Source organism: Chionomys nivalis, chromosome 23 (assembly GCF_950005125.1).
Source record: "Chionomys nivalis chromosome 23, mChiNiv1.1, whole genome shotgun sequence".
NCBI classification, from domain to species: Eukaryota; Metazoa; Chordata; class Mammalia; order Rodentia; family Cricetidae; genus Chionomys; species Chionomys nivalis.
In genome coordinates, this window is record NC_080108.1 from 12,699,020 (window position 1) to 12,769,679 (window position 70,660).

The 70,660-nt window shown below is 43.1% G+C and overlaps 3 protein-coding genes across 8 annotated transcripts; 2 read left to right on the forward strand and 1 right to left on the reverse strand.

Moving 5' to 3' along the window:
• The first annotated feature begins 665 nt into the window (after positions 1-665).
• Positions 666-36,514, forward strand: Btbd1 (BTB domain containing 1). The gene is made up of 8 exons (XM_057756221.1): positions 666-1,209; positions 7,452-7,608; positions 12,894-12,999; positions 21,501-21,698; positions 25,907-26,099; positions 30,888-30,975; positions 34,300-34,446; positions 34,787-36,514. Exons 1-8 carry the CDS (start codon positions 794-796, stop codon positions 34,943-34,945), a joined length of 1,464 nt encoding a protein of 487 aa, XP_057612204.1. The 5' UTR covers positions 666-793; the 3' UTR covers positions 34,946-36,514.
• A 1,278-nt stretch (positions 36,515-37,792) lies between these two features.
• Positions 37,793-48,162, forward strand: C23H15orf40 (chromosome 23 C15orf40 homolog). Of its 4 annotated transcripts, XR_009056091.1 has the most exons (6): positions 37,793-37,929; positions 38,995-39,121; positions 41,111-41,238; positions 43,214-43,325; positions 44,191-44,885; positions 48,142-48,162. XR_009056091.1 is itself a non-coding variant. In XM_057756215.1 (5 exons), exons 1-4 carry the CDS (start codon positions 37,837-37,839, stop codon positions 43,307-43,309), a joined length of 444 nt encoding a protein of 147 aa, XP_057612198.1. In that variant the 5' UTR covers positions 37,793-37,836; the 3' UTR covers positions 43,310-43,325; positions 44,357-45,455. The 4 variants fall into 4 exon arrangements, 3 of the variants coding, with proteins under 3 accessions (XP_057612198.1, XP_057612195.1, XP_057612197.1); XM_057756215.1 differs by lacking the exon at positions 48,142-48,162 and having other exon boundaries at positions 44,357-45,455; XM_057756212.1 differs by lacking the exon at positions 48,142-48,162 and having other exon boundaries at positions 44,191-45,375.
• Positions 48,163-58,384: 10,222 nt separating this feature from the next.
• Ramac (RNA guanine-7 methyltransferase activating subunit) lies at positions 58,385-61,409 on the reverse strand. Of its 3 annotated transcripts, XM_057756352.1 has the most exons (4): positions 61,119-61,409; positions 59,787-60,047; positions 59,403-59,599; positions 58,385-58,759 (listed from the first exon to the last, which is right to left on the reverse strand). In XM_057756352.1, exons 3-4 carry the CDS (start codon positions 59,570-59,572, stop codon positions 58,573-58,575), a joined length of 357 nt encoding a protein of 118 aa, XP_057612335.1. In that variant the 5' UTR covers positions 59,573-59,599; positions 59,787-60,047; positions 61,119-61,409; the 3' UTR covers positions 58,385-58,572. The 3 variants fall into 3 exon arrangements, with proteins under 3 accessions (XP_057612335.1, XP_057612334.1, XP_057612333.1); XM_057756351.1 differs by lacking the exon at positions 59,787-60,047 and having other exon boundaries at positions 61,119-61,396; XM_057756350.1 differs by lacking the exons at positions 59,787-60,047; positions 61,119-61,409 and adding an exon at positions 60,649-60,672.
• Positions 61,410-70,660: the final 9,251 nt, after the last annotated feature.

Consider the following 70,660-nt stretch of genomic DNA (forward strand, 5'->3'; position numbering starts at 1 on the left):
ACTTACTCAAGAAAGACATGACAGACACACAGAAACACTGCCGGAAGGGAGAGTCACACAGCCTTTCCTCTTTGTTTTGGAGGGAAGAGGAGTGAGACAGGATCAGGCCTGAGCAGTTTGGCCTACAGGGTTGGTTGGTTCTGCAGGGGAACTGAACACATGACCTAGGAGAGGGCTGAGCAGGAGGAGCCTCAACCACAGTAATGGAAATGGAGGAGGAACTCTCTCTCAGGGCGTAGTGGAGCCTGGACAAATGGGAGGGGTGGGGGTGGGGATCTGCAGGCCTGCAGACCAGGGGAGAGACCAGCGGGAGTCCTAGCCTCTCAGCTCTGCTAATGGGGTTTCCAAGAGCGGTGCAGCCATCAGGGAGGTGACAGGGCCACCATCTCATCTCATCAGGGCGTCTCCCCTCCACAAACCACCTTGCCATGCCCTCGAGGTCCCACCACTTCCACTTCCTCCACCAAGAGGGCTGGGGCCGCGTCCTCGCGTCGCAGCAAAGACCTCGCGGAAACTGGGGTCGCCGGTGGGGAGCAGCGACGGGCGGCGGCCGGCGAGCGAGCACGCGAGCGCGCGCCTTCACCCTCCCGCGGGCGCCCGCCTCCATCTCCTCCGCCCTCCCGCGAGCGCGCGCCTCCCGCCTCTGCAACGCCGCCCTGCGGGAGGGCGGGGGCGCGCGGCCGGAAGCGCCTTTCCCGGAAGGCAGGGGGGCGGCGCCGGCCTCGGGGCGGCTGGACGATGGCGGCGGCGCGCCGACTGGCCGCTCAGTGAGCAAGAGCAGCGCATCGGGAGGATGGCCTCGCTCGGGTCGGCCGCTGCCGGGGAACCGGCTGCCGGGGCTGAGGCGGACCTAGGTCCTGCGGTCCCTCCGCCGCCGCCGCCACCGCCCGCGCCCTCGCCGTCCGCTCTCGGGCCGCTGCTGCCCCTGCAGCGGGAGCCGCTGTACAACTGGCAAGCCACCAAGGCGTCGCTGAAGGAGCGCTTCGCCTTCCTCTTCAACTCGGAGCTGCTGAGCGATGTGCGTTTCGTGCTCGGCAAGGGCCGCGGCGCGGCAGCCGCCGGGGGCCCGCAGCGCATCCCCGCCCACCGCTTCGTCCTGGCGGCGGGCAGCGCGGTCTTCGACGCCATGTTCAACGGCGGCATGGCCACGACGTCGGCCGAGATCGAGCTGCCGGACGTGGAGCCCGCCGCCTTCCTGGCGCTGCTGAGGTGAGCGGCGGGCGCGGGGAGCCGGTGGCCGGCGGCCCGGAGGGAGGCGACACCCGGCCGGGCCTGCGCCGACTCCCGGGTGACCTTGGGCCAGGCGCGCCGGCCTCCCTCGGTTCCTTCGCGGCCGTGGATGCTCGGGAAGGTCGGCCAGTGTCGCCAGCCCCAGCGGCGTGCGCTTTGCCGTTGAAGGGCGCTGTCATATTCCAGTGCCGGGCTTCAGGATCAAGTGGGCAGAGTAGAGGACGGGGCGGGCTGTCCTGGTTGCCCACTTGCAAGATTTGTTTTTGTTTGGAGGACGGGGGTAGCCGTAGGATCTTGGAGGACTCGTGTTTTCAGGTTCCGCACGGTTTGTCGTCAAGACCCGGCAAAGTAATAGCCGTAACAGGTACCAGCTGACCTGCTTCGTGTTTCTGCAAACAAAGTGACATTTACTGTATCCGCAACCCGGCTACTGGCGTTGACAGTTTGCTTTCCGATGCTCTGAGAGTAGGAGATTGATAACTGATTAGTTTCCTCTAGTGGAAGGGGGGCGTTATTAGTTTTTATTATTTGTTTTTAATCACGGAAGGCCTGTTAAGGAGGTATGGCGTGTTGTTTACCCCAATTTTACAAGTCTGACTGAGGCCCAGAAAAGCAACTTGGTAACTGAGCCAGCTCCCAGAAGACCATGTGGGCTTCATTCTCCTAGGATGGATTGGCTGCCTGAGTGGTGTGTTTTTAAGATAGCAGTCTTGAGTAATTCTGACGCACACAGGCAGGTCAGTGGAGCAGAAGCTACCACAGAGGCTCGCAGCTTCGTCACAAAGATGTACACGGAGTGGACTAGAAAGCCACTAGAAATAAATGTTGAGGTCCCATTAATGGATGGGTAAAGGACAAGATAAATAGAGAAGAGAAAATACGACTAAAGAATGTTTAACCTCATTAGTAAATGAGGAAGTGAAAATTCAGATAGTGAAGTTTTTTCTTCTCATGAACCCCCACCAATTTTTTTGTTTTGTTTCTGGTTTTGGTTTTCATTTTCTGGGACAGGGTTTTATTTTGTAGACTTGGAACTCAATATGTATACCAAGTTGGCTTCGAACTCATAAAAATCCCCCTATATTCAACCCCCCCATGCTGACCCATTAAAGACTTTTAAAAAAATAACTGTAGGAACGAACACTTTCTGACAAGGATGTTGATGAAAAGCCTTGGGAAAATAGTTAGACACCTTAGGTTTCTTTTCCACACTTAGGAAACGTTGAAAAAAATCTGCGGTAGCTTTCTTCATAATAATGGGGAGAGAAGCCAAGGCAAGGCAATAAAGAGTTCCACAAGCATTGATAGGGCCACTTGACGGACTCTAATGCAGTCGCTGTGACGTTAATGAAAAAGCCGGTAATACTGTGGGGAGTGTTTATGATAGCATTTTGAATTTCCTGCACAGGGTAGCAACTGGGGAGGAAGGGAACAAACGTTTGTACCTAGAGATAGGACAGAAGGAAAACCAATATGCCAGGCAAGATGTGCTGGATTGGAAAGCTCATAGCACTCTTTTCTTTTTTTGTTCTCATGTTTCTAGCATTTAATTCACTTTGATTTATGGGATAGTTGTGCAGCCTGAAGGCTAGCATCTGGGTCATTTGGATTTTGAAGTTGACTAGGAGGACTAGATATTATCTTGTTTAATTATGCAGTTTAGAAGTCTTTCTTAAAATGATAGGGCCAGAGAGGTAGCACAATGAAGACCTGAATTAGCTACCTGTGACCGACCTGAAGGGAGAGAACTTGCACCTGCAAGCTGCCCTCCACCTCCATATGTGTGCCGTTGTGTGCCTGCCTGCACACACATCCATTTGTGTGCCTGCCTACACATACATCCATATGTTGCCGCTGCATGCCTGCCTACACATACATCCATATGTGTGCCGCTCTGTGCCTGCCTACACAGATTTCCAGGAAACAAAAAGAATACAAAATGATTCTTTGGCCACCTGCACCACGATCCACTGGGAGGTTAAGTTTATACTCTCTCCTTTTCTTATGTTAAGAGGTGAAACCTTAAAGCATTGTAAGTACTTTTCCTAAGTGATATTTACACTGGCTAAATTTGAGAACTATCGCTCTAAAACTGTTAGGGATAGAATAAAATTATAGAGGGGGCTATTTCATACTTTTGTTTCTAATTTGTATTTTCATTGAATGTGCTAATCGGTTTAAAGAGGAAATAAGTGAATTTTAGAACCCCTGAAATATACAGTGCCATTTGAGTTCTCATTTTTTGTTTTTAGTAAATTATATATTTTCATGATATTCAGGTTCTGGTCATTTTTTTATTCTGAAATGAATGCCTAGACTAATTTCACTTAGGTATTAATTAACTTTGAAACATTGATATACTTAATACTGTGTGAAAAAATCTGGTGGACCTTTTTGAACTGGAAAGTCAACTGAGCTGTATTTTTATTGTGTTTTGTTTGTTTGGCTGGTTTTGTTTTGTTGTTGTTTTTGGTTTTATTTGGTTTGTTTTGTTTTTGGAGACAAGGTCTCTGTGTAGCCCTGGCTGTCCTAGAACTGACTCTGCAGACCAGGCTGGCTTCAGACTCACAGAGATCCACCTGCCTCTGCCTCCCGATTGCTGGAATTAAAGCTGTGCGCCACCACCACTTGGCTTTATTTTTATTGTTTTTACAATCTAAATTAATTACATTACTTACAGGCTTATGAACTTGGGTTTCAAACTCTTTAATAAACTGCTCACTTAAAGCCCTCTGACTTCTAAACGGCATTCTTGTTCATTTGAGAAATATTGTGTCTCTCTGGCAGCTTACGTTTTTGGTGTAGGGTACAGCACAGTGAACAAGGAAAAGTCCCTGCGCTCATGAAGTGAATAGTTAAGGGCAGACTAGGAGAATACAATATTAAGAATTGACAGTATTTTGAAGAAAAATGGTCATGCCATAAGAGAAAGAGCTTTCTCAGGAGAGGGGAAGCATATTTTAGAATTTTAACTTTCTCCTGTTAAAGAAACCACCAGCGTAAACTCGTGTGGTTTAAGGAGATAAAAGATGATAGTGATAAAAAGATCTGCGGAGTGCAGGGCTTTGACAGACTGAGGAAGGACTTTTGAGTTCCATCTCAGGTGTGAGAAAACTTGCAGAGGGTTTTCTTTCAGTGGAGTGCTGTGATCATATTTACATCTTAAAAACTCTGGCTGTTACTGGCGATTAGAAGGGGAGTAAAAGGGGAAGCAGGATGATAAAGGAAGAGGTTTTGCTGCAGTCTACCTTGGTAAGAGATGATGGTGAGCTGCCCCGGAGGGAGTGGGTATGATGAGAAGTGGTCACATTCTGGTTATATTTGGAGGGTAGAAGCAGAGAAAGTTAAGAATGAATGACAGTAAATGATTTAACGGAATGAAACTAACTTGGGAAAGAGTGGATGGCATAGGGAAGGGTGAGCCTGGAGACCTCTCAGCTCACAGGTGTAGGGAAAGGGAGATGAAACATGATATATGGTAGCTGTCAGGGAAGTGAGACAGGAAGCTGGAGCATCCCGAGACCAGTCATAGGAAACGAGTGTGGAAACATTTCCTGCTCCGGGGTGGTCAGCTGCGGGGATGGCACCCAGGGTGACCTGGAAGTGAGCACGTGATGGTGAGATGAGATGTGAGCCATTGATAACCCTGGGAGGGCAAACAAAACACCAACGTGCTCTTCCTCAGGACTCCTTGGGAAGAGACCTGTGGCCTTGATTTCAAGTTGTAGTTTTGGTGCTCTTGTTTTCTGCACGCACATTTCTCCTTGCTTGGCCATGCCCTGCGCTTCTCTAGCCAGACTGCTGTCTTTAGACAGTGTGTGTTAGCTCCCGTCTCTGTGATTCCGAGTCACTTAGGAACTTTTGTCTGTTGGATACAGTTTAATACTTCGCAGGTATTAAAGGGCCTTGTGATGTGATCCCCTTCCCTTTTCCTCTGTCTACTCAGTGTCCTCACCTAATTACTGGTGGCGTTTTCCTTCTTCAGTGTCTGCCTCCTCTAACTGTATATCGCCTTTACCCAGAAGACAGTAACTATTATATTTCAGGTAATAATTTTGGGTTTTCCTTTTTTGATTAAATCACTGTTTCTTTCCCCTGTGGGCAGATTTGTACACCAGTTCATTTAATCTCTTGGGTGTTTTGGTTACATGTTGTCCTAGAACAAACCACTCTTAACACCTGGTGGTTTTAAACAGCCAGGTCATTATCTTCAGAGTTGTGTGGGCTGATGGGATCACCTGGGTGATTGTTTGGCATATCTTTAAGGTTTCATGAATTGATTTCAGATAGCATCTAAGGTTGGTATTGGGTGGAGGATTTGACTCAGATTCTGAGATCCTTTCCATGAACCTCTTCTTGCTGGTCGTCTTGGACATGAGTAGGAACTGCCAGGTATTCTTAAAGTGTAGGCTCCAAACTGACACAGTGGCTTCACACACTTGTTGATGAAGAGTGACTGGGAGTTATGTGACCCAGCAAAGGTCTATGTAGCAGCATTAATGTGGGAAGGCATGGTTTAATGTGAGCATCTTAAGTGTTTGCATTTGTAAGATATTTTTATCTGGAAGCAGAACAGCTGCTAACTACTGAATTTAGAGTTGACCCTGAACACACATATAAAATCAGAACGTGAATGACAAAGGCAGACAGAACATATGCATTTTAAGGAAACATGAATTTGAGGGAAAAGAAGAAACCTAAACATTTCTGTTAAGTTTCTTGGAAACCTGTGGAAGTTTTTGTATCCATAAAACAAAGACATAAAGTTGTGGAGGGAAGAAGAAAGATTAATCAGGAACAATGCAGGAGTTTTTAGAAATTTGAATATCATTGCCGGTTTGGAAGTGGGGTAGGATTAGAAAAGAGGGAAAAGAAATACGCTAAAATACAGAGGAAAAAATTTGAATGAGATCAAATTTAATAAGCAGATAGCATTTACTCAGATTAACTTGTGCCGGGCTCTACTGAAATTCTGTGTTTTAGGTTGTAGTCATCCTCACCGCAACATTGCCAGTAGGTACTGTTGTTTCCTTCTCCTTGGAGGCTCACAGGGGGATAATTTGCTTAAAGCCACACAGCAAGTAAAGGGTAGCACTGGCTCAGACCCACACAATTCCTTTATCTTTTCCTATCTCATGTTTTTTTTTTTTTTTTTTTTTTTTTTTCAAGACAGGGTTTCTCCGTAGCTTTTGGTTCCTGTCCTGGAACTAGCTCTTGTAGACCAGGCTGGCCTCGAACTCACAGAGATCCGCCTGCCTCTGCCTCTGCCTCCCGAGTGCTGGGATTAAAGGCGTGCGCCACCACCGCCCGGCCTCATATGTATTTTTTAAAGATTTATTTATTATGTATACAGTGGTCTGCTTGCATGACAGAAGAGGGCACCAGATCTCATTACTGATGGTTTTGAACCACCATGTGGTTTCTAGGAATTGAACTCAGGACCTCTGGAAAAGCAGCCAGTGCTTTTAACTCCGAGCCATCTCTCCAGCCTCTCTCACATGTATTATTAATAGAGATTTGGTTGAGTCCATGGATATGTAACCTGTGGATACAGGCCAACTGGATTATTATTATTTTATTCCCCTAAATAAAGCCGCAGCACCCTAATCTGTGGCCATTGAGCTAATTCCAGAATGACTATGAAAAATTTTAAAGAATAAGAAGGCTAGCCGGGCAGTGGTGGCGCACGCCTTTAATCCCAGCACTCGGGAGGCAGAGGCAGGCGGATCTCTGGGAGTTCGAGGCCAGCCTGGTCTACAGAGCTAGTTCCGGGATGGGCACCAAAGTTACAGAGAAACCCTGTCTCGAAAAACCAAAAAAAAAAAAAAAAGAATAAGAAGGCTTTGCTATCAAGAAATGACTCTTAACATTTGGAAATGCGACCTTAGCAAACTGTAGGTTTACTCAGGTGGACATCTCTGATGAGGGCGACATTAGTGAACTGCTGTTCTAGGACGCCGCTGTGGAGCGCTATAAGGAGCCAGAGTTTCACTTAAGGGACATGTATTTGTTTGGTCTCCTGAGCACTGCTCAGCCTCCTCTGAAAGTGGAAATACTTCGTACCTCGCAGGAATAAGAATACGATGTTTGTACAGGTTCGTCTTACCCTGATGTAAATTTCAGGGGTTTTGTTTGTTTGCTCATTAAAGTTTAATTCTGGTGGGATTGCTTTGTTTAAAACAATGCTGATTATCTATTTAAAATTTTCCATTGCTTTTTAGATTTTTGTATTCAGATGAAGTTCAGATTGGTCCAGAAACCGTCATGACCACTCTTTATACCGCTAAGAAATATGCAGTCCCTGCCCTGGAAGCACACTGTGTAGACTTTCTCACCAAACACCTTAGGGCGGATAATGCCTTTATGTTGCTTACTCAGGTAAGTAAATAGAGCTAAAATAGTAGCTTAAAAACTGGGCATGAATTCGAGGCCAGCCTGGTCTACAGAGCTAGTTCCGGGACAGGCACCAAAGCTACAGAGACCCTGTCTCGAAAAACCAAAAAAAAAGAAAAAAAAAAAACCGACATGAGCTGGGTGAGGTGGTGCTTGCTTTTATCCCAGCTCTTGGTATAAGTGTTGTAGCTTGGATGGAAAGGTATCCTGGCAGTCGGGAGCCAAAGAATACCAAAAAGTCACACCACACAACAAACTTTGCAAGAGATTTATTGGGAAGGAAAGACTAGTGAGAGTGGCTGCTTCTGCTTGGGGAGACAAAGCAGAGAACTGGGCAGAACACAATTTTATATAGGGTTTCTTTGCAGGCGCTGGGGTGGGGGAAGCTTTCCAGGGTGGTCGGATCTGGGGACAGGCTCAGGGATGGGCGTGGGTTTTTTCCTAAAGAGCAGAGCCTGGCCTCTGGTCTGGGAATGGACAGTTAGGGCCCTTGGGGAAATTTGTGGAGGGGGTGGAGCCTGGCCTGTGGAGCTCCTCATAGGTGGGCTCAGCCTCAACGGGTCCCAGCTGCCAGAGGTCTCCAAGAAGTTACTTATAAGAACTCTCTGCCCATCTAAATTTGAGGCCAATCTGGTTGATCTGCAGAGTAAGTTCCAGGACAGCCAAGGCTTCATAGAGAAACCCTGTTTCAAAACAACCAACAAAACAATAGAAACTAAACATAAACATAATTATATATAAATATTAATATTTTCTGTTTAATTCTAGATCATTATTTTAAAGTATGTAGTTATTTTTGTATATATAGTTAATTTTGTGATTATTTGGGAAAATACGTATTTATAAGATTTTTAGAATAGAAATGTAAATTGATAGGCTCAGTCATAGGAAAAGAAACTGAAGCCTTTATAAGTGTGGTTAAGTGATATTAGGTTAGAAAGCTATGTAGGATTTGAGAAGTCATTAAAATACATTATTTTTTTTCTATGATTGAGAGTATGATACAATGAAATTTTCAGATCTTCAATTTTTGCTAGGTCTGAAATAAAAATTGAGTATTTAATATTAGAGGGATTCTAATATTTGACTATTGTTTATTTCTGTGCCTACGCCTGGAAGCTTCCTGACCATTACTGGAGCAGTAATGGTATTAGGTTTATATGAAATACTCTCCGTACCACATTAAGTACAATCCATATAGAAAAGTACATATAGTACCAGTATACAGTTTGATTTTTTTTTAATGTTTTTATCGAGCTATATATTTTCTCCGCTCCTCTCCCTTCCTCCCCCTTCCCCTTCTTCCTTCTCCCATGATCCCCAAACTCCCAATGGTAATGTTTTTATAAACTGAACATAACTAAAGGACCATTAGCCATCCCTAAATGTATTATTTAGCATTCTTTTAAGTGTCTGTAATCTGAGATTTTTTTATGAAAATAAATTATTTCTCTTTAAACAGTGTTATAATACTTTTATATGAATGGTTTTACAATGGCAGCACTCAGGAAGCTGAAGCAGGAGGGTTACTTTGAGTTCAGAAGTTTGAGACTAGTCTGGACAACATTTTTTTTTTTTGGTTTTTCGAAACAGGGTTTTTCTGTGGTTTTGGAGCCTGTCCTGGAACTAGCTCTTGTAGACCAGGCTGGTCTCGAACTCACAGAGATCCGCCTGCCTCTGCCTCCCAAGTGCTGGGATTAAAGGCGTGCGCCACCACCGCCCGGCCTGGACAACATTTTGCAACTGTGAAATAATATGTATTCCTGCTGAATTTTAGTACTAGAAGTAATTACTGCTGAGTCTTAGGTCATTTCACATTTTATAAATGAGAATTAAAATCCGGGCAATTTAACTGCCTGTCTAAAACCTCACAGTAAGTGGTACCAGGGCCCGAAGCTTATCTTTACAGTTGTTTATCCTGTCATGTAGGAAACATTGGGTGCTTGGAAAACAGACTTCTTCTTTGTTGTTGTTGTTGTTTGTTGTTTGTTTTTTCAAGACAGGGTTTCCCTGTAGCTTTGGAACCTGTCCTGGAACTAGCTCTTGTAGACCAAACTGGCCTCGAGATCCTCGAGATCTTGTAGACCAGAGATCCGCCTGCCTCTGCCTCATGAGTGCTGGGATTAAAGGCATGCACCACCACCGCCCAGCTGAAATCAGACTTCTTTTATTAAATATTTGTAGCAGAATGTATTGGATAATGGCTATTGAGTCGGGTACCTTTCTTAGTATTTTATCTATGGCAATTTAGTCCTTATTATAACTTCATGAACTGTTACCATTAAGAAACTGAAAGTCTGAGAAGGTTTAGGGAAGGAGCAAGGTTATGTGCTCAATCCAAGAGATGGGCAGAAATTGAGGCAGAGGTGAAATAGCTTAACTAAAGCTATATAACAAATATGTGCTATTTCCTACATTAATATCTAATAAATAAGTTGATACTAAGATTGATAAGATTGTTGTTCAAGGAGTTTTAATGTATTGGAACAGATTAAGTAACAACTTTTCTTTGCTTTTGAGACAGGGTCAGGGTTTCTCTGTGTAGTGCTGACTTTCCAGGCTGCCTAGAACTCAGAGATCCACCTGCCTCTGCCACCCCAGTGCTGGGACTAACGGCGTGTACCACTATGCTTAGCTAAGTAACAACTTTGGTCTGAGATGGGACCTGAGAATCTGTATCTTTAATAGGCTTTAAGTTGACCCCAGTGGTCCTGATCCACACTTTGATTAGCAGGCATGTTAATATGAGGGGGGAAAACCGAAAACCAAAATACTTCAGTCCTGTTGGTCTGAGGGCCTGAGAACCAGAATCACATCACGACCATATCAGTAAACTTTGACCTATCATGAAAGTGATTTAAAGTAAGCCCAATCATTCACTTGAATCTGTAGAAGTTCACTCTAAAACAGAGAGTATATTCTACATGATTTAATTTATATGAAGAACACCATTTGTGATTTATTCCCAGGGATGGTGCTAAAGTAAATACTGAGAAACTTACTGCTGACAGCAGTAGATTGCATACAGAACTATTGCTCATAGTGTCTTAGAGGTAACAAATGGTTACTACCATACAAGTTTGGACAGAACTTATTTTTCCTAGCTTGAAAGATTAATGTTTTTCCTGAGCACCAAGTAAAAAATAATCTGACTAGCCAATTAAAATATCTGTTGATTATCTGGGCCTGTTGGCACATTCCTTTAATCCCAGCACTTAGAGAACAAAGACAGGCAGATTTCTGTGTGTTTGAGGCCAGCCATGTCTACATAGTAAGTTCCAATATAGCTAAAGCTACATAGACCCTGTTTCAAAAAAAAAAAAAAGTGAAGCAAAAACCTATTTGATAGAGTTTTACTTTATAAAAAAATGCATTAAATTTTCTTTAAGAATGTACAAACTCTGGTTTTAGACTGGATCCTGTACTGCAAGGGAAAATGTTACAAAAATAGGATCAGGTCAAAGTTATAAAACTGAAATCAGCCAACATTGGTAAATTAGCAGATTAGTAAATATTATATTAATTTTGTATTTACCAAAGCTAAGATTATGTGAGAATATCTTATTCTTAGGAAGTTTAAAAGCCCACAATATATGCAGCTTATTCTCATGGCCCAGTCCCTCACAAATGGTGTATGTATACACAAGTTTGTGTGGAGGAAAGAGAGTAAGATAGAGTAGATAACTTTTAGATAGGTAATCTGATACAGGGTACATTGAGGATGGCCGGGAGGACATGCGCACGCGCATTCAAGCAAGCACACTATCCTTAATCTTTCTACAAATTCAAAATTCCAAATTTTATGGAAAAATCACATGAAATAGAGTTAATATTATATATATTTTTAAATATTTATTATGTATACAATATTCTGTCTGTGTGTATGCCTGAAGGCCAGAAGAGGGCGCCAGACCTCTTTACAGATGGTTGTGAGCCACCATGTGGTTGCTGGGAATTGAACTCAGGACCTTTGGAAGAGCAGGCAATGCTCTTAACCACTGAGCCATCTCTCCAGCCCGAGTTAATATTATATTAATACCTTTTTATTATTTAAAGCTAAAATTAGCAGATTGACAAAAGCAAATTAATATAAACAAGCCCAATGTGTAATCTAATGAGAACATTTATTCATTTGCATCTGAATTACTGAATCTGGGTTGGAAAAGTGACTCAGCGAAGTGCTTATTGTAGAATCCAGAGGACATGCATTCAGATCCCTAACACTCAGATGAAACACCATGCATCTGTAACACCGGCAGTGATGGGCAGAGACAGGTAGACACTGGAGACTCCTAGCCAGCCAGCCTACCTGAGCTGCTGAGCTTCAGGTTCAGTGAGAGACCCTGTTTCTAAATAGAAAATGAAGAGTGGCAGAAGAAAGCATTTAGCATCATCCCTGGCTTCTGTGTGCATATGAGTGGGCATATACCACACAGTATGCTCATATCTGCTATACACATGTGCACACACATGCACAGAAACTCAGCTGTTGAATCCACTAAGCTGAATTTTATTGGGGCTTAAGAGATGGCTCAGCAGTTAAAGAGCATTTGCTGCTCTCATAGAGGACCTAGGTTTAGTTTCCAGCACTGAATGATGTCTTAACCTTTTTAACTCCATTTCTAGGGGACCCAAAGCTCTTTGGTGTATGCAGACAGCAAGCACACACACAGTACCTATATATACATGCATGCAAAACACTCAGACACATAAAATAAAAATAAATAAATCTTTAAGAGAAGAATTTTACCTAAAATTAAGTGAAGACTGCAGTCATGTCATGTTATGTGGTTAGTTCGTTGGGTGCCAGAGCTGGTGCTCTAAACCTCTTCACCACCGTCCCCTCACAGCAGGAAATGTTAAAACAAACAACCAAACGGATCTGTTTTTATCCTTAACAGTTGATGTTCTGGTTCTGGTGATGGTAGGACTAAAATTTTAAATACTAGTCTGCAATATTTCTAACTACATGACCTTAGACAAATAGATGCACATCACTGGATGGGGTGCTTTCTCTAATCCAGGTGTTCAGGATCAGACTAAGTGATGAGAAAGAAAATAGGCTGTAAAGGATATGCATATGAAAGTCAGAGTAGCAAGATGTTGATAATGTGAATTCATTGCTCAGTGAAACATTGGCTTCTTTAGCCTTCCAGTTTTCATTGTTGGTATCTTTACATAATTAGCAATTACAGTCGTCTACAGTATCAGCTTTGATTGTGCACAGCCTACAGTAACTGAAAGTAAGCTGGCTTTCTTTCTGTGTGTAGGCGCGGTTATTTGACGAGCCTCAGCTGGCCAGTCTTTGTCTCGACACGATAGACAAAAGTACGATGGATGCAATAAGCGCAGAAGGGTTTACTGACATTGACATAGGTGAGTTCTCCGTGACCAGAGTGTTTGTATTTTAAATACAGTGATGTCTTGTCTGCCTTGTTGGAAAACTGTGTGTAAATTAGTGTTTCTTTCCAAATAACTGAAGGATACTTCCATATTAGTTGTTCTTTATTTCATTTTAATGAAAATACTCCTGAAAGTCCTAACTACCTCAGTGTAATCCAAAATGTGCCAGATAACTAAGATAGCACGCCATCTTCATGGGATTGTACTAGGATCCTAGAACAAGTCTAGAGTAAAATGTGTTTGTCAACTAATCACTAGTTAGAGTTGTCAGAACAAAATATGTGACCATTAGGTTTTAGCATGTTAGTGGGGATAGCTAGCATGTAGCAGTGACGTTTACCTTTCTAAGTAGGTATCAGACATGGGGAAAATAATTACTTGGCAACTACAGAAAATGGAGATGTTACTTTAAATTGGGCTGTGTTAGGTAAATTATGGCAAAAGAAGTTCTGATATGAGCCTTAAGGAATGGATGGCATCGGACTGGGGATGACTTAGTGGTAGGTTGCTTGCCTGGCGTGCATGAGGCCGTTTCCATCCCCAGCACCATAAGAAACAAAGTCCCCGTGTAGTGAAGGTGACAGCAGTAGAGGCGGTGGCACCACACAGAGTGTGTGGAGTCAGGAAGTGCTGGCAGGTTGTTCAGGTGACAAAGGACCATGCAGTGACAGGCTTAGGATTCGAACTTTGTTTTGTAGAAGAAGAAAGCTAATTCCCATAGCTTTAAATGATCTTTTCTTTTTTTTATGGTGAATTGGAATTATATGTTTTAGTCTCTCTCAAATAGCCTGTTGTCTGTTTCATTTGTACATTTTTAAAAAGATATTTCATACAGAGCAGTCAAAAGAGCGCTGTTGATTTCCTTTCCTGTTTTAGGACTCTCCAGTTCTCTTCTGGTGTTTTCAGTATTCCCCAAGAAGTCTGATGCTCTTAGTCACAGCAGGAAATGCTCCTCAGTCTAATATATTTTTAGACCCGATTGCTCAAGCTTAAACTTAATCTTGATTATTCTTTTTCATTTGTGCCCCACATACAATCTCACCACTAAGTACCCATGATTCTATGTTCAAAACAAATCCTACATTTGACTGTTTCTTATCTGCTGCTACTGCCTAGTATAAACCAACGTTCTTTTTCATTAGGATAGCTCAGAATGATCTTCATAAATAGAAACACCAGGTTGTTTACTTCTGTTTCCACTGCAGTAAGAGTATAATTCAAACTTGTTACAAAGCTTAGCAGATCAAGCCCTGTGTAAGGCAAGAGAGATTAGACTTGGCTATAGTGTATTTTGGCTGAAATTCAAAAGCAAGGTCATTTTACATTCATGTAATGGGCCATATTGATAGAGTGACGTCAGGAGGTAGTTCTCGAGGCCTGATAACTTACTGTATCTTACAAGTAGATGAGAGGGAAAATAACCATATATTAAAACACTTGGCTTTGAAATTGTTTCTTTGTGTTGTCCTTTATTTCGTTGTCCAGAATTCAGTCCCAAGATCTACCTGAGTTTAGGACAAGCTAGTCTGTGCAAGACTAGTCACTTCCAAGACGAGGAAGCAGAATTGTGATTAACAGCTCAACTCAGTACTATTCTCTGGCCTTCTGCTTGTTCGTTTCTGTTCCATTACACTGGGCAGGATTTATTATATTTCAAGCCTTTATTCATTGTTCTTTCTGACTGGAGTCCCTTTTCCTTGAATCTTTGTATGACTACCTGCTTCTCAGGCCAAGCTTAATGGAAACAGACCATATCAGACTTACCTAATTAAGCCAAATACCAAAACAAAATTCCTGTTCCTTTACTCTGATTTATTTTCTCATATTTATTGATAGTTGAGAGCCTTAAGTAGGTATTCATATCTCTCTCTCTCTCTCTCTCTCTCTCTCTCTCTCTCTCTCTCTCTCTCTCTCTCTCTCTCAGTTTTTTGAGACAGAGTGTCTCTGTGTGTAGTCCTGGCTGTTCTGGAATTCACTCTGTAGACAAGTCTGGCCACAGATTTACAGAGATTCACCTGCCTCTGCCTTCCAAGTGCTGGGATTAAAGGCATGTGCCACCACCGCCCAGTGTGTTTCTTTTTAAAGTGTTGGCTGTCTGCTTTCCTCTCCTAGACTTGATCTTGTTTACCACTGTATTTCTAGTGCAGAAGACAGCAGAACATAGTTCGTGTTGAGTTAATACCCTGACCAGCTGCCAGATAAGGATGTCTTTCCTCTTCACCTCGGGTGGTTCTCACTCAGGAAGCCAGGATGCTCCTTTTCACTTAGCTCGTCTTATACCAGTGCAGTGAATTGTGTAAGGTCTGACACCCTACCCTTTTCCAGGACATTGGGTGCACTTCTCTTTTATAGTTGATGTAACATCCATTGTCAGTTTACCTGGTCATCCCTCAGGTGCCTTGGGAAGAATGTATGCATTGCATTTTACTGAAGGCCAGGACTAGGGCACTGTTGACTTGTTAATGAAGCATTGTTTAATCTTAAATGTTTCTTGTTCAGGGTCTCTCAAGTGCTCCTTTTGTTTTTCAGCAACTCGTGAAATTATATGACCTGCATTACATGTGTGCTTTACATGTGGCAATTGTTCTATAAATAGTTTTTATGTTTTTCATGCCATTAGAGCCTGGGAATCTTACTTTGCTGAGTAGATACCTCATAAATACTTGCTGATTTGTTAACACCCACTGCTGTATTATGTTTATGAATCATATTCTGTTGTGTTTTTTATCATCTTAGGCTCAACTATAATTTTTTTAACACTTGCCAGTAGAAACCTGCCAGTACAAGGACTTACGTGTTCCTCTATCTATTTCCATACCACAGGCTAATTTGCCAGACACGGACTTGTTAAATTTGGGAGTTCTAGAGAAAGTGTAGGAGTTGAGAGGAAGAGGCACTGGGTTCAGGAGTTCTTGGATTTAGGATAGTTTTTTCTTCTCTAAGTTTTGAGCATGTGTTCCAGAGGAAGAGTTTGCTGTCTTAGGTTTCTCACTTTAGAAATAAGATTCTTTTTTGCATGGATATAACAAAATAGATTTGGGCCAGCAAGAGAGCTCATGTGGTAAAGTGCTTGCTGCTGAACCTGATATCTGGAGTTTGAGCCCCAGGACCCGTATGGTGGACTCAGAGAAACAGCTTCCAGACAGTGTCCTGACTCCCACCTGTGCTCTGTGGTGCATGCACACATACAAATATACACACAAATGATTAAAATGTTCACATTGTGCCAAGAACAGTGTCATGTGCTGTATCATATTCTAACTTTATTTTTAACTGAAGTTATTAATTAGACCAGGGGTCTGTTTTTCAGTTGAAGAGATTAAATAGTCTGTTCATTTTTTGAGGCAAGGGTCTCACTCTGTAGGTCAGGCCATCTTGGAACTCACTTTGTAGTCCAGGCAGGCCTTGAACTTGTGGCGATTCTCCTCCTGCCTCTGCCTTCAGAGCACTGGGATTACAGCAGTTAGCCACCGTGCCCACCTCATTATATATCCTTTTTTTAAATTAATTGTATTTTATGCAGGTGTTTTGCTTGCATGTATGTCTGTGTGAAGGTCTCAGATCCTCAGGAACTCGAGTTACAGACAGTTGTGAGCTGCCATGTGGTTGATGAGAACTGAACCCTAGTCCTCTGGAAGAGCAGCCAGTGCTCTTGACCTCTGAGTCTTCTCTCCAGCCCGTCATTGTGGTTTTTTTTTTTTTTAATTTTTTAAAAATTTATTTTTATGTTTTGTTCATTGGTGTTTTGCCATGGGTGTCAGGTCTCCTGGAACTGGAATTACAGACAGTAATGAGCTGCCCTGTGGGTGCTGGGAATTGAACCTGGGACCTCTGGAAGAGCAGTAAGTGCTCTTAACCACTGAGTCATCTCTCCAGCCCCTCATTGTGTATTCTTAATCCAACAAATAATAAAGTATGTTAGCTTTCACTTAATTGTGAAAAGCTTTATAGAATCTTAGTTCAAACTAATTTGCTCAGCTACAATGAAAATAAGAAAAGTTTGATGTTAAAAAAAAAAAAATCCTGGGTACTTTGAGATGGCTCAGTGAGTAAAGTGACCTTCTGGGCTGGTGACCCGAGTGCCCAGCACTCACGCGGTGGGAGGAAGAGCCCACTCCCACTGGTTTTCCTCTGACCTCCACATCCGCTTCCATAGCACGACACCACCCCTGACAATAAATACATGGACATTTTTAGACATTTTTGTCTAACCAAGTTTTAACATACTATTGAACCCCTACTTTGTTCTAAAGACTAATATCTTTCAATGTTACCCACCCTCGATAAGCAAAATTTGACTTTTAGTGTGAATGTAAAGACTTCAGAAAGTGTTTTTTTTAAATAATTTTTATATGTATTTCTGGATAATTTACTTACTTGTGTTTGGTGCTTTAGTTGATTTCTGCTACATATAAATATAGCATGCTTTTAATTTAAATTTAAAATGTAGGGCAGTGAGATGGCTTGGTGGGTAAAGATACTTGCTACCAACTTTGACAACTTGAGCTTAAGGCCAAGGACCTATTTTTTTTTTTTTTTTTTTTTTTCCGAGACAGGGTTTCTCTGTAGCTTTGGAGGCTGTCCTGGAACTCCCTTTGTAGACCAGGCTGGCCTCAAACTCACAGAGATCCGCCTGCCTCTGCCTCCTGAGTGCTGGGATTAAAGCGTGCGCCACCACCACCCGGTGAAACCAACCCCCCCAAAAAAAACAAAAACAAAAAAGCAAACAAACTGAGTTTAGCTAGGCAGTGGTGGCACACGCCTTTAATCCCAGATGGTCTACAAGAGCTAGCTCCAGGACAGGCTCCAAAGCTACAGAAAAACCTTGTCTCGAAAATCCAAAAAAGAAGAAAAAAGAAAATAGGATTCCATGAAAAAAAAAATGTTTATATACCTTTGAATAGTTCTTGGGGAAAGATAAAGTACACTTTGCTTTACCAGTCTATATTAAACAATGTATCCTAAACAAATTTTGAATTCTTGTGATTATTAATGTTCATTGTATTTTACTCTTACTCTAGAGTAATACATTTAGGGACTCTGGAGTGTTTTACTTATTTTTTAAGCTCTTGTATAAGACAAGATTGCTTTGCTTTTCAAATATGAATGCCTACTTTTTATGACTCCTCTTTGTTATACTGCAGCTTATCGTATTCTTGCATACGATATTGCATGCTTGCCTTAAAGCTCTCTTTTCCTCTAAACTTAGTACTTCTGGGCTGCTGTTGCTTAAAAACGACTGACCTTACTTTAATAGTCTGCCTATGACAAGAGGAAAGGAGTTAAATGAGGATCTATGGGACAGGCTTGACATTATGCTTGGATTTGACATTATACATTTGACATTGGCTTGGATTTGACATTATACATATTACACAGGATTTCAAACTTTATATGTCCAAAATTCAACTTCATTCTTTCTCCCAGCCTAAGCCTGTTCTTCCTGTAGTCTTCCCCATCTCAGCTAATACCTCCCGATCCCTCTGCATTTGCCGTTATCCTTGAGTCCTTCCTCTGTATCGTGTTAGAATCTGACACTCTGTCCTGGTTCAGGCTACCATCACCCTTGACCTGGGTTTGTACTACAGCTCTCTAACTGGTGATGCTTCCATTTATGCCTCCAGCAGATCTCTTCTCAGTACAGTAGCCATAGGTAGACAGGGTGATGTACATCTATAATTCTAGCACTCAGAAGGTAGAGGCAGGAGAATGATAAGTTTGAGGTCATCCTGGGCTATCTAGTGAGACTTGTCTCAAAAATACATACATGCTTACGTGCATACATATACCATATACACACGTTGTCTTAGTCACTGTTCCATCGCTGTGAAGAGACACCATGACCAAGGCAGCTCTTCTAAAAGAAAGTATTGAACTGGGCACTTGCTTACAGTCGCAGAGACTTCATTATCGTCATGGCAGGGAGCATGGGGCTGCATTCTGATCTGTAGGGTGAGATGCTGGGTCTTGGTGTGGGCTTTTGAAACCTACACCAAATACCTTTTCTATGTCTGTTGAGATAATTATGTAATTTCTGCCATAAGTCTGCTTTTGTGTTACATCATATTATTGGTTTGCTTATGTTGCCCTGTTGAATATATCCTACAGTTCTTGGAAGCTTTGGTCATTCTCACTTTTTTCTTTCTGTATAATTGGGATGTATCTCCACGTGGTCCTCCATTCTTGATATTCTTTTCTTTGCTCTGTCGTGTCTCTTGAAGGTGCTTTCCACAATGCTTTGTATTTAGTTAACTCATTCCCAGAATTTCTACTTAGTTTCCTTGCAGAATTTTTCCCTTTAATTTTTAATTTTTATTTTTTTCCCTTCAAATAACTGACCATTACATCTGCTTTGATGCTTTTTGTGCTGTGGTTAGGTCCTGAATTAATTCCCTTATTGCCTCATTCTTCTGTTTGAGTCTCCATGTGACCATTGATGTGTGTGTGTGTCTGTCTGTCTACCAGAAATAAATGTCTGATGTTTCTCAATCATTTGTTCACCTTATTTTTTGAGACAAGATCTCTCACTGAAACTGGAAATCACTACCTGGCTACTCTAGCTACTCAGCAAGACAGTTCCTGTCTCTGACTCCTGCGCTGGGTTCAGAGTCATGCTGCCACACCTTGCACTTTCCGTGAGCTCTGAACCCAGGTCTCCATGCTTGCAGAAGTATTTTACTGATGACCCTTCTTCCTTGCCCTTTGTTGATGCTTTATAAAAGTAGGAATCTGAAATTGTTTTCTGGCATTTCAGTGATCTCATGCAACTTTGATTTCCTATGCTTGAGGAATAGTGAACTCTTGAAAGTGTCATAGGGGCTTGTAATCGCATATTTTTTTCTTTCTTTTTTGTGTGTTGGTTGGAGTAGTCTTCCAGCCTTTTATTTTCCCCTTTATCTTACTCTTTCTGTTTCTTTTCTAAGACTTTCTGGCAAATTATATTCATGGGATTCATGTTTCCAACCTCTATTTAGTGGGGAAGCCAATTGAAGTAACACAAGCTGGCTTGACAGCAGCCGTGATGTTAATCTGTCACAGAAGTTCATCCTGAGAAGGCTCAGAAACAGTGATGGCATTGACTGGGGGAAATGTAGTCGTAGATTTTTTTTAGCTAAGATTATGAATAGGTTGTAAAATGAGGAGGTAATAGAAAAGAGAAAAGCAGGAGAATCACGCATCATTGAGAAGGAAAATATATGGGTCAGGGGTATGGGAAATAGTAAGAAAATAATACATAGTAGGTACAGAAAAAGAAATGATAAAAACCTTTTCAGACCAGAAAGGTGATAAACCAACAACCAAAGTGGAAAAATACAAATATAGGTAAAATAAAGAATAGTGTTGAGCACTAAAATGGAACTGAAGGTTATTAGGACCGTGATTATTTCTGGTTCCCAGTTGGGATGAATGTAGTTTCTCCTTCCCATCTGATATCTTCTGTAGCAGTCTCTGCAGGTTGGGGGAAGACTGATAGTCTCAGTCATTCACATAGGTTGGTGTTCCTTGCTGGGAGGGGTTCCATGTGGAGGCTGGGGGGAGGCCTAGTGGGGACTTCTTTTCTTCCAGAGACTCCATTTCTACTCCACCAGTTAGTTACAACTTGCCATCTCTAGTGTTCGAGGGAGCAGAGGTTCTTTCCATGCTTGGGGTTCCTGAGGTTGAGGCCTAGGATATGGAGGGCCAGCCACCTGTGATAATCACCTTTGTTGTGCACAAGGAGACGACAGCAAGTTCAGCAGCGTTCTTGCTGCTGTCTGTGTCAGGCAGGCCTAGGAAGGGGGTTTCCTCCAGGCTGTTCTTGAGAGCTTTACTGGAGAGTCTCTCAGCACGAGACTCCTCTGCTACACTTCTGACCCACTCCCACAGCCTGTCTCTCTGCTCACCGCTCACCATGTCAGCGTCTGACCATATCTACTCTCCAGTTCACTACTGTGTCCATAGGAAAGAGCTCTCCCCTGGCAGATACTGCTGATCAAGTCAGTGGGGACCGGGGGCAGCCACTCCTGGCTGCTGCTCTGCAAAGGTCTCGTCTTAGTCTTGATTCTTTTTGCTTTGGCTCTTATAAAAAGTGGGTTGTTTTTACCCTGGCTCCTTTTTATCACTGGGCAGCACAGAGGAAGCTGCTAATCCACCATCTTACCTGGAAATCCTACTTTTTATTAATAGTTGTATCGAATCTGTAGTTTTGTTGGCATTGCTTTTTTTTTTTTTTTTTGGATTTTTTGAGACAGGGTTTCTCTGTACCTTTTGGTTCCTGTCCTAGAACTAGCTCTTGTAGACCAGACTGGCCTCGAACTAACAGAGATCTGCCTGCCTCTGCCTCCCAAGTGCTGGGATTAAAGGCGTGCGCTACCACCACCCAGCTTGGTTTTGTGTTTTTTTTTTTTGTTTGTTTGTTTGTTTTTAGTGAGTTTTAAAAACTTAAATAATACGTTATTAAGAACAAAATGTTCTTTACTGTATTTTCTCTGTAGATACACTCTGTGCAGTTCTAGAAAGAGACACATTAAGTATTCGAGAAAGTCGGCTTTTTGGAGCTATTGTACGTTGGGCAGAAGCAGAATGCCAGAGACAGCAATTGCCTGTGACGTTTGGAAACAAACAGAAAGTTCTTGGAAAAGCTCTTTCCTTAATCCGGTTCCCACTGATGACAATTGAGGAATTTGCAGCAGGTAAGGCTGAACCTTCACTAATTTGAAACTATTTCCAAAGCAAAATAGAAGGTATGACTTAATAAGTACTAGTTCCAAAACAAATGTATTTGTATATAGTTTCATTTAATTATAAGAACTATTTATGATGGCATCCACATTTTATAGCTTAGATGAGTGAACTAGAAAAGATTAATTGCCTTTCCTAAGGTTATAGGGACAAATCTTTTTGCCCTTTATGGGTGCTGCTTGTGATTAAAATGAGACAGACTTAATACTGAATTTCAGGTGTGACTAGCACTCACACGGTGGTTCCCAGCAGTCTGGACTACGATCCCAAAGGACATGATGCCCTCTTCTGTCCTCTTTGGGCACCAGGGTGCACATGATACACAGACATACATGCAGACAATACAGTCATGGAATGAAATAATGAAATTATAAAGAACATCCGTATACATGTCATTTGTCCATATGAATATTTCTGTTGAGTGTAGCAGAGTAGAACTAAGTTGAGAATGAGTGTGCGTAGCACTAGTTTATCCAAAATGAAAGAGCAAAGCTCTTCTAACATGGAAGGGCAGAGTTGAGTTCATTCTGATTCTTCACGTACCGAGCTGTGATTGAAATCTATGACCAAAAGCAACTTGGGGGGAAAGGATTATTTCATCTGAAACCTGGAGTGCTTCCCAGCAAATACACAGTATTGAGTGTAACCTACAGCAGCAGCAACAACAAAAACCCAACTTTAATTTTGTGGTAAAGTTTTCTTTTCAGAGCTGTGGTTATAGTATTTGTTTTAATTTTCAAGTATTTGAGGATTCTATTTTTATTTTCTCTTAAAATTTATATTCCAGTATAGCTAGAAAATTCTGTGTCATCTCAGTCCTTAGAAATTTGTTGACTTATTTTATATCCCAGCATGTCCAGTGTTAATAAATAGTCACATACTAAGATGAATGTATTCTGAGTTGTTGAGTACAGAAAATCTGATGAGTTCTCTGCTTGTTTACCAGCTTGAATAATCCTGTATCTACAAAATAAATATTCTAGCCGGGCGGTGGTGGCGCACGCCTTTAATCCCAGCACTCGGGAGGCAGAGGCAGGCGGATCTCTGTGAGTTCGAGACCAGCCTGGTCTACAAGAGCTAGTTCCAGGACAGGCTCCAAAACCACAGAGAAACCCTGTCTCGAAAAAACTAAAAAATAAATAAATAAATAAATAAATAAATAAATAAATATTCTAAAAATAGTGTCCAAAATTTGTATCGGTTTACTATCTCCTTTTGTCTTGTCAGTTACTGAGAGAAATAGGTTCAAGTTTTTGGTTTTGGTTGAAAATATGTTCCCATTTGGTTCAATAAATCTTTTCTTTGTATATTTTAAGATTCTATTATTAGGTACATTAAATTTTGTATTTAATTACTTTTACTAGATTTATTTATCTTTATGATACATCCCACTTTAAATCTAGTAAAGCTTTTTTTTTACATCTTTGACACTTATGTAGTTTTACAATCTTTTTACAAAGCTTTTTGTATTCTACGTTTTCTAAAGATTTAATTTGATTATTTTAATTGTGTATGTGTGTGTGAGAGAGAGGTATATGCGTGAGTGTGGCTGCCCAAGGAGGCCAAGGTGTTGGGTCCCCTTGGAGCTGGGAATCAAACTGGGTCTCTACAAGAGTAGTTAAGTGCTATTACTTATTAACTTGTTTTTCTAGACCTGTATTCTATATTTTCCCATTCTTTTAATTAGGTTTTTATTATCTTTGCATATCAGTTATGTTCTTGTAAACTGTATTTTTAAGGTATCCAGTTCTACAAGCATTATCTTTTACTTGGAATATTTGATTTACATTTAATAGGTCATTGATAGATTTAAATTTATACTTAAAAGGTTATTGGTACATTTGATTTACATTTAATAGGCACATTTGATTGACATGTGATAGGTCATTGGGACATTTGAGTTATCATCTTGCTGTTTGTTCTTGACTCAGCTCTGGTTTGTGGTGGTTTTTGTTTGTTTGCTTTCTCCTCGTTTTCTTTAGAAATAACCAAGTGATTTCTAGTATTTTGTTTTCTTCTATTTGCTTGTTAAACATTCTCTTACTAATTTCTAGTGAAAAGTAAGAAAAGTTAAGCAATTTTAAAGAGAAATCAGTATCTTTTACTATTTAGTGGGTTACTTGATAATATACAAATGCTTCCTTATGAAATTTTAAAGTTAAATCTTAAAAATTAAAACTTTCAAATTAAAATTCCCCATGCAGTACAAAAGATACTTAACCCTCTTCAGTGTTTCTTGCCATTTCATGTGTTTTAACTCTTAAAGCCCATGGATGTTGTTATCTTAAAATCAGTAGTCATTTAAATCCTGTCAGTTCATCCTCTCTGGTGATTGCTGTGCTTCTATCCGATCGTCCGTCACACTGGACATTCTTACAGCAGCAGGGGGGCTGTCAGATTCTCTTAGCTACTCTTTCCCTGTGTCCGTCTGTAAACATCTTTTCCTGCTTTCAGTTTTCGAGGAATACAGCTTCAGTTTAGCAGCGATTGATCTGTTACATAGATGTAGTCCTGTTTCCTTTTGGCTTCCGTTATTTCCCTTGGCCGGTCTTCTTATTACCTCTTATTATACTATAAAAGGATACGTACCTTTTCTCTGGCACTTCTAGGATTCTACAGTGTCTTCTTTGCTTTCTCATAGTTTGTTGATGATGGATTAGAGATAGGATTTTACACAATGGACATTAATTTTTTGATTTACTGCTGTTAATTTTAACGCATGCTATTTTACCTTCTTTAAGCTGTTACATGTTCTTCATCACCTGAAGACTTTTTTTTTTTCCCTTTTCTCCCCTCCTTCCCTGAGACAAATTTTCTCTGGCTGTCTCTGGCACTTGCTTTGTAGACTAGGCTGGCTTCGCACTCAGAGATCTGCCTGCCTCTGCTTTTCCGCTCTTGAGTGCGGGGATTAAAGGTGTGCCGCAACTACCCAGTGAGGACTTTCTTTTCAACTAAGGAAAATTCTCTTTCCATAGGCTTGACGTGCATTTTTAACCTGAAAAAGAGGTGCGTGTTTGTGTGTATTGTGATGTTATGCACAAATATGTAGAGGCCAGAAGTCAGCCTTGGGTGTTTTTCCTTAGGAACTGTCTACATGGCTTTTCTTTTTGAGACAGTCTCTCACTTGGACTTTGCCTGGCTTTACCTCCCCGTGCTAGGGTTGCAAGTATGCCCCACCATCACTGACTTCTTACATGGGTGCTGGGGTTCAACCTTACAGACTGAGGCGTCTCCTCGCCCTTATCTGGAGGGAATTTCCATCTTCATCTCTTGTTTCATCATAGTAGGTTCAGTTCTGTTTTTTAGTACCTTCTTTCACTCCTTCCCTCTCTGTCACCAGCTCTTTCTGATTGCTTTATACTCTTTTCTTATCCAGAGATTACAATAAAGCTTGCATCATGTATGTCAAGCCAATATATTTTGTTATTTTATATGTGATTCTTTAGTTAATTAATTTGAATCAGGGTCTCACTATATAGCTGCTGTAACTGGAAAATTGCTATATAGAGAGTGCTGACCCTGAACTTACAGAAATTCAGCTGCCTCTGCATCCCAAGTTCCGGGATGTGCCACCACACCTGGCTCTCATACAGAATTTTTTTAAAATTCTGGGTTTTAAAGTCAGTAGGCTTCTTATTCCAAATTTCCTAGTATTTTGAAGATTTTTACTCCCCTGTTTCTGCTGGCTTTGCAAGGGATCTCCTGGCCTCTTTTATGAGGGAGCACTATTAATTCTGGTAAGTTTAAAGTATTTGGCATTTTCTCCAATAAGAAAAAGTGAATTAGGAAATTGTACTGTGTAGTTTTCTATTTCCATAACTTTCCCAACCACAGTTCTCACCTTCTGCTTGCTTTTATTGTATCCCAGAAAGAAAGCTTTAGTCCCTGTCTTTGTGGGCAGAAATGTCCCTTGTTGAGATTCTAGTGTCGGACAGGTAGGAAGTGGGAGGTGGAGGGTCCCACAGAGAGCATGCTCCTTCTGTTAGATGGAAGTCAGCGGTACTCAAGAGAAGACAGAAAATGCTTTCTGTTATGGGGAGCTCCATCTAAGTCTTCACATATCTTAACACATTCTTTCAGGTTAGTTTTGAAAAGATTGATCAAAACTTCAAATGTATGCTAAAATTTTATATGCTAAGTTTATTTTGTAACTCTGCAGGTCCTGCTCAGTCTGGAATTTTGTCAGACCGTGAAGTGGTAAACCTCTTTCTTCATTTTACCGTCAACCCTAAACCCCGAGTAGAATACATTGATCGACCACGGTGCTGCCTCCGAGGAAAGGAGTGCTGCATCAATAGATTCCAGCAAGTAGAGAGCCGCTGGGGCTACAGTGGGACAAGCGACAGGATCAGGTATCTGCCGGGCGTGGGCTGGGCACGTGCGGAGGGCGGCAGTTAGTGCTTAGCCTTTAGCCGCCTCATCGTGTGAGAGGCAGCTAGCCAATATTTCATTCTATAGTTTGCTTAATACAGGATGAGACCAAAGCTGCACACAAAGAAATAACTGCTTTTAGCAAATAAGAGTAGGAGCAAGTGATTTAAGTGTTTAATCAGAGTAAATAGAAAATGGATATAGAAACAGCACTAGAGAAATTAAATAGGCAAATGAAGAACGGAGTGAGTTAAAACTGATGAATACATAATCTGTTTTCCTTAAAAGATCAATAGGACAAACCGTCCTAGAAGAAGCAATTCTTCAGATTCCTATTCAGAAATCAAAATGTGACTATCATATGCTAAAATTTTTACTTTAATTCTGGGTTTACTCTGTGCTGATAAATTGAACATCTTGATGGAATGGATCATTTTATAGGCAAATATAAATTATCAGAATTGACCGGAGAAGAAAGCCTGAGTAGACCAATTACCTGGGAGGAGTTAAGGTGTCAGAGAGCTGTCCATTCACAAAGCTCACAGGTGAGTTTGTATCAGACCTCCAAGGAACAGAGGTTCCTGGAGCACTGAGAGAAGGAAATACCATGTGGTTAGCTCCTAAAGGAAGCAACATTGAGATAAGAGTTGAATGAGACACGTAGTCTGGACCACCTCACCATAGGGTGTAGAGGAAATTCTACAGCCCGCTCTGCCCTGACAGGACGGCGCTATGAGAACAGATAGGGTATATTTGGAGAGTGAAGAAGTAGCTCGGTGATCTGTTAATATAGCTCTTCACTGTGCGAGACTAAAGCAAACAGTGGTTCCTATAGACAGCAAGACTCCGGAGGTGGTAGGGGTGCCACTGATAAAATTTTACCTTTGTACATGCTGATAACTATTAATAGATTAAGTATAGAAAACATTTCACTAACAATGATTGACCACTGAAGAGAAATTAAGAATTAAAACTCTAGCTAGAGATACCCACCTTTGCTAGGTTTCTCCTAGCAAAGCAGTCATCGATGCAGTCATAAATTAGAGCCCTATATAATCAGAAAGGAGAGGCCTTTTCCATTAATTCTGGATGTACCTTAGTACATAGCTCTAGGAAACTCAGTTTTTCTATAATATATAAATACATAATGTAAAATATTTATTTTATATATACACACACCATATATATATACATATAATTTTTTATTTATTTTTTTCCCTAAGACAGGGCATCTCTGTGTAACAAGTCTTTGCTGTCCTGGAACTCACTCTGTGGGCCAGGCTAGCCCCAAACTCACAGAGATCCATCTTTCTCTGCCTCCTGAGTGCTGGGATAAAGGCATGCGCCACCACTGCCAGGGAAATGTTTTGTTCTTCTTCCTTTACTGACTTGAAATGATTCATATTGTCATGCTTAAGTGATAAATGGTCTATCTGTAATACAGCTGATAATAAACGTTTAGGGTAAAATAATGAAGTGGACAGGAAGGTTCATACTCCGGTACACAAACTTTTGGGAGGACACTGGCAGGCAAACCCAAATGTACAGCTCCGTGTGTATGCGCTCTACGTGTGTTGGCTACAAGCATGCACATGTTAATGCCTTACGTTCCAGAAGTTGACAAAGTTGAGTCACTTCTCTGTATCATATCTCCATATCTGAACTCACCTACTGTCTGAAAGCTGTTCAGTTCTAAAATCTTTGCTTAGATTTTTCAGTCCTTTTCTGCCAGAGACTTTATTTGCATGCTCCCAAGCAAGCTGAAGCTCAGCTTTCCTACGGAGCTGGACTGGGAAAGGACAGTGTGTGCAGTGCAGGAGACTGCTCTGGGCTGAATCTCAAGGGTTTGTCCAGGTGCAGCAGCTCTTAGTAGGGCAGCCTTGGTCAAGGCACCGGATGCCTGAACTCCCAATTGCTCTTTTGTAAAATGAAGATAACAGTGTAGGGTGTGTCATTCATGTGATTTAAGTGGAAGGTAGATAGGAGTGTCTGTGTCTTCACATGTGACTACGCATGTTTGGGTATAAGTTTTGTGTGTGTGTGTGTGAATATTTGTATAATTACCAATGGCAACAATAAATGCATAAGTTTTATTTATTTTTATGGTACTTGCCGTTTATGGAAATCACTAAAATATCTTTGGCTTGTAAATAAAATATGATTACAGTCACAACAGAAAGTTTTCGTTTCATGAATTCTGGGAGTCTTGGTTCTGTTCTGTACATCACAGGAATTGTAGTGTCACTGGCTCCTTGTACCTGAACCTTAGGGTGAAGAGAACCTAACAAAAAGCCTATTGGAACAAATAAGAGAATAATTGCTGCTTTAAAATGTGAATTTGAGATTATTCTTACCATTATTATAAACCCTGTTAAAAGCCCTCAGTTACAGAAATAAACAGTGGTCACAGTGTACAGTGACGTAAATATACTTAATGCCACTTACTGTGCACTTAATGACTAACGTGTATAGTTTGTATGTGTATTACCACAATAAGAAACCCAAGATTTTAAATGTAAAACAATGAGATATATATTGAGTAAATAACATTTTAAGTACATATTTTACTATATTGTAGTTATATATTTACTATATTATAGTATATATATTGTAGTTATAATTATTATGTCGAACATTACTATAAGAGTAGGATTAAACTCCAAAATGGTCAGCAAATAGTTCTGTGGGATCTAGAGAACTTTGCCTGGAATCACACTTTAGTAAGGATGAATTAGCCTCTTAAATTGCGTATGCTAGAAAGTTTCTTTCAGAAGTCCCATGTTTTTGGTAGAGGAGTGGCCTCAGAGAATATAAAGTTAATCTGGAAGAATAAATTCTATTTTACCAAAGGGAGGAGCAGCTCAAATACGAAAAAGAACACTGAGTCTATAAGGAGTGAGATGTGGACCACACTATAGAGGTCAGAGCCATGAGGCCAGGTGAGCATTTAGAATGGAATAAAAGAGGGAAGGATTGGCCACTGGAGTTGGATCCTTACTGATCCCATGCAGTATTTATATAAATTAAAGTTTTAACATTAAACAAAAACAAAACTTTGAACATACTACAACAGATGAGGATGATGGGGCCTTTCAGCCTAGAACAGATCATTGTTTGATAAAGAATTTTATGTCCCAAACCATGAAGTTTAAAGATAAATGACAAATGGGGGATTCTCTGAAGCGGTTTGACAAATATCGTAAAGCTTGAGAGTGGTTTTCCTCAGCAGTGCTCCTGGGAATTGAGTCTAAGGAAATGATGGAAGCTATGAAACAGTTTTGCTATGAATCATATATTATCATATAATGAAGAACTGCAAATAGCCTAGATTATCCAAGTACATGTCACTTCTTCCCATGAAGATGGGTTCGATAGTTAGGCTACATGAGTTATCTTAAGGGCCTATGGAGGTGTGATCTAGGTCATGTAGCTAGGGCAGAGGTCATCTGGGTTATTAGCCACCTTCAGTCCTAGTTGTGGCAGCTTGGAGGAGCCCCTTCTCATAGTAATAATACAAAGGTCACCTAGAGTATTAAATGTCTCCAGTTCTGCTTGTGGGAGCTTGCTATGTCGAGGTCCTGCAGATAGTGCATGGATCACCTAGGCTAATAGCCACCTCTAATCCCAGCCTTCTGGGCAGAAAACAGGTTATACATCTTTTTCCTTGAAAAGACAACCTTGAATGAATATTCCCTAGTGCTCTGTGAGCACAACAGCCTATGCATGACCTTTGTGTTCCCAGCACCTTCTTTCTCCCACTCTGGATGGTCTTGATCTTGCTAGCTAGCACAAGGTTTCCTCCTGCTTTGACTTCCTGGTAACCTCAACGTGAAAGTTGTTGCAGCCATGCCTGGCTAGAGCTTGTTTCACTGACTACAGAAACTGGGGAGAGTAAGATTAGGTAGTTGACTAATATGTAGGGCTGCTGTGCTGTTTAAAGGAGAGGAGTTATCGTAAGCAGTGGAGCTGTGGGCTCAGTGCATGTGCAAGTACTCAGGAAACTATCGTGGTGTGCCAGGAGTAGTGATAGTGATAGGGACTGCAGATGCTGAGGTACAGGTTACCTGTAGTCATTGTGTGTAATACAGTCTTTTCAGTTGCTTTGTAGGGAATATTTTTTTTACACATACAGTAAATGAAGTAAGATAGATAGATCAGTATTTCTTGACTATTGTGACTAAACTAGACTTGCTAATTATTTTCCGGAGCCTTTATCCAAATCCACCACTGTGAGTTGGTACCTGTCTCCACCCATCTACCACCAGCAGTTAGCTTAGTGCATTTACCGCTCTTTCTACAATATAGAGTTAGTATTTGTCCCTCTCTTCTTGTTTATCACTGTCTCCCATATGGCAGAGACGGAAACTGTGCCTTGTTCACCATTGTTTCCTGACCAGCCACACAGACTAAATATGCTAGGCCCTTGGTAAGTATTCACTGACAGAGTCCAGGTTTGGGACTTTGATCTTAATGACTGGAATGGTCACGAGGGAGATTTGGATGAATGCAGCACAGAGCCAGCCACTGTAATGAGAGCAGGTGTTCAGGTTACAATCCTCTGACTGTACAGAACAAATCCTGCTTGAGGGCCTCTTCGGTTCACATTAGGATTTGTGGGCAGTGAAGATGACATTTTCAAAAATGTCTTTTATGATGATTTTCTTTTTGTAGCTAAAATCCAGATACCACTTTTAAAAAGCTATAATCTTCAAAATATGAACACTTAGAGAATTTTTTGTGTTATTTTGTAATGGGATCTTTTCTCGCAGGTTCACAGTAAACAGAAGAATCTCTGTAGTTGGATTTGGTTTGTATGGATCTATTCATGGGCCTACGGATTATCAAGTGAACATACAGGTACTCCCCATCCCTGTTATGAATATTTCAGTTCTGCTCCTTACTGTCCAGCTTCTTTTATTTGTTTTAAAAGGCAGCCACTACTTAGTCCTTGCCATTAAATAGTTCCTGTCTGGATACAAGTGTCTAAAAATAAGGAGACGGAATTGATGGATTTTCGTGTGAAATATCTTGAAGTTTCATCTGAGTGTTGACCACTATTTAAAAATGTTTAGTTACCCTCCATGAAGTCCATCCAAAGTCCACCTAACCAGTTATGTTACCTAGTGACAAGAGCCATTTTAACCGCTGTAGTAAAGCCTCATTTTTCCGGGGAACTTCTCCTAATACCATGTCTACCAGCTGAGATATGGTTCCTAACATACCATAATGCCAAATCCTCTAAGTGAATGTTTCCTTGAAGTTAGTGTGTGCGTGGGGGGTAGTGGTAGGTACACATATAAGCTGGTCTGTGCAGGTGGGTGTAGTGTACATAAAGGCCAGAGGTTGAAGTTGGAAATAATTCCAGGATCACTCTCTATCTTCTTGCTTCTTTTGTTTCGTTTCTAGACAGGGTTTCTCTGTGTAGTCCTGGCTGTCCTAGAACTAGCTCTGTACGCCAGGCTGACCTTTGAACTTAAAGAAATCCATGTGTTTGTGCCTCCCAAATCCTGGGATTAAAGCATGCACCACCACCCCTAGCACTCTCTGGCCTCTTATTTGAGACAGTCTCTCACTTCACCTAGAGCCCACTAATTTAACTAGGCTGACTGTCCTGTGAGCCATCTCTGGGGTTACAGATGCACGCTATTGCACCAGCCTTCATGGAGGCTAGGGGTCTTAACTCAGAGCTTCCCTTGTGCAGCAGGTGCCCTGCCCAGCACTAAAGCCATTTCCCTAGTACTTTCAGTTTTACTAGAACCATCTAGAGGACGTTTTCTTTCTTTATTTTATTTTGTGTGCATACACCTGAGGGTATGTATGTCCTGTATATGCAAGATACAGAGGAGGCATTGGCTCTCCTGGAAACCAGTGTTAGACAGTTGTGAGCTGCCATGTGGGTGCTGGAACCTGAACCTAGTCCTCTGCAGGGGCATCTTTCCAGTCTTGAGAGCTTTTCTTAGTACCTGTGCTGGGTCATCATCCCAGAAACTTGTCACATAGAAAGGACAGTCTAGTGTAGCAGACAGAGGTGGCTTCTTTTTTAAAATGTGAAAGTTCATCTTTATGTGCCTGGTTGTTTTGATTTTTTTTTTTTCGAGACAGGGTTTCTCTGTGGTTTTGGAGCCTGTCCTGGAACTAGCTCTTGTAGACCGGGCTGGTCTCGAACTCACAGAGATCCGCCTGCCTCTGCCTCCTGAGTGCTGGGATTAAAGGCGTGCGCCACCACTGCCTGGCCTTGATTTATTTTTGAGATCCACTTTACCCTTCCCCCTCAATAAGAGCCTTGCATGTCTCAAGACAGTACTTTGGCTCAGATGGAAATACCGGAGACTTGTGTGGTAGAAGAAGGGTTTGATAACTTGAAACATTTTTGAAAGTTGATCCGTGTCTCCACTGCCACTAGCTACATGGACCACCATTAAGGAAAGATAGATCCTTGGGACTATAGCAGTTATATCACCCAAAGACCCACCCCACCCCCTTCAGTCTCAGCTCTGCAAACCCCATGGGACAGCAGTATTGAAGCAACAAGTATGTGGAGCACAAATAATAAAAACCCAGAGACAGATATTGGGGTTCAAGCTGATGATCAGAAAAGCAAAGCAGCCAAGCCACTAGAGAGTTTTTACCTCTACCAAGGCTCAAAGGGGCGATCCTATCCTCGGTGTGACTGCAGACTGCAATGCTCTCTACCAAACCTCAGCTGCCTTATAAACCTCTCTCTGCCTAGCCATAGAGCTCCTGTCTCCACCTCCCTAATGCTGAGATTAAAGGCGTGTGACTCCTGAGTGCCCGGAACGCCTTTGTGTGAGCTCTGTTTCTCCTTTTAGACAATTCAATCTTGTATAGTCCAGAGTGGCCTTGAGTCCTGGAATTAAAGGTGTGTGCCACCACTCCCTGCCCTCTAGAAGTTTAGCACTCTGATCTTCAGGCAAGCTTTATTTATTAAAACAAATAAAATATTATAGGTATATAAATTGATGGTAATTGATACAAGAAGGTGTTGAAACTACATTCATACGCTAATAATGGCACCTTGTTGTAGTGTAGTGGTATTTTCTAGAGATTTTAATTGTATAGTTCCAACCTTTTATTGAGCTAATAGATACTTGAAAGGTATATTCACTGAGCATGGGGTGCACACCTTTAATTCCAGTCTTGGAGTGTTCCAGGCCAGTCAGGGCTACATAGTGAGACCTTGTGTTTAAAGGGAGGCTGGATGAGTTATATTAGTAAATCACACATATGGCTTAGTTGTCACAGACTGTACACATGTGTGTAGCCAGTGCCTAGCTACACCTGGTACTCTTCCTTCTCCTCTCCTGCAGAGGACCTTAGCTTTAGATGGCTTTTGCCTATTTTAGTACTGTTTCTAGACAGGCTTGGGGCACTGTCCCATGTATGGAAGTCCTCCTAATAATTGGTAAGCTCTTCCTTGAGCTTTTCAAGCCGTCCTCCATGAAGTGGTTTCCTCTCCGTCCAGCTTCTTTATCATCTGAACTGGCACTGCCTGCATATTTCATTTCCTCTATTGGCTGACTCTCCTGGAGGGTTCCCATGATGTCTCGCATATCGCTTAGAACTAATAATATAGAGCTAATTTAAATTATTCACAGACATGGCAGTACATTTAGGGGCATTTTAATTTCAGTAAATACTGAGGCTGAAAATGTTGAAAAATTATCCTAAGAATAAAACATGGGCTAAACAAGGAGAAAGATTTTTTTTTTCCCCTCCAATATCTCAAGTTCACATCTCCACTCCTCCGCAGATAGGGTTTCTCTGTACAATCCTGGCTGCCATGGAACTTGCTTTGTAGACCAGGCTGGCCTCAAACACAGCCTCCCAAGTGCTGAGATTAAAGGCGTGCACTGCTGTGCCCTGCTCAAGTCCACATTCTAAAGTTCACACACCAAACTGTGTCTTGTATGGAGCCTCTCTTCTGCAGCCAAGCCCCCGCTGCTTGATGCCTCCCCCCCACCCCCCCGCCTGAGATGCATGAGTTAAAGAGCTGTTTTCTGACCATCGGATGCTTTAAAAAGGCATCTGATAATTAGAGATAAGTGGAGAAAAATTAGAACATGGAAAGTGTACAGTCTGGGCTGCAGCTTCTAAAGCTCCCATTCTTTCTGCAAGGCTGTTACAGTTTAACTTAGATGTCACTTCTCTTTTAAACCACAGATCATTGAATATGAGAAAAAACAAACCCTGGGACAGAATGATACTGGATTCAGTTGTGACGGCACCGCCAACACATTCAGGGTCATGTTCAAAGAACCTATAGAGATTCTGCCCAATGTGTGCTACACGGCGTGCGCAACCCTCAAGGTAAGAGCCTCCCGGACTCTGTGGCTCCTGCCTTTTATGCTTTACAGAGCCCCTGGTAGGGGAGCCTCTTAGAAACGGGGAGGGGAAAGCGGAGCGAAGACACTCGACGGCTTTAAGTGCTGTCCAGCACTACACTATTCCGAGAAAAGAGGTCTTCCTAAGGACTGCCCCTTTGTTTAAAGAAATTGAACTTTAAATTTTTTTTAAATTGTTTTTAAGCAAAAACTCGATATTTCATTGAATGACTGAATGAAATTTTATACGGAATCTGTAGTGACTAGGGCAGAACGCAGTGAGCGCTTCCTAGATGACAGTCACTAAACCATCGCTTCTCATTTAGGGTCCAGATTCTCACTATGGCACAAAAGGACTGAAGAAAGTGGTACATGAGACCCCTGCTGCAAGCAAGACTGTTTTTTTATTTTTCAGCTCCCCTGGCAATAATAATGGCACTTCAATAGAAGATGGACAAATACCGGAAATAATATTTTATACATAATTAGTGTTAATGACCATTCAGTCTAATCACAAAGCATAAACAACTGGCCACAAATAGTTGAGTGTCATGAGTATTTATAATTACAGAATAAGAGACATTTTAGTTTCTTAGAGGAAGTAAAAAAGTTTATTTAAATCTCTGCATGATTCAAAGGCAGATTTTCCACTTTCTTCTAACCCTTGGGGCAAAGAGAACCAGGTTTGTGTGAAAAGCTCAGTCTTTCCACTTCGTTTTGTGTGATTCATAGCTCCACTGACTCGTGATCTTTCAGTAGTTTGGGAACTGAAAGATTTTTGTCTTATGTAGCAGATGTGGGTATTTTCGCTTTTTTTAAAGCTTTTGTTTTTACTATTTTGAAAGTTAGGTGAAATGGGTCAGTATTCCTACAGAATTCTTTTTAACTCAAATAACTAATTTTAGAAAATTAAGAAAGCTGACTTTATATTTGGGGTTTTGAAATATTTGGTTGTTAGCATTTGGAATAATGCTAAAAGTGAGACTAAAAAACACCCAAGAAAACTTTGAGTGTATTTATAGAAAGGTGTTTTGTAATAGCATAGTAGTGTATTGCATAGCATTGTTTACAACTGTAAGTGGAGCTTGTACACAGTGACAATAATTGTTGCAAACAGATCACAGGGATGATCTAAGTGGATTCTTTGTCACTCCCATCCTGCTCTGCCTGTCACTGGGCTGCCAGTGACTCCTAGATGACCGAGAGAAGATGGAGGTGCCAGTGGAGAGCACCTGCACCAGCAGCAACGGGGATAGAGCGCTAAGCCCCTCACAGCTGCTTTGACACCATGAAGCTGTCCAGCCAGTCACTCCTGCTGAAAAGGAAGGAGGCTTTTTGTCAGCTACATAGTTCTAGCCAAGAAGCAACATGCTTGATAATTGTGACCTCCTGATGTGGCTGGCGCATCTATCGCAAGAGCGGGTCAGTAGGATGTCTGGCAGAGTGACATTTCTACATTTTTATAAAGCAGATTTTTAAAATATAAGTGAGATAACATTTTCCCCTTGAAAATGATTATCTTACAAAAAATTAACCTTGTGTAAATAAAGCTTAAGGTGTACCAGTCTATCAGTAGTTGTGGAAAATTGTTAAAAATAAAAATTCTTCCAAGTATCAACTTAAGAATTTTTTCTAAGTAGGATATAAAAGATCTCACCAAAAGTACTATTTTGTATTTTCAAGAGGGCAGGGAGATGATGTGCTGGTGGCCAGGGCCTCTTGGAGTTGCTGAAGAAAGGGCACTGTTTTCTGTTTGCCCTGGTACCGTGATCTCATGTTGCCAGCCTCAGTTAGCTGGAATACCCATGGAATGTGTGCTTCTGCTTAACCGAAGTTTAGCAAAGACTAGTAGCGGTGGGGAGTACTTCTTCCTTACCAAGTGGTGCGTGCAGAGGTAGCTAGTGCTTCTGACTCTGGGGCACTCACGTGCCTTGCTTCTTATGAACAACTGTAAAGGGATGTGGCTGATGGAAGCTACAAGAAACGGAACCACTCACTGACATTGGGACATCACCTGGAATCTTTAAAATAAATTTATCCTTTTTGTTTACCTATCTTTTGTCATGTGTCTTTCTCTCTAAGAGCTGAATGTGAGACGCTTTATACAAAGGTTCTAGTTAATTACAGGTTAGCTCTTAAGCACTTTTAATTTTATTTTTTTATTATTATTTTTTAATATTTATTTATTTATTATGTATACAATAGTCTGTCTGTGTATATGCCTGCAGGCCAGAAGAGGGCACCAGACCTCATTACAGATGGTTGTGAGCCACCATGTGGTTGCTGGGAATTGAACTCAGGACCTTTGGAAGAGCAGGCAATGCTCTTATCCTCTGAGCCATCTCTCCAGCCCAAGCACTTTTAATTTTAACCAGTGCTTACAGAACGGGGCGGGCACAGTTGAGAGGTACAGCAGGTGCCTGATGTGGTTTGAGTGAAAGGGACCCCATTGGCCCATGGAGAGTGGTCCTACTAGAGTGAGTGCTGATGTCTCTATCAGCTCAGCTGCAGAAGAGTCTACTGATAGTTTGCCCCACAGCCCTGCAGTCAACGCCCCTCTGGCCCTTGGCTGTGGCCTGTAGGGCCTTTCAGGTCCGTGGCCCAGGCTCTGCCATGGCCACAGTCTTTATCGTTCTAGTTACCAACAATGACTTGGATGAAAACCTGCTAGATCGGAGAAGCTGTCAAGTGTCCAGGGGATTTCATGTGTCTCGATTGTAATTAATTTTTTTTAAAAAAAAAATAGATGTGGTGTGGTTAAACACATGGATCCCTGCTGAGCCTTCAAGCTTGCTGTCCCTAGCCTTTCAGCCCCTTTCCTCTCATGAGCACATCACACACACCCTTGTCCTATGGGACTGCTGTGTCTGTGAGGTGAACTGAGATGCTCCATTCTTCAATGGCTGTGTTCAGCACTCACGCTCCATCCCACTTGTTACTATCTCCCATTTAGGTGGCAGATATCTTCCTACCTCTGGGTGTCTCTTGTCCACACATCCTACCCTAACTAAGCAAGGCCAGTCCCTGACTTCAGCAGTCGACTGGCCTCTGCTCCACTCTCGCGAGCCGTCCTATTCCATTTCCCATTGTAAATCTCCTCCTTTCGCACTGCGCTGTGCGAATGACCACGATGCCGCGTGGGGAATACTAGCGCTGAGGCTGGCTGCTCTTGTCATCAACTCCTAAGGACAAAGATGGCTCTACACGTGATCACACCCCTGGCAGGCAGGTTCCAAAAGAACGGAACCCGGGCGCAAGGTGTCGCTCTCAGATGAGGGCACGGCGCGCACGCTGCTTCCGCCCGCGACGTGCGCAGGCGCAGAGGACTCTTCCGCCGCTCCGCTCGGGGGCTCTTCGCGGCTCCGGCGGGCTTGGGATGCTGCAGCTGGCGTTGGGTCGCGGCTCTTCGGCTCCCGCTAGACTCCTGTCTGGTTCCACGATGCCTAAGAAAGCCGGCGCGACGAGCAAGGCCAGTGGCAAGTCCCGTGGTGTGGAGAGGGTGGGACACGGGGCTACACCGGCAGGGACTAGAAGCGGCGCCTGGCGGGTGGAAGACCTCCGTGACACCTTGTCACTCGGGTCCAGGTCCGAACCTTCTGGACCGCACATTAGCCCGCCTGAGGACCCCTGGCCACGCTCCCGCACTTCGAGGGTTGCACTTCCCGGCAGACTGCGTTCTGCCTCCTAATGTTCGTGGAGGCGGCATCCCCTCCCCTGACATCTTCCTTCCTCAACTCCAACTCCTACTCCTTTCTGTGACCCAGCTCAGGCACTGCCACCTGCTGACACCTTCCCCAGCTCCCCAGCCCTGGGTGCCTTTCTCCATGCAGAAACTCACTGTGGATGTGTACTTCATTGATGCAGTTAGCACAATTATGTGCTTTATTATGGTTCTCTCGCGCTGTGGTCCCTGCTCCTTGAGGTCAAGGGAGTATCTCTTCATACCCACTGTCTGCATACTGCCATGGAATTTATGAATAAAATGTTCTTACCATGGCGTTTAAGTGCCAGTCATTATTATTCTTTCTGCAACCCACCCCTCACCCTCTCACCCACTCTGAGCTTTAGGGTGCATTGGATATAAATATGACTAATAAATGGCTCTACGAGGAATAGGAACTATACAGCAGCCTATAGTAACAAGCTCTAAGGTAGCCAGAATGAGATCCGAACAGGGTGCACGCGTGCGTGGGCGCGTGCACTTCCAGCTTTAGGCTACACCGAGTAAATGGTAAATAATAGGCTCTACTTGAGGAGAAAGTGAATTAGTTGAAACTAACAAGAGAAAGCAGCATAAAGGTGTGGAGGCCAGAGTCAGGCCTTCCCAGGCCGTACAAACACTGGACTGGTGGGAGGCTGACAGGGACCTTGAGGGATGGATGTGGGCCGGGGGGGGGGGGGGGGGGGGGGGGGGGGCGGCTGGCTGCTGAATGGGAAGCCTGGTTTAGTGAAGGTGAGGGGCAGTAATGGGTCAAGAGAAAAAAAAGTGCGATGAAATGTCTCGTAACCTGTAAACTTGTGTGTGTCATTTCAGGGTAGAAACCAAACCAAGGAACCAGAGACACCACTTCCTCCTGCAGGGCCTGTGGCAACCGATCCTAAAGGCTGTGTCACCATCGCCATCCATGCCAAACCCGGCTCTAAACAAAATGCTGTGACAGGTACATCTGAGCACTGATGGGATTCCTGCGTGGGCCAGGCTGTCACTTCACCTTCTCTGCCTCACTAGCTGGTAGCCTGGCCTGTGGCTATAAATGGTATTTTTAGATAACGCTTTAGAGCTGCTCTATTTAAAACCCTATATTCTCACGCAGAGGTATTTGAAACGGATGTGCAATATTTAATACCAAGTTAAATGGAAACCATTGTATCTCTTCCTTTTCAAAACTGTGGTGCTGTGGAGATGACCTGGTTACATCGAGTACCAGTAAGTCACGGATATTTAGGAACTGAGGCAGGGAGATCTTGAGTTTGAGGTCCATCAGTACAAACAAGACCCCGTCTCTAAACAACAAAGCAAACAGATGTGTAGCCTAGACACCGACAGAGAGGAGCAATGCCTTGGTTTAGTGTTGATGAATATTAACCTGGAAAGTGGGAGACATCCTGAACTCCGAGACCCCTGGCTGATTCCTATGCAGAGTTAAAGTTTGAACCGAATTATCTTGAAAAGTATTTATTTTCAAGATAAAGCTTTGTATACCAAATTATTTTTATATTTTGAAAATACTACACCAAGGGGCTGAAGAGGTGGCCCAGAGGTTAAGAGCACTGGCTGCTCTTCCCGAGGTCCTGAGTTCAATTCCCAGCAACCGCGTGGTAGCTCACAACCATCTGTAATGAGATCTGGTGCCCTTTTCTGGCCTGCAGGCAGACATGCAAGCAGAACACTATACATAATAAATAAATAAAATCTTAAAAAGAAAAGAAAATACTACACCAAAACCAAAGTGCTAGATAGGTCTGGTTTGTGCTAATGGCCTTGTTATCTTGTATCTGTTAACCATACTTTGGCCAGTTTTCCTTCCTTCCTTCCTTCCTTCCTTCCTTCCTTCCTTCCTTCCTTCCTTCCTTCCTCCTTCCTTCCTTCCTCCTTCCTTCCCTCCTTCCCTCCTTCTTCTTACTTTCTTCCTTCTTTCTCCCCCCCCTCCTTTCTTTCATTGCTATGTAGCCTATACTAGGCTCGAACTTACCTTCTGCCTCAGCTTTGGAAGGATTATAGGTTTGTGCCCCAAGCCCAACTTTTTGGTCAGTATTTCCTAAGCCAAATCTAACATGGAATCAACTATGAGGTACATGAGTGTCTATGTACATTTTTAAAAATCAGACCAACTAAACTCTTCTATCTCCTATAAGACATGGCTTGATTTCAAAGATGCTAAGATGAAAAACTGAGCTTCTGAGAGATAACGGAAGAGCCACTCTACTGTCTCGTTCCTGTGGGACATATAGATGTGTTGTTACCCAGGGCGCAAGTGTACGGGCACGGCTGAGTGGCCCCAGGTGCGGGACCAGCTCAAGCACATTTGCAGGCTGCTTCCAGTCAGAGCTTTTTCTCCTAAGAACTGTGAAGGCTACAGGGCGCATGCTTGACTTCAGTTGCCTCACCTGTAAAATGGGGGTAATAGTGGTACCAAGTTATGGGGAAGCCCTTTGGGAAAGCTTGTATGCTCTTCCAGGTAGTGTAACCGTGAGATAAGTGCTAAGTGCCTGGCATGTTGGAAGCATTTAAAATACGTATCACAAGAGAGAGGAACCTGGCCTAGTGCTTGGCTTTCCCTTATGTGACACCCTGAAGCCTGTGCCATCTAGGGTGCCGCCTCATCCCTGCACTCCCTCAGTGACGTTAGAGCTCTTGCTGTTCAAACGCAGTTTCTAGGTGCCTAAATCCAGGGTACTCCCTAGGACTCTGGGCCTGTCCAGTTAGGGTTTTCTCTTTTGTGGGTGTGTGCTCTGTAACTGACCTATTTACACCCTGACGTATTCGTTTAACCGTTCAGTCCAGTCCTTGTTTGTGCGCAGGAGACTGGACTTAGCTCAGCAGTTATTAACCGAAAGCCTGTGCCGGGTAAATCAAACTGTTGGACAGTTCCTGGCTCCATGGAGGGAAAGATCTCCTTAAGGGTGAAGTTGATGCCATTTCTTTCCAGATCTGACCACCGAGGCTGTTGGCGTGGCGATCGCAGCCCCTCCATCCGAGGGAGAAGCGAATGCGGAGCTCTGTCGGTATCTGTCCAAAGTCTTGGAGCTCAGGAAGAGTGACGTGGTTCTGGATAAGGTAGGGCTCTCCCTTCTAAATTATTACATACGGACCATAGTTCATACATCCTATAATTTTTGTGAAGCCAGTTTTTCAAATAGTTTTATGTGTGTGGCTGTTTTGACTGCATGTGTGTCTGTACCACATGCATCCCTGGTGCCCTCAGAGCCCAAAGGAGCATGTCAGGTCCCCTAGGACTGGAGTTACAGATGGCTGTGGGCCACCATGTGGGTGTTGGGAATCAAACCTGGGTTCTATGGAAGAGCAGCCAGTGTTCTTAGCCACTGAGCCATCTCTCCAGTCTTGTAAGGCCAATTTTAAAAACTCATATTCTTTTAAATACAAAATTCTGTAGCTTCATAGTCTCTTTCAGCCACACTGCCTCTGTTTTATTGAGACGGGCCCTCTCTACTTACAGTCCTTCATTTTGCTCATTTACAGCGTTTTTCTCCTTTCTAAATTCATCACTGTACCTACTGTCAGATTAACCTTGCTCACTTCCTTCAAGACATCACCATATGGAAATACTGAAAAATGGTCTCTGTTTGTCATCTCCATTAAGAAGTTCACCAAGTAATTATGAACCCACGCTGGCTCTGCTCACTAGAGGATGCCCTTGTGAAGATCAGTTTATATGATGTTAATACCTTGGTTTTACTTCAGAATCATCAGAGAATGATTTTTAGGAGCAGGCCCCTGGCGTCTCTGGGGTCATGCTGAAACAGAGTCCAGACGTTTGCAAGAGAGGAGGTCAAGTTCATGTCTTAAAGTTCTACATGTGGTCTCATGCTGTATGTCCCCTGCAGTTCATATCTGGGTGCCATTTAAAGTCACTGATTAATAATCAATGATGATTAATAATCTATACCTAAAAATCCTCCTAACAGGCCACTTCCTTTTCCTCCCCCACCCTGTGGCAGATAATGTCTGACTTTGCCAGTGCTCCAGATCTGACAGTAGCCTAAGGTACACTTCCACTCTCTGTGTGTATACACACAGTCCATCCAGATAAATTCCCGCTCAAATTTTGTTTTATAAAAGGCATGTTTCGAGTAAATCTTTTTAAGAGTTGTTTTAGATGATTGTGAAATCATAGTACTTAGATGTGTGGTTGCTTTTTGTTTGAAATTTTCAGAAATGTGTAACAATTTAGAAAAGAGCAATTTGTTTAGACTTAGGTGTTATAAAAAGTTTATACTAAATTGTCATGCTTAATATTTTTAAATTATTTTCCTTTGTAATTCAAATTACTTGAAACTAGAATACTGGCCAGGCATAGTGGGATGTACCTGTAATCCCAGCCCCTGAGAGAGACAGACAAGGATCAGGGGTCAAGTTCATCCTTGGCTGTATATTGAGTTTGCACTAATCTGATACGTGATACCTTGTCTGGAAAGAAAAGAAGAAGAAATTAGAATATTGTAAACATTCATCTTGAAATTTTAATGCCAAACTTTCATTATAAAAATTGAGGTAGAAAGCCAAGAAACCCTGGAGAGTCATACAAATTTGTTTTAAGGTACAAGTGTCCAGGAGAGTGTGCCCAGATGTCTTAGGGTCTCTGTTGCTGTGAAGAGACGCCATGACCAGGGCAACTCTGACAGAGTAGGAAATCATTTCATTGAGTGAGTAGCTTACAGTTTCAGAGGTTTTAGTCCATTATCATCATGATGGGGAGCATGGCAGCGTTCAAGGAGACATGATGCTGACTACACCTTGATCAGAAAGTGACAGGAAGTGGACTGAGTGTCACACCGAGTGAAACTTGAGCAAAAGAGACCTCAAAACCCCACCCCCACAGGGACACACTTCCTCCAAGGCCACACACCTAATAGCGCCACTCCCTTTGGGGGCCATTTTCTTTTAAACCACCACACTAGGCTATTGGGAGGGGCCATCCATGACACCCCATGAAGACATGCTGCAGGGGACAGAGGTCTGTTGCTTCTGTTAGTATTAGGATGCTAAGTGTGTCTTTTTCCTTCTGGTTCAGGGTGGTAAATCTCGGGAAAAGGTGGTGAAGCTCTTGGCCTCTACGACTCCAGAAGAGGTCTTGGAGAAACTGAAAAAGGAAGCTGAAAAAAAATAAAGGCAAGAAATGATAAGTACGTCCTTGAGGAGTTTCAGTAACAACACAGAGGTGGCTAAATAAGAAAATATACGTGTGTCCAAACATAGGGGATGGAATACACACACACACACACACACACAAATAACAACACAGAGGTGGCTAAATAAGAAAACATACGTGTGTCCAAACATAGGGGGTGGAATACACACACACACACACACACAAATAACACAGAGGTGGCTAAATAAGAAAACGTGTGTGTCCAAACGTAGGGGGTGGAATACACACACACACACAAATAACAACACAGAGGTGGCTAAATAAGAAAACATGTGTGTCCAAACATAGGGGGTGGAATACACACACACACACACACACAAATAACAACACGGAGGTGGCTAAATAAGAAAACATATGTGTCCAAACATAGGGAATGGAATACACACACACACACATATCACACACATAAATAACAACACAGAGGTGGCTAAATAAGAAAACATATGTGTCCAAACATAGGGAGTGGAATACACACACACACACATAAATCAGATTAAAATAAAAGTAGAAAATTTAAGTCTGTCCATTTAATATAGGCTCTAAAATCCCTCATTGTGGGAGCTGAAGAGATGCCTCAGTAGTTACGAGCACTTGGTGCTCTTCCAGGGGTCCTGGGCTTGGCCCCCAGCACCCACATCAGAGTACTCACCCTGAAACTCCAGTTTCAGGCTGTCCCGACATTCTTTTCTGACCTCCGAGGGCACCTGCAGGCATGTGGTTCCTGTGTGTGTATGTGCCAGGCACACACATACACACTAAACAGCCTGAAATATGTTACTATAATTTCTTTTTTTGTTTGTTTGTTTTGTTTTGTTTTGTTTTTGTTTTTGTTTATCAAGACAGAGTTTCTCTGTGACTTTGGAGCCTGTCCTGGAACTAGCTCTGTAGACCAGGCTGGTCTCGAACTCACAGAGATCCGCCTGCCTCTGCCTCCCAAGTGCTGGGATTAAAGGCATGCACCACCACCGCCCGGCATGTTACTATAATTTCATGGCTTCACCACAGGACAGCTGGACAAGCCAGTCAGGACAACCGACCTCACCCTCTGCTGTCCACGGTGGTGCCTCTGATCTGCAGACATCAGGAGACCAGTTGCACCGCGTGCAAGACGACAGCAGGAACTTAGCACCCTTGACTCCCTGTGGTGCCTTGAGCCTCACATCACCACAGTGTTTGTGGATTCTGGGGGTTCCTAATTCTCTTTACAAGTGAAAACCATTTCATGCTGCTTTATAGTCTAACTTCTTTTTAAAGATGTTTATTTAAATGCCAAAACTTTTTTTATATCTTTTAAAAATTGTGTGGAACATTTTGTGGAAAAGTAAATAATTGTAAACCTGTAACGTAATGTCAGTCAGTTATTTTTGAAAATCTTGTAAATCTTCAAATCGAGAAGTTCTTAGGAATCTCCAAAGATCTTAAAAGAGTAAAGAAGTGGCGGGGCGATGGCTCATGGTTAAGAAGCTTTGCTGCTCTTGGAGAGGACTTCAGTTCACTTCCCAACAACCCAACGTGGGATGCCTCACAACTGCTGGTAACTCCAACTTCAAGGGATCCAGAGCCTCTGATCTGAGGGCACCCACACTCATATGTACACACAGAGACAGACAGACAGACACATACATACAAATTAAAAATAAAAAAAATAAGTCTTTTAAAAAAGAAGAGAAGAAAGATTACCTGGAAGTCCTTTTCATTGTAAAGCAAGCCCACCAGAGATCCCATCCGTGAGCTGTGTGGTGGCTCAGTTGGTAGTGCGTCCTGCTAGGCACTGAGACTTGGGTTTGATCCCCAGCCCTGCATAAACTGGTGTGGTGGTTCACACCTGTAATCCCAGCACTCTGGATGTGAGGGGAGGGGGTGATAAGTTCGAGATGATTCTTTACGTAATAGAGTTTCAGGTCAGCCTGATCTGTGAGCCTGTGTCCCTAGATCTGTATAGATAGCATGTATCTCTCTCAACACATGTTGTCTATATGTAGCTAAGATGATAATAAATATGTTTTATATATCTTACCTACATTATAGAACTCTAGATTGTTGTTCATTTTGTTCTTTGAGACAGGGTCTCGCTAAGTCAATGTGCAGCCTTGCAGCTTCCGCTGCCCTAGCCTCCCACATACCAGACTATACACAAACATGCACAATGCGCCCAGCCAGGTTAGACTCATCTAGTAAATAACATAACTGCTGATTTGTAGTGTGTGCCTTGCCAGTAAGTACAGGAGAAAATGTACTGTGATGACCTGATCATTAAAAACCAAGTCCAAGCCGGGCGGTGGTGGCACACGCCTTTAATCCCAGCACTCGGGAGGCAGAGGCAGGCGGATCTCTGGGAGTTCGAGGCCAGCCTGGTCTACAAGAGCTAGTTCCAGGACAGGCTCCAAAGCTACAGAGAAACCCTGTCTCGAAAAACCAAAAATAAAAAAATAAAAACCAAGTCCACAAGAAACACCGATTGTCGAAATGCTTGATGTGAGAGAGCTAGCAGTTCCTTCTCAGGAGCCAAGGACAAGAGCAGCTGAGAAGCTTATCCAAAGCCCTGTGCTGCTTAGAGGCAGAACTGGTTTAAACCAGCTGCCCTGTCTTGTAAGACCCTCTACCACACTGCTTCTGAGTACTTGGTTTGTGTGGTTTGGGCTGGAGAACTTTCCCACAGTTCCACTGGATCTCACAGGCATTTCACCTGTAGCCTTGCACGGCTCACTACAGGAAGCTTCTCGTGTAGCAGAAACACATGTCGAAAATGTGTTAGCAGCGTGGCCGCGCTCTCTCTGGTTCTCTCTCTCTCTCTCTCTCTCTCTCTCTCTCTCTCCCTCTCTCTCTCTCTCCCTCTCTCTCCCTCCCTCTCCCCTTTCTCCCCTTTTAATAAAAAAAAAAAAAAATGTGTTAGCATGCTCACAGAGTCCAGAGGTGTTTAAGGGTTTCATAGAGCAGCGATGTCACAAAATTCCCCCTTCCTTTCTCCTGTGATGACAGCCTAATGCTCAAACCCAGTTCCTTTCCTGAGGCAGAAGGCTCTGCTTGGTGTGTGTGGTGGTGGTGGGGGTGTCACATCCTCTGCAATGGAGCCCGTCCTGAAGAGCTTGGCCATTGTTTTCCAGAAGTCCCGTCCCCATCCACCTCGAGTCAAATCAGATCGTAGGAGTGTCTAAACCACCCTCTTGGCAAGAAATGCCAACTAGCTGAACCAGTGATTAGGTAAGAGGTTTATCCTAATCATTTTAGGCCAATTAAGGCCCATCCCAGAGCTGGAGATAGGATCAGCAGACTCTGGAGCAAACTAGTAATGGAGACCAGAATCAAAACTTATCAGTGGAGGCTGGGTAGGAACCAGGTTTCACTACAATAATTTTTTTCCTGAACATGGGGCCTAACTATGTTGCCCAGACTAATCTCAAACTGCTAGCGTCAAGTTCACCTACCTCTGGGCACAGATGTCTACCCCCTCCAGCTCCAGCTCGATTTCTTTATTTCTCTTGAGAAAACTGTCTAGTCCTATTTGTCCTAGAACTGACTGTGTAGACCAGGCTGGCCTCGAACTCACAGAGATCTGCCTGCCTCTGCCAGACTCATAACAGTATTCTCTAACAAGACGCATCACTACTGAGCATGGGGGTACAGACCTATAACCCCACTTTGAGGAGGCTGCGGCAGGAGAATCTAAAATTCAAGGCCAATCTGGGCTGTGTGGTAAGTTTGAGTTAGGTCTGGTTAAACAATGAGATCTTGCGTCCAGATAAACGAATAAGCAAAAAGACAGCTCCATCCTAGTGATGCCGTCTAGAACAGTCCAGGGGCTGTGTTCTAGGACAGTCCTCCTCCCTCTGCAGATGCGGTCGCCTCCAGCAGTCCTAACCGCCTCTCGTCAGCACTGAAGGGAACCTTGACCTGCCTCGGAAGACCGGGTAGGCAGCTCTCTTCAGTTGGACCCAGGTTTGATCTGCACCTCAAGACTACTGAAGTAGAGCCAGGAACAAGGACACAAAATCCAGCATCCGTTAGCCTTTTCCAGGTAGGATTCTAACCTGATCCACCCCCAAGTAATTCTGAGAGGCAGATACCCACAGTCTACGCAATGGGACCGCTGTTCTTGTCCTGTGCTAGCCTGGGGACCCTGGCTTTGCCAGCGCTGTAAATGAGGTCTGAGGTAACCAAGGACCAGTGTCAGGGTAATGCTGTAGCCCTCGCTTCCACCAGAAGGGACAGTCTCCCCTGCACCACTGTAGGAACTTGGGTTCTCCCACCGTACATGAGCAGAACGTGGGAAAGGAAAAAGACGGGCTCATCCTGCTCAGGAGTCAGGGGCTTCTGATTTCTGTGAATCATTCCATATCTTTCCTTTGGCTCGAGGACAAAGAGACAATCAGAGGACCCAAGTGGGACCTTGGCAGTGTTTATGGCTCCAAAAAGCCAAAGATAGGAATTTTAGAAGGTTCTCTAGCCGGGCGGTGGTGGCGCACGCCTTTAATCCCAGCACTTGGGAGGCAGAGGCAGGCGGATCTCTGTGAGTTCGAGACCAGCCTGGTCTACAAGAGCTAGTTCCAGGACAGGCTCCAAAGCTACAGAGAAACCCTGTCTCGAAAAACCAAAAGAAAAAAAAAAGAAGAAGGTTCTCTAAGGCTGCGAACTACAATGTTCTATATCGAGTTTTCAAGGATTTGGTTAAGCAGTTCCTTAACTGTAGGGCAGAATATAAGTATTTAGAACCTGCCATGACCCCAAATTCAAATCATTTTAATGTATGTGATGAGGACTTAAAAAACTCATAATTTTCCGTTTACTTCCAGGAGGTGGCACTGTGGAGCCGCAGCAGAAATCGACGAATACTTTGACGCTGGTCAATGCAGTTGTAGGACTTTCCTTCCGCACTGCCGTTCCCACACGCTCGGAAGTTTTTGTCTTTCCAGAGATGTTCTTTAAACTTAAATCCCTTTGCCCTGAAAAGTATCTCACAGGACAGTGTTGGCTGAGAGCCAGCTGGGTACTCAGCCGTCCAGGTGAGCGCCATGGAAGACAGCAGGATCCCAAGCCCCTCCCTCTGCTCCGGAGCTTTCAGAGATCCCACCTCGTCAGCGTTTCCCAAAATGGAACTGAGCAGGACAACTGGCCAGGTCCCTAACGTGCCCGTTTACTAGACTGAAGAACACACCCGCCCATAGGCTGTGTAGTGGGATCTTCTAATGAGAACAGTCTGTCCCTGTGAGAAGCCTACAAATGCCATCGTTTGAAGGTGTCTCAGAGAGGCTGGGATTAGAGAGAGCCAGGGAATCCCGGAACTCCGAAGCCCAAGTTAGAGACGCCTTAGTCACTTTTACACGACAGTCGCCTCACCGGTGATGTGTTCTGCCATTACAGGGAAATTATGACAAAGCCTTAGATTTCCTCAGATTTCCCTGGAGGTCAGCGGCACAGTGAAGAGTTAGGAAGCAGATTATTGGTAGGAGGCCAAGCCTCTACTGTTCTGAGGCTGCCTGCTCGCATCAGGTCCCAGGGAAACACCCGAAGAAGGCCTGAGTTTAAAAAGAGAGCTAGAAAGCCGGCTAGCAGTTAGGATCCAGGCTGCTCTTCCAGAGGACTGAGTTCAGTTCCCAGAACCCACATTCATGACTCACAACTTAACTCCAGCTCCAGGAAGTCCAACACCTCTGGACTGGGACGCCCACACGCACACGCACATACTCACACATACGCATGATTAAAAATAATACATCTTTGAAAATAATAATAATAATAAAAGCATCAGAGAGCTAAAGACCATGCTGGAAACAAAGTAACAGGCAGAACACAGGACAAGTCAGAGAAGCCTGGGCAACAACAAGTTTAAAGACATGAGAAAATAGTCGAGAAACGAAAGAGGAATTGACAACAAGGTGCAGGTCATGACAGCCAGCAGTGAAGCATCCTAGCAAAGGCTGGGATTACAAAGGCTGAGCAGCTTGCGGCCAATCAGTCACCAAGCTGAAGTTGGCCCAGTGAGATGGTTTAGTGCAGCGTGTCTCGACTTTCCTAACGCTGGGACGCCATAATACAGTTCCTCATGTTGTGGTGACCCCAACCGTAAAACTATTTTTGATGTTAATTCACAATTGCCATTTTGCCACTGTTATGAGTTGTAAGTATCTGATGCACAGGATATGTCAGCCACAGGTTGACAGCCACCGTGTAGTGGTTCAGACACTTGCTGTGCAAGCTTTGACACCTGCTTTGGGTCCCGGAATCCAGACCACTGTGAGAGAATTGACTCCTGGAAGTCCCAATGCCACACATAACTGTGGCACGTGTGTGCCCGCTCATGGGGACATCATATGCTTCACCTACTCACCCACACGATGTCAAGGTTAAAAAACTTCTTAAGGGGCTGGGGAAATGGCTCAGTGGTTGAAAGCACTGGCTGCTCTTCCAGAGGTCCCTGAGTTCAACTCCCAGCAACCACATGGTGGCTCATAACCATCTATAATGAGATACGTTGTCTTCTGGACTGTGGGCATACATGGACATAGAATACTGTGTACATAGTAGAAAAATAAATCTTCAAAGAAAGAAACAGATGTAATAATAAAATCAGTAAGTCCTCCTTAAAAAAGCTTCTTAAAAATTTGAAGTCTTTTTTGTTTTATTTTGTTTTTTTGTTTTGTTTTGTTTTGTTTTATGGTTACTCACACTTTTAATTTCAACACACAGGAGGCAGAGGCAGACTGATGTCTGCGGGTTTGAGCCCAGCCTGGTCTACAGAGTGAGTTCCAAGTCAGTCAAAAATTTGAAGTCATAGGAAAAAAGCCACTGTGATTTTTGCATATTGGCCACTTTCGTGACAAGGCATTGAACAAAATCAGGCTAAAACGGGTTATTTCAATTCAGATTGAGGGTGCAGTCTGTCAGGATGGGGAGGGCACAGCAGCAGCGGTGCGAGGCAGTTGGCCACACGGCCCTGTAGTCAGGAAGCCATGCTCTGCTCATTGCCTCCTTTCTATGCAGGCCAGGGCCCCAGCCCAGGACATGGCGCACCCACGTTTAGAGCGGATCCTCCCACTTCAAGGATGATACAAACATAACCTGCATGTAGTGTTTTAAGTGGTGCCCTTTGACCTGACAATTTCCCTCTTCAGAGTATTCTCCACAGAACACAGAATGAAAGCACCAAAGGGTAAGTCTACAAAGGTAACGTAGCACTGTTAGCTAGGGTGTGAAAAATGAAGAGAGAATCCCCGAGGATCTACCAAGAGAATAGTCATTCACTCAATGGCAAGCCCATACAATATTTAAAATTAAACCATTAAGTTTGAATCCGTTATTGAACTAGAGTGACAGATATCTATTACATTCTGTTAAGTGAATGAGGAGGTGTGTGTGTGTAAACAGGTCTAAGAATATACAATTGTTTGGGTGAAGGCTACTAATTTTTATACCACCTCACTCACTTTTTACACTTATTTTGTATATACATGGAGTATACGTAATTAAAGAAATTTAAAAGAGGGAAAAAAAAAAACGCAAGACAGCCAAGCTCTCTGGCTTTAGCAAGAAGAACAGCTTTGTTTACCTCATGCAGACAAAGGCTGGAGACTGTAGGGAGTTAAAGGCCCTGGCTGTGGAAAAAAACCATGAGATCATAATCACATCCTCCCCAGAACTGGTCTCAGGAGACATCCCCGAAACCCAGAGAAAACTTAACGGGTAATTAATACAGCAGGCTCTCTGTGCCCTTAGGGACAGAATGAAACACCCACTAAATTGGTTCCTCGGCCGTGAAGAACCTGGTGAGGTATTTGTGAGATGAACTTTAATTTTTCTGAGACAGGGTCTCATGCAGCCAGACTGGCCTCAAGCACACTATGTAGCTGAAGATGAGCTTGTATTGTATAATAATCTCCCATTATTACAGAGATTAAATTTTGTGAGGGCTGGGCAGGCTCTTCCAGAGCCACACCCCCGCCCTGTGAGCCTAACTACTTACTGTTTTGCTTTATTTCTCTGTGTAGCCTTGGCTGTCCTGGAACTCACTCTGTACACCAGGCTGGCCTCGAACTCACAGAGATCTGCCTGCCTCTGCCTCCCTAGTGCTGGGATTAAAGGCGTGTGCCACCACTGCCTGGTGAGCTGAACTACTTTTTACATTTTTATTTTTTAAAAAAACTTTTACAGGGGCTGGAGAGATGGCTCAGAGGTTAAGAGCACTGTCTGCTATTCCAAAGGTCCTGCCCAGCAACCACATGGTGGCTCACAACCATCTGTAATGGAGTCTGGTGCCCTCTTCTGGCCTGCAGGCATACACACAGACAGAACATTGTATACATACTAAATAAATAAATATTTTTAAAAAAGAGTAGCTATAAATCAAAATTTAAAAAAATTTACAATATATTTTGATCATATTCTTTCCCTTTCTAACTCCTCCACGATCCTCCCCATCTCCCTACTCATTCAACTTCATGTTCTCTGTCAAAACAAACAAAACCCATAGGAAAAACAACCAAAAACATAAAATGTTAAGTCAAAATTTAAAGAAGGAAAATCAATAAGAAAAACTTATAAAACAAAACAAAAGCGTAAAAAAAAAAATGGAGTCTGTTTTGTATTGGCCAACAATTCCTGGGCATAGAGCCTGCCCTGGGGTGTAGTGGATATACCCAGGGACTCAGTGGGGGGAAACGGATTCCCCTTTCCCGTCAGGTATCACTCTCATATAGCTTCTTGGTTAGGGGAGGGCCTGAGCTCACTTCCCCTTCTTAGTGCTGGGATTTTTGTCTGGTTTGAACCTGTGGAGTTCTCTGCATGCTATACCGCAGAGCCCTCACCAGAGAAGCTTGTTTATGCAGGAGATGGTGATTAACACAGAGACCACAGCTGGACAAAGTGCAGAGCGCGAGAGACTGTGGAGTACTGAACCCCAGAGGGATGTCCTCGTGAAAACCTCTGTGGAAGAGGAGGAGGCAGAAGAGATAGTAAGATCCAGAGGTGTCTGTTGTGGAAGACTACTGCATTTGTTGATGCTGCGGAATATTACTTCAACCGTGTAAAGCTGTGTTACTTTTGTTTTCTGCTGTATTTGTTAAATGATGTAAAGATGTGTCGCATCTGGTTCACCTTGCCTGTCTAAAGCCCCTGATGGGTGTGACAAAGAGCTGAATGGCCAATAGCTAGGCAGAGAAAGGATAGGCGGAGCTAGCAGGCAGAGAGAATAAATAGAAGTCTAGGCTCCAGGAGAGAGAAGATATCCCGGGCCAGAAGCCAGGTGGCTGCCAACCAGGCAGAAACAGAGACACCAAAAAAATAGCAACAGGTAAAAAGCCCCGATGCAGGATGTAGATAAAGAGAAACAGGTTAAGTTAAAAAAAAAAAAAAAAAAAGAGCTAGACAGAAACGTGCCTAAGGTAGGTGAAGTACTGAAAGCTAAGAATAAGTCTGCGTCGTGATTTGGGACGTTGGTTGGTGGCCTAAGAGAAAAAGCCTTGTGCAGGTCACCAAGGAATGATGATTCCAAGGAACCAGCATTTTCCAGAAACAAGATGGATACACGTACGAGCTCATGGAGTCTGTGAGCTGAACCTCTTAACCCAACCCGGAAAGGCCTTCTTCAAACTCAGGAGGCAAGAACCTGTGTTCCGTGTTCTTATGTAGCTAATTCTGTGCTGTCTTCTTGTTTGCTTTGTAACTGTCACAGCATTTGCATGTTTTATGGAATATAGTATAATTTGATACCGTGGGCAGTATAACAACCAAAGCTCGGTAATTAGATCTCACTCTATCATTTTGATGTGTCGGGAACTCAGTCCTCTACTTTGGAAAATGTGAGTCTTACAGTGATTCCATTCAAAGATGTTAGAACTACTTCCCACTACTAATTTTATTTTGGAATCCATTACTAACTTTCTCTACCCCCACCCCCTTCCCTTCCTGGTTTCTAGTAATCTCTGTGCTACCCTATACTTTTATGTGGTCAACATAATTTTAGTCTCTGCTAGTGGATGTGGTATTAAGTCTCTGTGTCTGGCTCTTTTCACTGAACACAGTAACCTCCAGAAGTTCTATCCATGTTGTCCTGTGGTAAGATTCCATGCGCCGCCCCCTCCCCCAACTACCACCACCTTAAAGATATGGTCTTTCTATGTAGCCCTGGCTGTCCAGGACCTCACTACCAGGCTTGCCTTGAACTTGAGACCTCCTGCCTCTGCCTCCTCGTGGTGAGATTAAAGGCATGCGCCACACCCAGCAGATTCCATCTTTTTTTGTGTCTACTTTTAAAACTGCCCGCAGGATCCTGAAAGCAGTCACGTCCTGCGGGCAGTTTGCTGAAAACTTATCTTGTGTTAAACTGCTCCCCCATCCTTCCTACCCTGCGAAACTGTGAATCCGACAGGTACTACCCACTGCGCTTCATTTTCCTAATCCGACAGCATGGATCACTCCTCAGAATGTGTGTCTCTGGTGTACTGTTCAAGCAGCTGAGGGGCTACTCCCTCCTCACCTCTGCACATCCTCTCAGTACAGCCCAGCTGATGGGCACATTCCTCCCCGCCCCTGCACACCCTCACACATACAGCCCAGCTGATGGGCACCTCCCTCTCCACCCCTGCACACCCTCACAATACAGCCCAGCTGATGGGCACGTTCCTCCCTGCCCCTGCACACCCTCACACATACAGCCCAGCTGATGGGCACCTCCCTCCTCACCTCTGCACACCCTCACAATACAGCCCAGCTGATGGGCACCTCCCTCCTCACCTCTGCACACCCTCACAGTACAGCCTTCTAGAAAGGAGGAAATATTTGCTCTCAAGGCTCCCCTGGGTTCCAATCTACCAACTGGATATAGATTTTAATTTGTTCTTTAATAATGTAGAAGAATCTGGGGGAAAAATTGATCTCACAGAATGTCATATATACCTGTATTTTAATCTCTAGGTAGTAATTTAAATATTGACAATACAGATTTTATTATAATCAGTAGTACTAACTGAAAGTCAATATCCCAAGTAGGACTGAAAGTTCAAGGTCAGCCTAGGCAAACCAGTGAAACTGTCTCAAAAAGTAAAGATGGGGCTGGGGTAAGTAGATCTGCCTAGCACGTGTGAGGCCCTAGATCCCATCCCCACTATCAACAACTGAGACATCAATAGCTCAGGGGATAGATTGCCACAACCACATCTCTGGATCCTAAGGACCATGTGTGGAAAGCTTTGTCCCAGCCTGTGGTGTCAGTGGGGTTTAGAGGTAGGGCCTATAGGGCTCTTGAAAGGGGCAAAGCAGCCCCAGCCTCTTCCCTTATCCCCTTTCACTTTCAAACCACCACCAGGTGAACAGGTTCCTGCCACATAATCCTTTCATAATTCAGACTTGCCAGACGCCCAAAGCAATGGTGCCAACCACGACAGAGGCCCTGAGACCATGCCCCTCAGCTGCCTATCGTCCTTGTGAATTTCCTCAGGATACTGAATACCAACACACACAGATTGTAAAAGTCTAGTGGAACAAAAAAACTGAAAAAAATGAAGGCATAAAAATGTTATGAACAAAGTATAGCACTTTTATTAGAATTGAGAATTAGTGCCGCGGCTAGCCTTCAGGCTGAAAGGTCATTTCCATCTACTTTAGCACTCTCAAGACTGACATTTTGGTTGGGCAGGGTGGCAACACCTGCAGTCCCCAGCTAATCAGGAGTCAAAGGAGTGGGGACTGCTTGAGCCTAAGAGAGCCAGGTCAACTTAAGAAACGAAAAATCCCACTCTTAAAAACCATAAAAAAAAAAAGCCGACTTTTTTTTTTTTTTTTTTGAAGCTGAGGACCGAACCCAGGGCCTTGCGCTTGCTAGGTAAGCGCTCTACCACTGAGCTAAATCCCCAACCCCAAGCCGACACTTCTTTACTCTTCACCATAAGGTCATGTATTTTCCTTGAGGTTTACAAAAGGAAATTCCACCCTTCTCTGTTAAACACAAGATGCCTTTCCCAAATGGTTCCAAGAACCCAAAATCTATTCTCAAAGCAACGGCACGAGGGCATTTATATGCTAAATGCCCCACACCCTCTAGCACCCCAAAACACATGCCAGAAAACTTAGGTCTCCAGGAAGCTGTTCTCAAAAAAAGCCAATCTGATGTGCTCAATAATCAACACATTTTAAAGTGAGCGCCAATTTCCAGTGTGTGCCCCCAGTTTTAGCTCAGCTTTTATATAAGCTTCTTTGAAACTTGTTTCCTAAACATAATTCGCTCTCCCTTTGCAATTGACATAGGAACACACACACACGGGAATGATAAAACCCTGCCATCGTTGGCCTCTCATCTTGTCTGTTGGAGACAGCACTAGGCTGCCCAGACTGGCCTGGGAAGTCAGGCCTCCCCATCTCGCACCGCTCTGCTTCCCCACGTACCCAGCATTCCTTCCCCTCTGCTTCCCCACGTACCCAGCATTCCTTCCCCACCAGCGTTTCTGCTGCGCTTACAGCGGAGCTGCCATCAATTTCCCCTTTTGGTCTCAGGCTCTCCCTCTGGCCACTCACAACTCTGCAAGGGGGGGCAGAGTGAGCACTTAAGTTGTTACTAGCTCTGCAGACCAGGCTGGCCTCGAACTCACAGAGATCCGCCTGCCTCTGCCTCCCGAGTGCCGCACTTAAGCTTTTAATTAATCCAAAATTGAAGTGACTTTTCTCAAGGTCATGAACCTCTAAAGACAGGACTGGAAACCAAGGCATGCTTAATGCTGTTTGCTATAATAGACTATTTGAAATTAATTTTATTCAACATTTTTCCTGACTCACCCTTAAATTATCCTTTATATTTTCGTGTTATTTCCTGTATTATGAAGCAAAAAACATTCCTTTTATTTCTTCCTTATTTTAAGTGCATGGGTCGGGAGGGGGGTTGCCTGATAATAATTACTGGTTAAAAAAAAAAAACACATGGGTTACTCATACTCAATGAAAAAAAATATTCATGTTAAAAGGACTTTTTTTTTTCAAAAAAAAAGCAGGGTCATATTTACATAATAGCACTGGCCTGAGAAGGGCACATGGAAAAGTCTTACTTTATGTTAAAATCATTACTGTGAAAACCTAATATATTAAAACCTTTTTCATAGCACAGTTACCCAAGAGGATAGCTGCAGTGATATTTCATTGGTATCACACTAGTCAGCCATACAGGTCAGGCAGTGGTGGCACACACATTTAATCCCAGTGACCACACTAGTCAGCCATAGAGGCCAGGTGGTGGTGGTGCACACCTTTAATCCCAGCACCAGAGAGGAATATAAAGAGGGATGAGACAGGAACTCGCTCTTTCAGTCTGAAGATTTTACAGAGATTAAGCTCTCTAGTGGCTGGCTGCTTTGCTTTCCTGATCTTCAGGTTGAAACCCCGTATGTATCTGTGTTTTTATTATTCATGCTACAGATGGCTCTTCCAGAAGAGGGATTTGGAGAAGATACATTCAGATTACAGAGAACCTGGGAAAGTTCATCTCAAGTGGCCGAGAGAAAAAGGTAAACTTAGAAAGTTAACTCTTATTCAATACATATAAAATATAAAGCACAGCATAATAAAAAGTTAGGTCATTATCATGTAAATAAATGGGCTGTCAAAACATAAGAGCTGCATACATCTTATGCCGTATATTCATTCCTTCACAGCTTTGTACACATATAATATACTGAATTAGTCTTTTAAAATTTTCACTTGAGCTGGGCAGTGGTAGCTCACACCTTTAATCCTGGCACTCAAGAAGGGGCAGGTGGATCTTTGTGAGTTTGAGGCCAGCCTGAGCTACAGAGCAAGTTTCAGAACAGGCTTCAAAGTGACACAGAGAAACCCTGTCTTGAAAAAAAAATTACTTGAATAAATCTATTGTAATCATAAAGTATTTCAAGAATTCTAAAAGAAGTGACAGCCTCATTGTACCTGTAAAGCATCAAAGGGAAGCATTTCAAAGTGAAAATAACCTTATAAAATGAAGCTTTTCCCCCCTTTTTGCTCTTTTACTCTTTGTTCCCCCGCTCCCACATAAATCTACACGGAGTCTTATTACTACAAATTCCCAGTCTTAGCTGGGCTTGTTTCTTGCCAGCTTTTAACTTAAAATTATCCCACCCACCTTTTGCCTCTGGGTTTTTTCCTTTTCTTACTTCTGTATATCATACTTACACTATTACTCTGTGGCTGGCCCCTTCTTTCCTCTCTTTCTCTCTCCCAGACATCTCTTTCTCTTTATTCTCTCTTCCTGCCAGCCCCGCCTATCCTTTCTCCTGCCTTGCTATTGGCTGTTCAGCTCTTTATTAGACCAATCAGATGTTTTAGACAGGCAAGGTAGCGCAGCTTCAGAGTTAAACAAATGCAACATAAAATACAACGCATCTTTGTATCATTAAACAAATGTAACACCTTAAAATGATATTCTATAACACACGTGAAATACCAAAATAGTCAAAATGCAGCAATATTTACATAAGTATTGTTTTTTTTTTTTTTTTGGTTTTTCGAGACAGGGTTTCTCTGTAGCTTTGGTGCCTGTCCTGGAACTAGCTCTTGTAGACCAGGCTGGCCTCGAACTCCCAGAGATCCGCCTGCCTCTGCCTCCCGAGTGCTGGGATTAAAGGCGTGCGCCACCACCGCCCGGCATAAGTATTGTTTTTTTAGAGAACATCTGTTTCTTCCCTATTGCAAGTTTGCAAAAGTCTTGGAGCACACATAATATTCAGTGCTACAATCCCACCAGTTCAGGAGGATGAGCTGAAAGAGTAAGGACCGAGACCAAACTGGTTCAGGAGTGATTCACGTTTATTTACCTCTCAATTGCTGCTACTGTGTACAATACACAATAAATAATCACAGGTGTTTTTCACAGACTGACTGTCCTCACTCTAGAAAACGTCCAAGGTGAAAACATCTGGAACTCTTCTATAAAGTAATAGCCAGCATTTCCTATTTAAAATTTATGTGTTAAAGATAGAACTCCTAGAGATCAAATAAGGAAAACATACCAAACTCAAAACACTATTAAATCATAAAACAAACAGTATTTAAGATAAAGCCAAACAATATAATCCACACTTTATTCCCATCAATTGTCACACCTCTAGCAAGATCAATTTATTTTCAAGTCAAGTTCAAAACAATTAACAACCCATTCTGTAAAATAGAATGAAAAACTAGGACCAAAAGAAGACAAATGAACACTTAGCACATTATCAAATGAATGGCCTTTTGTTAAAGCCGCATCGTTTCTGTCAGTAGTAACCATATGGAGGCCGCTGGTTGGGGCCATATTGTCCGTACTGTTGTTGGTAGTAAGGCTCTTGTCTCTGCTGTGGGTAGTTGTTACCCCATGACCGTCCATGCCACTGGTTTGATCGATTGTCACTTGGCCACCCTCGTCTGTTATCCCGACCTCTAAACTGTCTGTTATCTTGCAGCCTACCAAAAGAAAAACAAAACATTAACTTTCCTTTAAAAACAAAACCACAAAGCCATCAATCCCAGGGCATTTGAGTTCTCCCTGTAATACAGGGTAATGGAGGGTGGAGCCGTATTTCTGGGGCCCGTCACGGCACTTGTCCCGTCTCCTAAGACTTAAGGTACTCTTCCAGCATCACACTGGCACCTCTTACTGTCAGAGGCGGGGTAACAGGTCCAGGTATCGTCACACTGGCACCCACTAAGATGCTAAAACCAGGTCGCTTCTTTATTGAATTATTATATAATTTTCCGTTTCGGTTTAGAAACTTTATAAATTAATCAAAAGACTACCTTTAAGAAATCAAGTACAAAACTACAGTTTTATTAAGTATATTTGTAAATATTAGTTTGAGACAGGGTCTCATGGGATAGTCCAGACTGGCCTATCACCTCAACCTCTCTTGCATCACTATGCCTGGCTTAGCCAGGACACTATAAGCAAGTACTTAGAGTGCTTACCATGCTCCAGGCATGGACACAGGGCTGTGCGCGAACCATGCTGAACACTGGTTGCTACTTTCACCGGCTTTATGGGCAAGCATATTAAAGCTACCTTCTCCCAGACAGCCCTCTGCATTTATCCTCTGGAAATAACACATACCAGTTGCCCCTATTTCTCTGGTTACCGCCACCTCTGCTATTCCACTCCTCAACAATTGGAGGGGACTCAGGGGGACGTTTCAAGTATTCCTGGTACTCTTTGTCGTCTTGTGTGAATCTGTTTGCAAACATCTCTTCAAAATTTGGAATCGCTTCAGAAGTATCGCTCATCTTGAAATTCTGTACAATTTTTAAGATCTGTAAGAATTAAAAAAAAATTAGCACTATTTTATTAGCTTATGAAAAACCAGGAAGTGAACAATTTTGAACAGAGTATTGTAGCACAAATTCTAGTGTCTTAATAAAAACCCGGAATCAGATATTAGGGAGTGGAAGAAAGCTGAAGGAGCAGAGAAGCAGAGCAGCCAGCTGCTAGACTTTTTACCTCTATCCTCAAACCGAATGGGCAAGATCCCGTCTCCACCTCCCTAGTGCTGGGATTAAAGGCATGAGCCTTCAAATGCTGGGATCGAAGGCGAGAACCTTCACCACCTGGTTCTGTTTCTCTTTAGACTGGTTCAATCTCGTGTAGCTCAGTGTGGCCTTGAACTCCTCACATCTTCCTGCTTCCTCCTCCCAGTGCTGGGATTAAAGGTGTGTGCCACCACTGCCCGGCCTCTATGGTTAACTCGGATCTTCAGGCAAGCTTTATTTGTCAGAACACAAAATACCACACAACAGAGCATTAACAAAAGTCCCTATGCATTTTTAAACTTAAGACTATAACAGTTCTTGACTACACTGTGCTACCTGAGCCTGCAATACTAAGATGAACAATGCATCATGGGCCATAGCCCCACAGAGTTCCTAGTCTATAAGAGATGGACAAGGGGGCTGGAGAGGACAGTTCAACTGCTAACAAGCTTGTCCTGCAAGAATGTGGACCCAAGTTTGCTCTCCAGCACCTACATAAAAAGCCAGGTCAGTGGAACAGGCTTACTTACAATCCTGGCTGGGGAAGTGGAGAGAGGGAGATCCCAAGTATATATAGTATACATGTGCATTACAACTAAAGAGGCCATGAATTTGAAAGAGAGCAAGCAGGATACATGGGAAGGAAAAATGTAATTATAATTCCAAAAAATATAGATAATAAAGAAAATTAAGCAAATACGGCTTCAGGGTTTAAAGGAAACCTCAAAGGTTGGGGGAGCGGCTGGAAAGATATCAGTAGTCAAGAGCACTCACTGCTCTTTGAAAGGACACAGATCAGATCCCAGTACCCACACCGGGCAGCTTACAACTACCTGTAATTCAAGCAACAAGGGATCCGACGCCCACTTCTGGCCTCTGCGAGCGAGCGAGCGCGCGCGCGCACGCACACACCTGGCCTCTGTAGACACACATATACACATTTAAAAAAAAAAAAAAGATCTGGGCAGACGGGGTGAGCACATACACGCGTCGGTTTATGGGGGCTGGATTAAAAGGACTCTAGAATCTCAGCACTAACAGCCCAAAGAGGAAACTCGTTCTTCAACTGAGGGGGACAAGAGGCGACAAGGCTCATCGTCTGGGCCTTCAACTTCAAAAGCAACAGGCACAGAGGTCAGAACACGCGCGCGGCTCCTTCCAGAAGCGCCTTAAAGAGCCGCCCCGAGGGCAGAGAGGCTCAGACGAGGAGCGACCGCCGCGCCTCCCCGTCCTCCCGGCTGCAGCCTCCCCGGTCCCTCCGCCGCCCCGACCGGAAGCGCCACCCGCCGAGGGCTGTGCTCACCCTTCAGCGGGACGCCCTGGCGGGGCCTCGGTCGTCTACATACACAGCAGCACCCAAAACGGCTCTCCAAGGTAACCAAACGCGCAGGGATCCCTCACTACCCCACTTCCACTTCCGGAGCGCAAAAGCCGAAGTCGCCTATCAAATCTCGCGACATCTAGAGGTCGCCAGGTTTGGGGTTCCGTCCGGCCACGCCCCTCGCGTTCGAACCGCGGCGCGGCGGGAGGGTAGCGGCACGGGGTCTAGCGGCGTCGGGGAGGTGGGCCGTGCTGGCTTGTCGCTGCCGGACCGCCTGCCAGTCCTTCCGAAGGGTTAAAGACGTCGCCGTGTATTAAAATCTCCTGGCCTGGCAGTCGCTGACGCACGGGGACCGGGTGGGAAGGCGGCTCGCGACCCCGGCGTCTGTGGAGACCGGAAGGGGAGCCGGGGTGGCGGGGGTGACGAGCGGACTCTACTGCACCGCTTGAGCGGCACCGACTCGCTCCCGAGCAAGCCTCGACAGTAAGGTTCCTGCGGCCGCCCTCCGCCTCTCCACTGTCCGCGCTCCGTTTCTCCCCCCCCACGTCTGGGCGGCTTCTTCTAAGAAAGTTCACCAGTGTGGAAACGCTCACTAGCCCGCGTGTAACTTGACCTTTTTTTCAGATTGCTTCCCGGGCAGTCCTCTCTTCTCGGGAATACAGTTAACTTGGAAAAGTTCAGTGTCTGAATTGGAGACCTTTTCTTCCCACTCCTCAGTCAGACGTCGTAGTCTGTTGTTTGTCCCTGCAGTGGCTCCGACACCCATCCACTCCATGGGTACCCATTACCCGCACCTCTTCAAAGTTCTCACCCCGTGAACAGAGTCAAGGCAGCATTTTTCTTGTTGATGCCCCTCTTCCTAAAGCATTCCCCGCCCGCCCCCTCCCAGCATATGTTCCTCATAACTGCTAGAGCTATATTCAAGCACAGCTAGGGTGCGAGATATTCAACAGCCCCTTGCTGTCTCGGCCCAAAATATTAGTTTGGTTTCAAAGTTCTATTTTCTGACGTTTCCCTTTCATTCTCTCGCCCATGGTAAACGAGACCATATGCAGTACTTAATAAGTTATTCATTCATTACATTTCTCTAGATTGCCAGTGCCCCCTTAACGCTTGGAATACTTACCATTCCCCTACAAATACAACACACACACACACACACACACACACACCTTCTGATGGTGACAACTTATATCCATTCTCTAAGACTTCACAGTGTGGCATCACCATCTGGAAACACGTTTTACCTCTACTGGGTTCCATAATACTTTCTGAACTTTATGTGTTATTGCTGCTTCCTGACTCTGGGCTACAGTTATGCATACACACCTTGAATTTGCTTGTACACCCGAGTATATAACGTTGTGCTTCTCGTAAAGTAAGCACTGAGTACATACTTGTGATGAACAGTGGAGCTATGAATAATCCAGGCCAGGGTTTAGAAACATTAATGTAACAAAAATAGGATAGGATTGATGTGTGTGTGTGTGTGTGTGTGTTTGTGTAAATCTTGGTGTCCAGTAGGAAGAGATACTATAATCAAGGTGGCAGAATTGGAATGTCCTTGCTAACTGAGCAGGTGACAGGAGAACACTAGGAAACAGAGAAAATTCCACTTCTTTGAGTCTGGGAAATTGGCATTGAGAAGGAATTTCAGTTTCATTTCATCAAAGTGTAAAAGGAGCACAGATTTATGTGTGGTTATGCCCCCGCATAATCGGGAGGTGGAGGAGAGAGGATGGTGAGTTGAAGGCCATCCTCAGCTACATGAGAATCTATTTAAAGAAAAAAATTAATTAGCCAGGCGGTGATTCATATGCCTTTAATTCCAACAGTTGGGAAGCCAGCCTGGTCTACAGGACAGCCAAGGCTACACAAAGAAACCCTGTCTCAAAAACCCAAATATATATATTTTATGTGCAGTGGTGCTTTGCTTACATGTATGAGGGTGTCCAATCCCCTGGAGCTGGAGTTACAGATGGTTGTGAGGTGCCATGTGGTTGCTGGGAATTGAACCCAGGTCTTATGGAAGAGCAGCTAGTGCTCTTGTTGAGACAGCCTGGAGACCCTGTCTTAGGAAAAAAAAATCCCTAGTTTAATAGTTTATTATAAAAATAATATGTGTGGTAATCACTATATAAAAGAATCACATGTTTATAAATAGAATCTTGTCTTTATCAATTTCTTGTACTGATTAACAGTTAAAGGCAAAGTCATTGGGGAAACCAACCTACTATACTCCCCTTTTCACAGCATTTAGGGCAGGGTTCTGAAAGCTCCCATAAAATGGGGGCACTTATAAAAGATAAATAGTAGGTGCCACAGTGAATTCTCATACTATCAATAAAATGAAAACTTTCCCTGGAAACAATCAGCCCAGACCTGGTGGCGAACTGTAATCCCAGTACTTGGGAGGTGGAGGTTTTGTGGATCAGGAGTTCAAGGTCGGTTTCTGCTACACAGAAAGTTTAAGGACAGGCTGGGCTACAAGAAACCCTATCTTTAAAGAAAAAGGAAAAAAATCATTCCCGGGGTCAATGACATGCACGGGATAAAAGCATTTGCCACTCGGATACCCTGAATCCATGCTCTGTGTATCATCACCCCAGCAAAGCAGCAGATGTTCTGGGAACCAAGGTTTGGAAATGGTCCCTGTCCAAAGCATCCTACTGAGGACAGAGCAGACGTAGGACTTGGGTCCAGGTCGGGTCCCTACGGTCTCGCCAGTTATTTTGCTATTAAACTCTAATTTCTCTCTCAGGGATCGTTTCTGAATGCCTTATCTCATCAAATCAAGGATGCTATGTCTTATAAGGCACAGTTACAACACTGCCCATTAATGTTTTTGTAATACAAATACAACATTCATGGAAGGTATATCATTACAGTTTCAGGAATCCTAAAATATTTACACACATTTATACCCAAGTATACTCAAGTATAAATATGTACACATCTTCAATAAAATTTAGTAAACCACTAGACTTGAGGCAAAATATTTCTTATAAATGTTGTAAAATACAAATATCTCTGACTCCTTTAGAAGATTAACTTCGTCATAAAATAAAAAGATAAATTTTAAATGTGAGTATTAGGGAACTACAAACATTTGTTAGCACAGAACTCTTTTTAAAAAATATCTCTCTGGGTTGGAAAGGTGGTTCAGCAGTCAAGAATGCTTACTGCTTTTGCAGAGACCCTGGATTCAGTTCCCAGCACCTAACCCTGACAGGGCCACTCACTGTGTGCCAAACATTCAAGCACATGAGTATATGGGAGCCATTCCTGCTCAAACTACCACCATAAATAGTAAATGAAAATATAAAATATTTAAATTACTTTTTATCTGTTGTAGTAAGCCATATTATAAGAGTCCATTAAAAGCAGAGTTTAGCCAGCCATGGTAGCTCGTGCATGTAATCTCAGCATTTGGAGAATTGCCCCAAGTTTGAGGCCACCCTGGTTTGGCCTCGGCTACAAGTGAGGGTTTTTTTTTTTTTTTTTTTTTTTGTAAGCCTAGGCTGTGGAGCAAGGCATTTTTAAAAAGACACATTTAAATTTTTACAAATTATGTATGTGTCTGTGAGTCTGCATGTGTACACTGTGCATGTGTAGGAAACTTGGAGGCCAGAAGAGGGTGTTGGAGTTACACGTGTGTGCAGCCTTGTGACCTGGTAACCAAACCCAGTTCCTCTGAAAGAGTGGTAACTATAAAGCATAATTTAAATATCCCCCATTTTAAAATGCTTTTTTTCCTATAAAAATGATGGAAAGCAATAAAAATTCCTCTTCTGCATTATAGACAAATGTTCTCTGTTAGTGACAACACAGCCATCAGTCTCTGTAGACTTAAAGACCACCCACATCTCATCAGAGCACTCTCAATGCAGCTTCTTTTTTAAAGGTAACTTAAAAGTTTTTGAGATTGTAATTAAATCCTTTCCTCCATTCAACTCCTCCCATCCACCCCCCCTTGCTCTCTTTCAAATTCATGGCCTTTTTCCTTCCTTTGTTGTTACACCTGTGTCTGTGAATATCTATATATTCCTACACATAGAAATACAACCTGTTAAGCTTCTGTAATGTTATCTATGTCTGTTTTCAGGGCTGACCAATTAGTATTGGCTAACCAATTTGGTGTGTTATCAATGGAAGTTTAAGTCCCATCTGGTCCCACAGCCCATTCAGTCCCAAAGAAACACACAGAGGCTTACATTAATTACAACACTAGTTGGCCAATGATTCAGACATATTCCTAACTAGCCCTTATATCTTAAATTAACCCATTTCTAGTAATTTGTGTGTCACCATGGGGCTTCAGCTTACTGGTAATGTTCTGGCATCTTTCTCCTTCAGCAGCTACGTGACATCTTTCTGACTGTGCCTTCTTTCTCTGAGCATTCATTTAGTTTCCCACCTACCTATATTCTTCCCTGCCATAGGACAAAGCAACTTCTCTATTAACCAATGGTAATAAAGCATATTTATAGCATGCAGAAGGGATCCCACTTTAGTGTGCTCTTCCCTGGAAACAACGATTTCTGCTGCTCTCAGCATTCCCTCATTATCTGTAGCTCTTTGTCTGGGGTTGGAGCCTTGTGAGCTTTGTCCCTTCCGGTTAGCAAGCCTATTGGTGTCATCCTTGTTTGGGTCATGGTTAGGCAACCATGTTGACGAGGTGTCATGGTTATAGTGACTTCTTTGACATTTCCAAGAGACACAATCTCACAGCAAACTCACTGATCCTAAAACTCTAAAACTCTTCTCACCTGATCCTCCGTTTCCTGATTTAGAAGCTGTGTTGTAGATGTATCAGTTGGGATGAAACTCCACAACTCTGCATTTTGATTGGTTGTGGTTTTCTGTAATGTTGCAAAGAACTCTCCTTGATGTGAAGTGAGAGCATATTTATCTGTGGGTATAAGAATAAATATTTAGAATGTAGTTTAGATGTTGGTTTTGTAAAGTGATGGTTGTAGGCTCTCCTCCAAGATCTATGACTTCTCTAGCCCTGGAGAGTTGGCTAGGTTTCCAGGACCAAGCATGATTTCCCGCTTGTTGAGCAGGCCTTAAGTCCAATCAGAGAGCTATTCATTACCACCAGGGTATGCGTGCCACTATGGCACCCTTTGCCAAGCTGGTTAATTGTTGTTCATGGGCGTCATAGCTAGGTAGGGCTACTGGTCGCTTCCCTTCTTTGGAAGCTTGCATGGTAACTTCCGGTTCCATGAAAGCTTGTTTCCAGAGAGGAGGGTTTCAGGTCAGATTCATTTCAGGTCCTCTGGGTTCTGTGCCCAAAGTGCATGGCATCTTCAGCAATAGGGACTTACCTTCCACCTCTGGGGGCTGCGGGGAATGAAGGGCAACAGGAGTAGCTTATGATTTGAGACTCTTGGAAAACCCTTACCAACAGTTCAAAAGAGGGCTGTTCATGCCTGGTGTTGGGATTTTTGTTTGATAGTCTATGGCTCTCGTGGAGAACATTGTCATTCCATATGGAAAATTTTAATGAAACTATGTATGTATACACAGATTTACATGTAGTATAGGTATTTCAGCTAGATACTTAAAAGTATAATTCCTTATGATTTTCAGACATCCTTATTGTTATCTTCCCCCTCCTTCTTCTGCATTTCCCTCTCTAATTATCCCCTCCGTTTCCCCATTTCTCACTTGAGATCACTTGTCCCCTGCTATTCCCCCTCTCTATTGCTCAGTCACCCCTACAATGCAATGCTCCCCTTTACTTTCCTGGTTTCTGCAGTTCCTCCGGGTTATGTACTCACATGTGAATATTTGGAGGTAGGAACCTCAAGTGAGAGAGAACATGTGGTATTTGTCTCTCTGGGTCTGGGTCACCTTACTCAGTATAATCTTCTCTAGTTCTGCCCGATTCCCCGAGAGTTCCATGATTTCATTTTTCTTTACAGCTGAATAATATTCCAGGGTGTCTGTGCGCCACATTTTCACTATCCATTCGTCAGCTGAAGGACATCTAGGTTGTTTCCGTTTCCTATCTATTGTGAACAGAGCAGCAATGAACATGGCTGAGCAACTATCTGTGAAATAGGATCAACATTCTCCTCTTTGGGCGTGTCTGAAGGGAATACCTCCCACTACCTCACGAGATTGTAATATCAACCATTTGACACAGAAACATTTTAGAATGCACACAGCCTGCAGCCTTCTCAGATTTACTTTGACCATACAGAACAACCTCAAAATCACTCTTCTGAAACCGGATAATCCACTGCTTATGCTCTTTTCTAAAAGGCAAGCACCCTAAATTATTATTTACACCCCATCTTCTCACCAACATATGTCTACAGACAAGTGAAATGGGGAGTTGAAATACTGTTTTAAATTGTAGCTACGCGGCATAGCACCTCTCTGTCCTTCCTCCTCCAAGTTGATTATGTATGCATTACATCAGCTTAACATTACTCTAGGGAAAATTAATTAAAACTATCCACCTGAAAATAGCTTTCATTAGTTTTGGAGGTATTGGTTTGATGGTTATTAAAATTTCATCAAACTCATTTTGGGGGGGTTCCTCTTGAGAGGGTATGCTGCAGGAGTGAGGGGAGAGTATGGGAGGACTGGGAGGTGAATGGAATTGGGGTGCACGATGTGAAATTCCAAAAGAATCAATAAATTTATGTTACTTAGAAAAATTTCACCAGAACTTAGTGCAGTGGTGTGAATGACAATGGCCTTCATGGGCCCACATGTTGGAGTATTTGGTCCCTAGATGCTGCACTATGTGAGAGGGATTAGGAAGTCTTGCCTGTTGGAGGAAGTGTCTCATTGGGGACTGGCTTTGGCGTTTCAAAAGCCTACTTCATTCTCGGTGTGCTCTCTCTCTCTTTTTAAATTTATTTTTATTTATTTGCATTGATGTTTTGCCTGCTTGCATGTCTGTGTGAGGGCGTCAGATCTTGGAGTTACAGACAGTTGTTAACTGCCATGTGGGTGCTGGGAACTAAACTCGGGTCCTCTGGGGCGAGTTCCAGGACAGCTACAGCTGTGACACAGAGAAATCCTGTCTCAAAAAACCCAAACAAAACAAACAAAACAAAAAGAAGGGTAGAAATTGAGTTATCTCTTTAGCTCTATTGTTAAATACTTAAAACTTGAATTGTTTCTGTCTGTTGGTAACTATTACTTGGAAAAGATGTGAAGTATCAAGGAAATTACAGGACTAGCTTTCCCTTTCATGTTAAGTCAGTCCTGTCATTAGAAAGAAGAGCAGCAGTGGAACATTTCCTAGGGAGACGAGAGTATGGCCGTAGCTGGTGTGAGTCAGGACAAATGCGGTTAAGACATCTACAAATCCGGTGGTGGCACATGCTTGAAATCCCAGCACCAGGGGACTGAGGCAGGAGGATGGCCATGAGTCCTAGGACAGTTTAGGCTATAAAGTGAGTTAAAGGCCAGCCTTAGCTACAGAATAAGACCTTGTCTCAAACAAAACAGAACAGTTTTTTACTTAATTTTTTTATTGTAAAACTGGTTTTGTCTTATTTATATTTGATAAAGGACTTTTGATCTTTCTAGTTTCTTCTTTTGCAGGAATACAAATATAGGAACACAGATATGTCTTCAAATTGTTATCACATGGTTTCTTGTTATTTTTAGTATTAGCGAAGTTTAAAAATAAAGAAAACCTTCTGGGCAGTGGAGGCGCATACCTTTAATTCCAGTACTTGGGAGGCAGAGGCAGGGGGATCTCTGTGAGTTAGAGGCCTGGTATGCAAAGTGAGTCCCAGGACAGCCAGGACTACTACACAGAGAAACCCTGTCTCAAAACAAACAAACAAACAAACAAATAAATAACATAAAGAAACACAAGAGTCTGTAGCTGAGGGCCCGGGAATGCAGTGTTTGTCTCTGCAGGCAAGGCTGGAGTGGGTTTGTAAACACTACTTGTCTAATTTCCTTTTCACTTTATGTGTTGTTGAGAGAAGAACTTATCTTTTAAGATCAGAGACGGTAAGTGTGCGATGTTACAGTGTCAGCCTCCTAGTAAATGTCAAATAGCCAAACCTGCCAGATGATGTCCACAGAAGATATTCAAATACCTAATGGTTGTGGAGAAGACATTCCAAATATGCCACACAGTGTACAGAAACCAAGTCTTACAGCTAAAACCGAAGCTTTAAAGCTGATAGACTTTCCAGGGTATTTTCAACTACATTTTATCTAACTCAGAAGTATTCAGAGATATCTAAAAATTCTAGACCATTTTTGTAGTTTTGCTTTCTATATAATACTTCCCATTAGAAACAATCTAATTTCAATCCTGGTCATTTTACTATAATAATATAAATCAGCAGACTTAACTGTGTGTAAAACCAGTTTCACCCTAGAAACATTTACAATAAATACATATCTCAGAATATATACCTCCAATTTATGTAGCAGAATCTAACCAGTTAGCTTTTCTATTCTGTCTTCTAAAATAATAAATAATTTGAAAGTTATACAAACTAGAAATAATATGATTTATGTCTTAGTTTGGGTTTCTGTTGCTGTGATAACACCATGACCAAATGCAGCTTGAGGAGGAAAGGGTTACTTTCAGCTCACAGCTACAGTCCATCACTTAGGACATCAGAGCTGGGACCTGGAGGCAGGAACTGAAGCCCCGGTCATGGAGGAGTGCCACTTACTGGCTTGCTTCATGGCTTGCCGCTTGATGGCTTGCTCTCAGCTTGCTTTCTTACACCATCAGTACCATCTGCCAGGGATGGTGCTGCCCACCACCATTGATCAAGGAGGTGCCCTACAGACTACCTACAGGCCAATACTATGGAGGCATTTTTCTCAAATAGGATTCCTACTTCCAAGATATGTCTAAGTTTGTGTGGGGGTTGATGAAAACCAACCAGTATAGTAGCATATAGGAAATAATAATTTATAAAAATATTATATTACATATATCATGCTGCTGATATAAGTGAATGAACTCATGCATTTGTTCCAAAGAATTAATATTGAGATTTATGAAGCATATAAAGAAGACTAAAAAAAACTCCACCAGTTTGACATTGTAATTTTTTTCTTAAATGACTAAAAAATTCCTTTTATATGATGAATTTATTGGATCAAGAAATTGTCAGATTTTGAGATTCCATCTTAACACCTGTCAGAATGACTAAGATCAGTAGCACAAGTGACAGCTCATGCTGGTGAGGAATATGGAGCAAGGAGAGCTCTCCTCCACTGCTGGTGGGAGTGCAAACCTGTGCAGCTGCTGTCAAATATGGTGGTCCTTCAGATAATTGGGAATCCATCTGCCTCAAGACCTACCATCCACCATACCACTCTTGGGCATATACACAAAGGATGCTCAATCATACCACAGGGACACTTGCTCAACTATGTTCACAGTGACTTAGTCATAATAGCCATAAATTGGAAAAGTAGATAGGTTTTGTGGGTGGGGATGGGAACAGGGGAGATCAGGTGCGGGATTGGGGGGCAGAGGAAGAGGGTATGAGGAGAGATGACTTGAATAAGGG

Bases quoted from the DNA above. Each gene is read 5' to 3' on its own strand.
- Ramac (XM_057756352.1), bottom strand. From the start codon at position 59,572: ATGAGCGATACTTCTGAAGCGATTCCAAATTTTGAAGAGATGTTTGCA. The intron at 58,760-59,402 runs GTATGTGTTATT...TTCTTTTGGTAG, and splicing joins CAGAGAAATAGGGGCAACTG to GCTGCAAGATAACAGACAGT.
- C23H15orf40 (XM_057756215.1), top strand. From the start codon at position 37,837: ATGCTGCAGCTGGCGTTGGGTCGCGGCTCTTCGGCTCCCGCTAGACTC. The intron at 37,930-38,994 runs GCCAGTGGCAAG...GTGTCATTTCAG, and splicing joins AAGCCGGCGCGACGAGCAAG to GGTAGAAACCAAACCAAGGA. The intron at 41,239-43,213 runs GTAGGGCTCTCC...CTTCTGGTTCAG, and splicing joins GTGACGTGGTTCTGGATAAG to GGTGGTAAATCTCGGGAAAA.
- Btbd1 (XM_057756221.1), top strand. From the start codon at position 794: ATGGCCTCGCTCGGGTCGGCCGCTGCCGGGGAACCGGCTGCCGGGGCT. The intron at 21,699-25,906 runs GTAAGGCTGAAC...GTAACTCTGCAG, and splicing joins AATTGAGGAATTTGCAGCAG to GTCCTGCTCAGTCTGGAATT. The intron at 34,447-34,786 runs GTAAGAGCCTCC...CTTCTCATTTAG, and splicing joins CGGCGTGCGCAACCCTCAAG to GGTCCAGATTCTCACTATGG.